Source organism: Hibiscus syriacus, unplaced genomic scaffold (genome assembly GCF_006381635.1).
Source record: "Hibiscus syriacus cultivar Baekdansim isolate YM2019G1 unplaced genomic scaffold, ASM638163v2 tig00111238_pilon, whole genome shotgun sequence".
NCBI lineage: Eukaryota > Viridiplantae > Streptophyta > Magnoliopsida > Malvales > Malvaceae > Hibiscus > Hibiscus syriacus.
In genome coordinates, this window is record NW_024063030.1 from 116,248 (window position 1) to 169,224 (window position 52,977).

Here is a 52,977-nt window from a genome sequence, read left to right on the forward strand (position 1 = left end):
TAACTTCACAGGGTTAAAGACTAAACAGTTTAGCAGTATTGACAGCAATCGAATGAATTTAATAAGCAATCTAAGTGAAATGATTAATCTTTTATTGAAATTACCAGTAAACTTATCATCAATTTCAATATGAAAAACTTAATAATAATGAAAAAATTTCAAAATAAAAATAATTAAAAAAAACTAACCCTCGGTGGTTGATTTGGTTGATTTTCCATTTCTGACCGTGAATGATTGTGAGGGTAGCTCTGAAAGATGGAGATAGACGGATTCGCCGGAGATGGGGACGGATGTCGCCGTAGAGAGTGAGAGATGGAGATGAGACTTAGTTGTGATTTAGGGTTTTAGGTTATGAGTTGCGATTACGGAATATATTAATATTCGTGTTTGGAATTTGAAAATAAAATACGCGTTGCGATACTAATGGCGCTTTGAAAATCGCATTGCGATTTTGTATTATCGCGGTGCGATAGTCAGAATTGCGTTGCGAATCTGGAAACTGATTTGCAATACTGGAGATTGCGTTGCGATTTAGAGATCGCATTGCGATTTTGTTAGTCATTTTGACAAATCAAAAAAAAATTAGTCAAAATCGTATATTATAAATCATTTTCGGTCACTGAGATTATTTTCTCTTTAAGGAAAATGATCAAAGTCAAAGGGACAAGAGGTCCTAAATAGATAATTGGGTCTGGAGCCCATAAATCAAGGGCATTTGGGTCATTTAGTTTCTCATAACAAAAGCGCGGGAAAACGCTTTATTCCTCCCTCCTTCCCCCTTTTAGCATTCACCGCCTGAGATTTTGTTGGTAAAATACTTTTCTTATTCTTTTTGAAGGAAGGTAGAAGACTTCTCTTGAAATAATTAAAAGTAGTACTAGGTTGCTAGAGCAACCGAAAACGCCACCGCGCAAAATGAATGGCGGAGATAAACGACGGCTGGACCGGCTAGACCTTCGGAGATCGAAGAAGCAGAAGAATCTAATCCGTAGCGCAGAAGAGGAACTCGAGTCCAAGCTTGGATTTGATCTCTTCTCTGAAGGAGAAAAACGTCTCGGATGGTTACTTACTTTCGCTTCGGTAATACAACATCTTCTCCGTATCCAATATTCAAATAAAACGAGATTAAATTTCATAAATGTAGGATGGTTCTTGTTTTAAGTCAAAGTTCAAATCCCGACCTTACTTTTACGCTGCTGCAAAGGTACATTATATATATTTCTCATTGTAGTGTTTTCCCCTATGAACTAATCAGTAGTTGTTTAATTCTTTGATGATCATGTTGAGTGATTGTGTTCTGACAGAACAAAGCAGAAATGGATGTGGAAGCCTATTTGAGACGACGTTATGAAAGTCAAATTGCAGAGATTGAAATTGTGGAGAAGGAAGATCTTGATCTTGTGAGCAATTTTATCACCTGTACCTTTGAATTTGGCTTCATAAATAAAACTAGTCCTTAATAGATAAATATAATTATGTCTGAGCAGTAGGTTTGACAAAGAGAGAATTTGGTCATGTTTTGATTTGATTTCTTTGTTGCTTAGTCTGATTTGGTTTTCTCATTTTTGGTCTAGTTGCGGTCAGAGTTTAATAAAGGAAGCATTACATGCCCTGCCCTTTTCGATTACTCTTCTCAGTTTTTCATCTTTTCGAATTATGTTGTATTGTTGTGATTTGTAGCTTTTATTTGGTGCAGGCATATTGCTATTATTGTTAAATACTTTCCCATAATTCAAATTCATTTATTTATATAATTGACATATTCCTACCTCCATATACCTTTACAAGCGGGTTATTTTGTTGTATCATCATGCTTATTTGAATCACAAATTATTTTATGAATCATTATGTTTTTTCATGCTTGATTCAGATAGCTTTCATTTCATTTGTATTTCTTCAAACAAATGGGTTCTGATTGCTTCACTTGCTTATGGACAGAAAAACCATTTGTCTGGTCTACACAAACGTTATCTAAAAATATCTTTTGATACTGTTCAACAATTGATGGATGTGAAGAGAGATCTAGTGCATGTTGTTGAAAGAAACCGGACAAAATTTGATGCTGCTGAAGCATATGAGTCGTTATTAATGGGCAACAGGTAAGGCTTATGGTCCTTTGGCAAGTTCCTCTTTGCTTTTTGTGTAGGTCTGTTAATAGAACAATACCCATCTCTCTTTCAGCACCTCATAGTTTTTGCATTCCATTCACCATGTACTTATGGGAATTCCATGTGTGTTTTGATAGCAAAGTTTTGCTTTCCTTGCAGAGAACACAGACCGCTAGATCTTTTGGATCTTGTGGTTGATCTCCGTGAATATGATGTCCCCTACCATGTTCGTTTTGCCATTGACAATGGTAATTTCTTTCTTTATTCTTTAGTTCTTTTAACTTATTCCTGCTAGTTTAAATTATTTTCATAGTTAGATTGCACCTATGCCCTTTCTAATTCAGAGGATTTTATGGAACACAGATGTGAGATGTGGGCAGTGGTATGATGTCAGTGTATTTAGTACTGGAGTCATGCTGGAGAAGAGGACTGATCTTCTGCAACGTGCTGAAGTACGTGTCTGTGCATTCGATATTGAGACGACAAAGCTTCCTTTGAAATTTCCAGATGCTGAGTATGATTCAATAATGATGATATCATACATGGTTGACGGACAAGGATATCTGATTATTAACAGAGAGGTACATCTGAGGCCTTTTTATTACATTAGTCATTTGTTCAAAGATCATCATTCAATTTTATCTGTTTTTGGTCCCAAATGTTTCCCAACTCATGTTTGTAATATATACTGCTTAGTTGTTTGTATTCATCAATGATTAATGGTTAGTTTTATGTGTTTCTGTTAGTCATCTATTGCTTTCTATTTATTTTTGCACTTTCGAGTTTGTTATCTATTTTCCCTCTATTTGTTACCACATTAAATGTGTTTCAGAAATAGTATTCTATTTTCCTTCCAACTTAGTACCTGATTTTTCACTTGTCCGCAGTGTGTAGGGCAAGACATAGAGGACTTAGAGTATACTCCTAAACCAGAATTTCAAGGATTTTTCAGTGTCAAAAATGTGAAAAATGAGGTAGCAGAAGTTTCACACATCCTTCTGATGGGGGCTTGCAATACCTACTTTCCTTAACTATTTATTTTGATGTTTCTTGCAGGTAGAACTTCTACGGCTGTGGTTTACCCACATGCAAGAGGTCAAGCCTGGTATTTTTGTTACATATAATGGTGATTATTTTGATTGGCCATTCATAGAAAGAAGAGCTGAATATCATGGAATTAAAATGAGTGGTGTATGTATTCTCAACATCAGTTCATTTACTCATTTTTTTAAATGCCCTCTATTTGTTACTCCTTTTTTGGGTGATTTTTGCAGGAGCTAGGGTTTCAATGTGACAAGAATCAGGGGGAATGCCGAGCCAAGTTTGCCTGTCATTTGGACTGTTTTGCTTGGGTCAAACGTGACAGTTATCTTCCTCAGGGGAGCCATGGTCTCAAGGTGCAGATATGTAATTTGAGTTATTTTGTTTCTTATATGTAGTTTGTATCTTTTTAGCAATTTTTTTGTTGAATTGAAGGTATGTATCTCTATGTCTTATATCTTCACAAGTTTTTCCATGGAATAAAATGGCTAATATATAAACATCAAAGGGTAATCTTAAGTTTCATATTACAGGCTACCTCATACTGATATCATTATTGTTAGGTGATATATACATTATTTATTAAACCGATAATTTTTTTTGATAAGAATTACATGCCTCATTAAAAACCCCCTTCTTGACTAAAGGAACTTTTGAGAAAGTTCCTTAATCAGTGAAGGGAGGAAAAGAGTGCCTTAAGATTTTATTTCTCAAGAGAACATAGTACATAAGAAACACCCCACAGACTGACTAAACACCATAAAAAATACAGACCAATTATCACAACCAGTCCGCCCCTATACAATAGCGAAACTACCACATCCCCTACAACCACAATAACCCAAAACCCCACTGAATGAGCTCTAAAACTATGATGTGTGATCAGCCAATCCCCTGTTTCGCTAAGATATCAGCCTCACAATTACAATTCCTCGGAATATGTCTAATAATGATCGCCCTCTCCGAGATTAAGGACGCAATTTTTAGAACCAGTAACCTAAGGAAAGGAGGAGAAGAAATCGGTTGTAAGATCCAATCCACCACTGTCTTACAATCACTCTCAATAATTAACCTTCCTTGAGTCGCCCATTCCGACGATAGAAAAAATTCAATGCCTTTCTCTATTGCTTTCATCTCAGCAAGTGGAGGAGGACATGGACCAACAGCAAGTGAGAAAGACCCAAGGATTTTGCTTTCCGAGTCCCTTAAAATACCCCCCATTCCCCCCAACAGGCCATCCCCACTGACCGCCCCATCAACATTAACCTTAAAAAAATGTAGTGGAGGAGGAAGCCATTCCTGAACCTTCACCCTTTTATGGTGCCTTGTCTGGTGCTTGTCTGCAAGCGACGGGTCTCTAACAAGAGAATCAACCTGAATGAAATCATTTGGGTATTTAGCAAGGAACCACTTAACCAACCTAAATCTGCAAATGAAGAAAAGATTAGGTTTGTCCAGTTTCCCATCATCAAAAACCACCGAATTTCTAGCCTTCCATAATGACCAAAGAACTACCCCCGGTATAAAGGCCCATATTAATGACTTTGGCCTTAAATCCGACCAGGAACACAACAAAGAGGCTGGATCATTAGGTAAAACTGTCGAAACTCCCCATAACCTCCAGAAACTGCTCCATAAATCCCATGCAACCTGACATGAGATAAACAAATGCTGAACTGTTTCCTCTTGCTTAGCACATAACGGGCAAGACACCTCCTCCAACGTAACACCCCTTTTTATCAGCTCCGATCTGACTGCCAGTCTTCGATGGGAAACCTGCCATAAGAAAGTTTCGACTCTCGGTGGGGCCAAACCTGACCAAACGAATTTCTTCCAAGGGAGACTGCCCCCTGAGTTAGAAGAAAGTGTCAACCTGCAGGCTTTAGCCGTAAACAATCCATGACCCTTTCCCGACCACGCCAAAAAATCATCCACCGATTCCGATAGCCCCACATTCTCCAATAGTGTCATCAGTCGAATCCAGTGCTCCATCTCCCAGTCACAGATATTTCTTCTCGTTTGAATGTTCCAAATCCACTTATTGCCTATTGTACTTCCAAACTCTGAAACTTTTCCCCACCTATTGTTGGATAGAGCATATATTCTCGGAAATTGACTTTTTAAGGATTCCTCATTTAGCCACACATCATGCCAAAATACAATCGACTTTCCATTACCTGCTTGTATCTTCGAGTGAGATCTTAAACCATTTCCAATTGCGTCCTCTGCCAAGTAATTTCTTGTAATCCCCTTCCATATCCAAGAATCCGAAAGAGAGATTACCTTGTTAAGGTCTAAAGACATAGTACTCGCATTGTGTATACTGCAAATCATGTTCTTCCATAGTGAGTCTTTTTCATTAGCGAATTTCCATACCCATTTGCCTAGTAGTACTCTGTTAGCAAAATTCAAATCCAAGACTCCCAGCCCACCCTCCTCTACGGAAAGACAAACCCTTTTCCAGTTCACCCAGTGAATTCTGCTTTTTGAAGAACCCTCCCCCCACAGAAAGTTTGCCATAATAGAATTTAGTTTCCTATAGACCTTACTCGGAATTCTGAAAATAGAGAGGAAAAAAATTGGCAGGGAGGATAAAACTGATTTGATCAACACTAATCTCCCCGCCATAGAAAGTGAGGAAGCTTTCCATCCGGCTAGTTTTTTGTTGAAACTGTGTATGACTGGCTCCCAAAGAGCCTCTGAGTTCCTTTTTGCACCTACTGGTAACCCTAGATACACTACTGGAAAAACCCCAACATCACAACCAATCTCCTTAGCCCATTCATTTAATACCTCGCCCTCCACATTGATTCCATACAGACTACTCTTCGACATATTCAAATGGAGGCCAGTCATTATGCTAAAAGTTCTCAGGACTCTTTTAATATTGAGGATGTAGGAAGTTGAGTCTCGGCAAAAACATCAGTCATCCGCAAACTGTAGGTGAGTTAGACTGAGGGCACCCGACCTTCCAAAAGTAAAACCCTGAAAAAATCCCACATCCGCCGCTTTCATCAACATACGATTTAACAGTTCCCCCACTAAGTTAAACAATAGAGGAGACAAACTACATCCTTGTCTCAATCCTTTGGCCATCGAGAACTTCTCTGTAGGTGAACCGTTCACTAATACCGATATCGACGCCGTAGAGAGGCAACATTCTATCCAGGAAACCCATCTCTCCCCGAAACCCGTGACTCTCAGTAATCTAAAAATAATTGGCCATTCAACCGTGTCATAAGCCCTCTGAAAATCAGCTTGAAAACCACCCTTTCAGCCCTCGCTTCCGCCAACTATCTATACTTTCATTTGCAAAAAGCACAATCTTGTAATTGTCTCCCCGGAATGAATGCAAACTGTGAAGGGCTCACAATATCTTGGATCACCGAAACTAATCTCCTTGCTAAAACCTTGGAGACGATTTTATAGAGACTGCCGACTAGACTTATAGGTCTGTAATCTTCAATACATTCCGGATTGCCTTTCTTTGGAATCAGAGAAATGAACGCATGATTGACTCCATGATCCCATTTTCTTCCATAGTAAAAATCCTCCATAAACTTCATAAGATTCCCCTTTATAATTGGCCAAACTTTCTTATAAAACCCCATTGTAAAACCATCAGGGCCTGGGGCTTTAGAGCTGTCCGAAGAAAAAATGGCCTCCTTTACTTCCTCTTCTGAAAAAATAACCTCGAGGCCATTCCTTTGCTCTTCTCTCAATATGTCAAAAATCAGGTTCAAGTTGTCTACCTCTAGAAAATCTCTGGAATTATATGCTTTCTTGAAGAACTGAGAGACAACAACTTTTATTGCCTCTGGGTCTGTCAACACCTCCCCATCCACTTTCAATTCCGAAATAGAGTTGAATCTGTTTCTGTTAACAGCACATAGGTGGAAGAACCTAGTGTTTCTGTCTCCGTCTTTAATCCATTTCTGTCTCGACAATTGGAACCAAATACTTTCCTCGATTCTGTACAATTTCCATAGCTCATTTCTGGAAGATAGAAGCTGTTCCCAGTCCGAAGAAGATAGTCCACTGCTTTGTGCCTTAATTTCCAGATCATAAATTTTACTCTCTAACCCAGTAATAGCCTCCGATATCCCCTGTTTACTTCTGATTGGCCATTCCTTGATACGTTTTTTGGTTCCTTTTAATAAATTGAACATTCTGCTTCCCCCTCTATCGTTGGCCTGATCTGACACTACATTTTGAACCATATCTACAAAGCCATCCTCCTCCATCAAATAGTTGAAAAACCGAAATGGTTTCGGTCCCCAATTCTTCCCATCTTCCGCCAATAGAATCGGGTTGTGATCAGAAAGAGATCTAGGGAGAAGTTTCTAAACCACCTTGGGGAAGCAACTTAAGAAGCTGCTGCTCAACAAGAAACGATCCAACCTAACCCATGTGGTAACCTCTCTATTACTACCCCATGTGAAGGTGCCACCTACCAAAGGGAGGTCAATTAGATTTGAATTTTGTAGGAAATTCCTAAGCAGGCCCATTGAATGCCAGTTTTGAGAGGCACCAATCTTCTCCTCTATTTCGAGATAAGCATTGAAATCTCCCCCAATGCAGAGAGGCAGATCAACCGAATGCGCAAAACTCAACAGCTGACTAAAAAACTCCTCCTTTTCTTCCTCAACCGATGGGCCATATACATTGATAAAAACACACTCCGTTTTAGACACCTTGAACCTTCCTTTTAACATCTGGAATCTACTATGGTTGGCCACCTCATTTACCTAAAAAACATCATCATTCCACAAACACATCAGTCCACCAGCGGACCCATCCGCTGGCTGAATACTTGCTCCCTTTAATAGCTTTCCTCCTAACTTCTTCTTCAATCCCTTCTGACTTTTATTTAGTTTAGTCTCCTGTAAAAACAATATAACCGGTTTAATCTTATTAACAAGTCTCGACACCCCTCTAATTTTTTCCTTCCTACCTAATCCCCTAACATTCCACGAAATAAGATTGCACTCCATCATATGCACTTCCTACCGAAACCTGCAGGACACAGAAACTGGCTCACTGACCTGCTTCATTAACCACCCCTGCTCCTTCCTCCATCATTCTAATTTTATCCATGAAAGCCTCCCTCCCTTCCTTAAAAGAAATGCCTAAACTCTGACAAACTTCCCAAATAGACAATGCTTCCTCCAAAACTTTAGAGAAGGACCGAGAATAGACTGTAGACACTTCTGCACTTGCCAAAGCATCTGCAATTAAGCCTCTTCTCTTCTTTCTGTACAATCTTCGACTCTTTGAAATAATAGACGGGTCTGCCCCCCCTGGTTGGAGAAGAACTGCTCTTCATATGCCCCGTAGAAGTATTCTGAATTTGCCCAGAACCTGTTAACTCCTTGACTTGGCCGCTATCCTTTGAAACTGAATAAAATTGCTTAAAATTATGAAGAACCAGCCTGTTTTGACTGTGCTTATGGCTATTTTCTGAACATAGCCATACTCTTCTTGTTTTCGACCTTCTGTACACCCTATCAATACGTCCACAACCCCTCACACCTTCAGAATTATTACTAATTGACAATCCTTTCGAAACCTGATATCCCACTCTCCATCTCTTACACCTCTCCCCCATTGGATTGCTAACAGCCTTTTTAGATTTACGTTCTTTACCACCCTTAGCCCACTCTTCCAATTCCTTGTTGTTTTCCTTCACCTCCTCCCCCATGAAACTATTATTTTCCACATATGTTTGGAAAAGAGTTTGGTCCTGGAAAATATTTTCATTATCCACAGGACAACCTTGGGCTGAAGAAATATACCCACTCTGCTCAGGCCCAATCTCCACATATCTGCCCGTTTTGGGGTTAATCCCCCAGTCTTTAACACCTTTATCTTGCCCCGAGGATCCACCTCCCAAACTACACAACCTTTTTCTCTCAGCAGAAAGGGTTTCTGACACGTTCTTCATACTTTTAACCTCACCTAGTACTGTCTCCTGCTCAGTCTGGACAGTCCCTATAATATCATTGACTTCCACTTTTAAATTCAAATTGCCATCAAACAGCGTGTCAACCCCATGAAAGGCACCTGACATCGACTGAAAATTCAACTGTCCTTGCAACTCTTCTCTATCATCTCCTATGTTCCCTTCCGAATGAGTTTCTTCCCCCGGGCCGACTCGTCCTTCCACAGAACCGGCTTCCTCCACTCCATCATCCAGCTCCGGAAAAAACTCATCGCATCCTTCCACTTTGATTTTAATAATAAATGATCTGCCATATGTATTAATGACTACCTGGGACGGAATATCAAATGGACTTTCCACTCTTATCAGCAATTGAGCCACCCTGCAATCCATTCTTTGAGCAGTTTGATCCTGAATCTTTACTAACTTGCCCCATCTCTCTGCCAAGCTAGAAAAAAAGGAAACTGACCAAAGTTCAGAGGGACACCATCAATGAAACTGCACAGAAAGTAAAGGAACACCCTTCTCCTCCATAACAGGTCGAGCCTTTCGAACCAAAAAGACAGTGCCTCCCATTTATCCTTCACCGCTGCGGTTTCTCTTCCACCGACTGAAAGACAATCAGACAGGCATTTTTCGCAAAACCCACCTTACCACCTTGACATTGAAGCCCTCAGTCCTTAAACTTCTTTGCACAAGCTCCACCTCGAAAATATGCTTACATACCAGTTAGAGATGATCTTAACCAAGTTCTTTCTTCCAATGGAATATGCACATCCAAAGTCTTCTTACCCCCCTTCACATCGCAACCACTATTCCTCTGCTGGTTCTCCATAATATCCCTTCCCACTACCGCCTCCTTGTAAGATCTTCCATCATGAAATTTACTAAGCAACTCCCTCTTCCTAGTCTCAACAAGGCTTATTGATCTCTTCTTCCCACTCGACTCCTTTTCTCTTTCCACTCCTGACCCCACTCCAGGAACTTGCTCACGGCCTCTCTGAACGCCTCTCTTCTGATATTTTGCAATCGACACCGATATTCTCCTACCGTCTACCACAGCGTTATTCATCCTATCCTTTGCATTGAACAGATCCTCCTCACTTGCAAAATGCACAAAGGCGAATGTGTAGTCCTTGTACTTTGGCCTTCTATTAACAAACGGAATGAATACTTTAATCACCTTGCCGAAATAACTAAAACGCTCCCATAAAACACTTCTATGAACTCTCCTGCTAAGATTATCAATGAAAGCTACCCATACTCCTTCGCCAGGCAGTGCTCCGCCTCTGTCTGAAGAACCAATACCATGCGCCACGCTCACTCTCTCACTAACTTTCTCACTCATGTTTTTACTTTCTTCAGATCCAATTTTATTATTGTGAAGTAATTTTATTAAACCGATAATTATAATCTCTTTAACTTATGGTACTTATTTTCCATGCCTTACTGAGAGACAACAGGTAATGCTGTGATGTTACAACAGCATAACCCAGGTTTTGGCCACATTATTTCCTAAATAAATTGAATTTAATGTTTGCATAACTGTTAGTACACTTACACATGATACATCCAGTCCTTAAATTAATGTTTTGGGCAATTAATTTGCAGGATAAAATTAAGATTTCTCAGTCATGTGAAGAAATACAATGATTTTCTGGAAAAGGAAAAAATGCATTATGTTTAATTTTGTTGGGTAGAAGTCATGCGACTAAATTTCCTTGTTCTAAAGAACTCCTAAGGCATTAAATTTCTGGATCTTTTGTTCTTTGAGCAATGGACTATAAATTTATTAGTTACATTAAAGTTTATTATAGGTATAATGATTTCAGGTCCGCAATTAAACTTAGTCTTATATGTTTCATAAAACTTATGATGGCTACCTTTCTTGTGATAATATGTTAGGCTGTTACAAAGGCAAAGCTGGGTTATGATCCACTCGAGGTGAATCCAGAGGATATGGTTCGATTTGCAATGGAAAAGCCCCAGGTATAAATGGCTAAAATATATATCTTCCATTTTCTTTCTTGTTTTGGATTTTATAAATGAAGATGGTTACAAATGATGTGGGAATTGTTGAAGGATAGAATAGGAGAACTTTACAGAAATGAGTGTTTGCTTGCTACTTTAGGATGACCGAATTTATGGGCGTGATTAGTTATTGTCAAACTGCTATGATGTGGATGTAGTACTATATGATATTGATGTTAATGAAATATTCTGTCACTCATTAAGTTTCTGGCAAACATCTTTAAGGCACAGAGTTTTGCATATTCTGCATGTCTTTTTCTAGAATTCTTCTCACTCAATTTCTGTTTGATTGCTGGCAATATTATGACAGATGATGGCATCCTATTCTGTTTCTGATGCTGTTGCAACTTATTATTTGTACATGACCTATGTTCATCCCTTTATTTTCTCTCTGGCTACTATTATTCCCATGTCACCTGATGAGGTTCTGCGCAAAGGAAGTGGGACACTTTGTGAAATGCTTCTGATGGTTCAGGTAGTTTTAGTGAATATTTGTACTAAACTTTGTTTCCTCTTCATTGAACAAATGTGTTTCTATTTTTCAGCATTTTAATAAGATATTGCATTTTCACAGGCGTACAAGGCAAATGTAGTCTGCCCTAACAAACACCAATCAGAGACTGAAAAGTTCTATAAGAATCACCTTCTTGAGAGTGAGACCTATATAGGTGGCCATGTGGAATGCCTTGAAAGTGGTGTTTTCAGATCTGATATTCCAACTAGCTTTAAGCTTGATCCATCTGGCTATGAGGTATGTTGTTTTCAAGGGTCTTGTATTTTTCTATTGTTGACCATAGTACCTTTTAGTTAGTTGTATATAATGTAGGAGAAGGCTTGATATAAGAGTTTTCTGGTTCTCTAGGACAATGGCTTGCCAGAAGTCATCTCGATATATGCAGCAGATTACCTTTATAAACCATTAAGTGGCTAAATACACACACATATGTTTCTGGACGGAGTTACCATGTATATTGAACTCTTACTATTTAAGTCTATTTAGACTAAGGTTATGCAATTATATTTTACTTAATTCCTGTAAAATAATTATGGAATCTCAGAGACTTGAAATTGTTGGAAGTCGTAAGAACATTGAAAAATGCATTTCTTTTAATGTTTCTAATCAATTTCTCATGTTGTTGATGTCATAGAAATTTGTAGAAAATAATGTTGACATATCATGGATTTTTTAGAAGAATTATTGGTTCACCGTCCTCTAAATATGTATTCTCAATCCTGAGTTGTAAACTTTATGAATCTTATTTGCTAACATTTGTGTACTTTGTATCCAGCAACTGATCAGTAATCTTGACCGGGATCTACAATATGCTATTATTGTTGAGGGGAAGATGGACTTGGAATCTGTCTTGAACTATGATGAAGTAAAGAATGAGATAATAGAAAAGGTGATGATTTTATTTTGGTTGAGCCTGATGTCCATGTTTCTGGTTGCTGCCTTTGTAGTCATGCTGCAACTTCCAAGTTATATTTTGCTTCCTTACAGTTTCTTCAAAGTTAACTTTTACATATTAGTATTTTCAAGGTCTCTCTTTGATTTATAATCATGTATGCAGTCAATTTTGTAAACTGATTAATTTGTATTCTTTATTATATCCAAACCTTCACTATTCTCATTATATATACATTGGTTTCTTTTCAGATTTTTTTCTGAAGATTTTAAATGCTTACAGTTTATACTTATCATATCATTAGGCTACGATAATTTTATTTGTGTATTATTTCTTTTTATGCAGCTTGTGAAGTTACGAGATGAACCTATCCGTGATGAATGCCCTCTCATTTATCATTTGGATGTTGCTGCAATGTACCCAAATATTATTTTGACAAATCGGCTTCAGGTTTGCTACCAATAAATAGATTTTGCTGCATCTTGATGATACTGTTTTTTTCATTAATTTTGGGTTTTACTGAGCTTTTCCAATTTTGGTAGCATGGAAAGAATTGATTTGTGCATGCATATGAGCTATTTAGTGACATGACATAATAGCATGGACATGCTGACCTACAGTGTTAAATGTTTGAACTAAATACTGTGTGCTTACACAAGTTCATTTCTTTTTAATACTGTGCTTCTGATGAGAGGTATTGTTTTCATTTCATTTAAAAAGGATTCCTTTAGAAGTTTCTTATTAGCTAACATGTAATGAGGTGTTTCTTGTTGAATTCCAGCCACCATCAATAGTTACAGATGAGGTCTGTACTGCATGTGATTTCAATCGTCCGGACAAGTCTTGCCTCCGGAAACTTGAATGGGTTTGGCGTGGAGAGACATTCATGGCAAAGAAAAGGTTTGCTTCTCTTACTTAGTAGCTTTCTGCTTGTAGAATTTGTAAAATTTAACTGACACCTGTACATGAACATGATTTTCAACGTTTTCAGTGATTATTACCACTTGAAGAAGCAAATTGAGTCTGAATTTTTTGATGGCACTGATAGTCAGCTGTCAAAATCTTTTCTTGATCTGCCTAAACTAGAGCAGCAGTCCAGGCTGAAAGACCGTTTGAAGAAATATTGTCAGAAGGTAAGTTAGTGTTGTTTCTATGAGCATGTTTGCTTGAGTAATAGTTCACATACTGGGTTTGGTGTCTTCTCTAGGTATATAGACGGGTATTGGACAAGCCAGTCACCGAACTTCGAGAAGCAGGGATTTGTATGCGTGAAAACCCTTTTTACGTTGACACAGTTCGCAGGTAAGCTATTATATTTTCCTGTCATACATTTGATATGCTAAATTTGACCACAACATAATCATTTCTATTTTGTTTCTCGTACAAGCTATGTTGATATCTAGTGCTTTTTCCTTGTTCTTTCCGGGTGATACATATTTAGTTCTTCTCATCTTGGATTGATTATGATTACTGTAAACGTCATCTGTAATTGTTATTCAGTTCTTCTAATTGCAAGAAGTTGACTTAAAAGCGACCTTGAATAAATTGGTTTCTTATTAAATCATATTTCCTTTAACCATGTTCAAGCTTTCGAGATAGAAGGTATGAATACAAAGGACTTAATAAGGTCTGGAAAGGGAAGCTGTCTGAAGCTAAGGCTGGTGGAAACTCTATAAAGATTCAAGAAGCACAAGTATGCTAAATGTTCTTCAATTTGTCTCCCATTATAGTCAATTTGTTATAATCAAATCAACTTCTTATGGTTTTTCTGTTTCTTCTGAATAACTTTCAGGACATGGTAGTGCTTTATGATTCCTTACAACTTGCCCATAAGTGTATACTGAACTCATTCTATGGATATGTCATGCGCAAGTAAGTTGTAACTCTTCTTTCTTTTTCCCTTTGTGTGGGATGAGATGTGGGTAAGTTGTAACTCTTCTTTCTTTTTCCTTTTGGGTGGGATGTGGATTTGGACTTGGTTGACTACTTGTTTTGAATATAGTATTTAGAAAAAAGAACATACCTATCATGCTTAGAGTAATGTTCTAAATGTGTCTGCTGCAGAGGTGCGAGATGGTACTCTATGGAAATGGCCGGTGTAGTTACGTACACTGGTGCTAAAATCATTCAGAATGCTCGCTTACTTGTTGAAAAAATTGGGAAGCCACTTGAATTAGACACAGATGGTATCTGGTGTGCGCTTCCTGGGTCTTTTCCAGAAAACTTTACTTTTAAAACTAAGTGAGCTGTACTCCAGAATTTTCAGTTTAATTAATTATGAAATGAAATATGAATCTAGATTTCATTTGGAGAGCATATGTTGTTTCTTTTACATGATTTATTAAAGATTCTGATCATCATCTGCACAATCTGTTTGTTAGAGACTTGAAGAAGAAGCTGACTATCTCTTATCCGTGTGTTATGCTTAATGTTGATGTGGCAAGAAATAATACAAATGATCAATACCAGGTTTCCATGGAGCTTTGTTCTATATCTATGTTTAAACTATTTTCTTTCAAATGCATTTTGGCAGTTTTGGTATTTTGAAGTAATTTTATTTTTTGTTCAACATCTAAGTAATGTTCTTTGACAGAAACTTGTGGATCCTGTCAATAAAACATATGCGACTCATAGTGAATGCTCAATTGAATTTGAAGTAGATGGTCCATACAAGGTACTACTGAAAACCAAGTTCTAGTTCAATGTTAAATTTTGCTTTATTTTTCTGAGGGCTCAAATTGGTTATGTGATTTAGGCAATGATTATACCTGCCTCTAAGGAAGAGGGAATATTAATTAAGAAACGATATGCTGTTTTTAATGATGATGGAACCCTTGCGGAACTTAAAGGTTTTGAGATTAAGCGTAGAGGTGAGCTGAAACTCATCAAAGTTTTCCAGGTACCCACTCTCTTCAATATGCCCAGTTTACTGTATGCAGCTTGAGATGGTTTTTGCTGATATAACAAAAACTAATGCTTCAACCATTGGGACTATGATTTTTAGGAATTAAGTTCTTGCACTTCATCATATTATGTTTATTTGTTGGTGCAGCACGTGGCATATATGTTTGTGTGCATAATGTCAAAGATAACTCTATATAACTTATGTAATAAGCTCAAGATAAAATAGAATTTTCAATTCTTTGTATTTGAATGCTTTGGGTCTTAGAAAACTCGACAGATGTTTTCAATTTTTTGTTCAGCTTAGATACATGCCAGCAATGAATGAGTACATATATTTTACTTGTCTATTCTCTTATTTAAATTTTGATTTTTTGTTTTTGTTTTTAACTGTTTGTATTATGTTAATTATTGTATATATTGTCATTTTTATATTCTCAGAGTTAAGACTTCTCTCTTCCAAATTGGCATTTTCTGGATGTGAATTACTTCCTCTTTTGCAGGCAGAGCTTTTTGATAAGTTCCTTAATGGATCCACCTTAGAGGAATGTTACTCAGCTGTCGCTGTTGTTGCAAATCGCTGGCTTGATCTTCTCGACGTATGAAAACTTTTATTGAACAGTTTAAGCTAAAATTTGGTCTTCCATCATCATTTTTACCATTTTACTGGTGTATTTTTTTATTTATAAATTTAATATGGGCCAAGCAACTTGTTTTATATAAAATATTATTTACATTCCTATTATCTCACAGAGTCAAGGAAAGGATATTGCGGATAGTGAGTTGTTGGATTACATATCGGAATCTAGTACAATGAGCAAGTCTTTAGCAGATTATGGTGAACAAAAGTCATGTGCAGTGACCACAGCAAAGCGTCTTGCTGATTTTCTCGGTGATGCTATGGTTAAAGATAAAGGACTGCACTGCCAGTATATAGTGGCATGTGAACCAAGAGTAAGTTCTATTATTTTGTGTATGATAATATGATGAATATTTTCGTTTAGTGCATTGAATTTCATATAATTCTGTAAATGTACCAATGTCAAAACTTCAAGTATAAGATCATACTTAATTTGTACATGGAGAAACAATCAGAGTTAGTTTACAATGTTGAAAGAAACATAGGAATATAGTCAACAACCACATTTGGTTGTCAGCTCCTAGAAGAGAGCCATTATTAGGATACCTTTCTATTTCTTGATGCTGCCCTATCAAGATAATTCTTTTGCTTACCATCCAAGGTTTCAAACTTTCATGCTAACTAAACAGGCAAAGACAGGGTATTTGAAAGTCCTTTTAGTAGCCGATTTTCCATGAAAAAGCAACCATAAACCTAGCGTTAAAGCAAAATTGTTAAGACTCTCCATTTCTTCCTATTCTGGAAAGCTTGCAGCAATAATTTCTGAAGCCATATTGATCAAAATACTCGACTAATTCAGTTCTGACTTTCATTAAAGAATTTGTGTACATGCAAATAGTTTATTTATGATGTAGGGGGTCTGGCAGTTTATTCTTACGTTCTTACTTCTAGATCTTTAACTATATTGTATATAGTCAAAACCATGAACTTGATTGTTTTTTTTTAAATTTTATTCCTGGAATGTTTTGTTTTGAAGAATTCTTAATTGTGATGTGAGCAGGGTACACCCGTCAGTGAACGTGCTATTCCTGTTGCTATATTTGAAACTGATACTGGTTAGTACTGTTATTTGTAACCTCAGTTCCCTTTATAGTATACTAAATGAAATAACTAACAGCTTCTAATTTACAGAAATAATGAAGTTCTATCTGCGCAAGTGGTGCAAAACTTCTTCAGATGTTGGCATACGTTCTATTGTTGATTGGTCATACTACAAGCAACGGCTTAGCTCGGCGATTCAGAAAATTATAACTATACCTGCCGCAATGCAAAAGGTTTCTTTATTCTTTTAGTATCACTTACCAGAATAATCTCACCATTTGTGGCTACTAAAATTAGTTGGATTTTTTAGGTTACAAATCCTGTCCCTAGGGTAGCTCATCCTGATTGGCTGCATAAAAGGGTCCGTGAGAAGGAGGATAAATTCCGTCAAAGGAAGTTGGTTGATATCTTTGGCTCATCAGTCAGGGATGATAAAATGAAAAAGACAAGTGGTGATGTTCTCACCACTGTCGTGGTTGGAGATCTGGAAGACTTCCAAAACAAAAGAGCAAATTCTGGGAAAGGACCTATACCAATTGTTCGTTGTTATGAAGTCCATAAGGATCAAGGTCCAATCAAGGCAGCTGTCCAAGCCAATACAAAACAACATCAGACTAATCATAGAGGAAGTGAGCAACATTTGTCATCAACATTGCAGCCAGTTGTTCAATCCACTGAAAATATTGACAGAAATGTCGACTATCAAGGATGGCTTGAACTGAAGAAGAGGAAGTGGAAAGATAATCTGGAAAAGAGGAAGAGACAAAGGTAGTTATTTTGTTGCTTCTGGATATAGACTACTTTATTAAATGCATTGAGCTCCTGTGTACGACCAATAATTTTTTTGGAGGAAATAGATCACAGATACAATGTCTATCACATGTCGCATCTTTTCTCATTACTTGATTCCATTAAAAGAGAATGGATACTAACTAGAACTTTTCTAATGCAAAGTTGGTGCGAGAGAGATGCATGCTTTTTGCTTCTTCTATCTATATGGGTTGAATTCTATGGTTTAACCAAAACTTCCATTTAGTAACACTTATTCCTCTGATTATATGTATATCGAAATGTATATAATTGTATTTGACATGTTTATTTTAAGCAAATTCATAATTCTACTCATTGGTTGGATGTTGCACTTCAAACTCATTGAATGCAATCTTGTTGAATAACTTTCAAGCATGCATTCTAGTTTTTGTTGTCTTTGTCTAGGATTGTGGTTATTGTAGTGTATGTATAAAAAAGTTCTTAATGTTGTAATATATTTTAAAAAAGTGTCGTTTTCTTTGGCAGGTTGAGTAATCTACGAACATCACATCATGCCAGTCACACTTCTGAGATGCCATGTGCTGTGGAAAACCATAAAGATGCCTCCGGAAGAACTGGTGTTGGTTCATATTTTAGAAGACATGAAGTGTCACTAACTAATTCCTATTGGCAGGTAGTTTAGTTTTCTTCATGGAGAAAATGCAGCTGGAATGCACTTGATCACTTTATCTTCTTTTATGTTTCAGATTATACAGCTAACTCCAGGTTCACAGAATGGCCAATTTTTTGCTTGGGTTGTTGTTGAAGGAATTATGCTTAAGGTTCCTATTACTGTTCCGAGAGTGTTTTATTTGAACTCTAAAGCAACTATATCAGAAAATTTTCCTGGAAGACGTGTAAACAAAACTCTGCCTCATGGAAGGCAGAGCAATAACCTATTTGAGGTAAGTATTTTGATGTTTCGTTATTCAATGGTATATTGTCCCTCCCTTTATTTATTTCACATCTATATGACTTTTGAGATTTTAATAGGTTATAATTGATGAAGATCAATTTAAGAGGGAGAGCAAGAAGCTTGCTGCTCTTCTTGCTGATCCAGAAATTGAGGTGCGCAAGTTATGTCCATATGTCCATGTATACCAATAATTTTGAGGCACAATGCAGACATATATATATGCTTTGTCTTCTTTTTGATGTTATGTTGTTTATATGTTGGTTGTTTTCATTGTGGCAGCGAACTTTGAATTCATGCTGTGCTTCAACTTTTTTATTTAGTGATTAAGACCCATTTTTCATTTTGTGTTATCTCAGTTTGTTTACTTTTAACCAATCAATGACTTGCTAAAATGTATATTCTATTTTGTGTATAATTTTCATGTTCTTGCTTATCAAAGGTAGCTTATGGTGTCTGTTGTCTTGGGTCTGCATCACTATTCTTAAACCACCTTCCAAGAAAATAGACAATTTATTCCATGGGCCGAAGACTTCTAATGTATTTTGCATTTCTTATCGGTCATAACAATGTTCCTTTGATAATATTGCTCATTCCCTTGTTAATACCTTGTTGGTTATCAGACACTATATGTTTATATGTTCAACTAGGCTATGGTAAACTTAAAGAGTAATTTGCATTGATGAGTATGTTACTATAAAGAATCTAGTTAGCAATGAACTGCAATACAATAGATTAAAGAATTTTATCTACCAACGTCTAGCACTGTGATTTTGACAGAAGGCCCATTAAGGTATGTCAGCAATTTCCTGTCTAATCAAATAATTACAAATGGAACTTTTTGTTAGGCAAAGAGATTCTTAGAACACTTTGATAGCTCCCTTTTGTTTCTTTTCTGATACATAATGAGCGAAGTTGTTTCTCAATTAATTTCCAAGTCTTGATGGAAAAGTGCCGTAGGTTATGACTTTGTTTATCAGTTGTCTGAGTTGCATAGAACCAATAAATGACATGCACAACGAGCTTTCTACTTTGAAACTTCATCTGAGAGAAGGATTGAATGCAAATAATAATACTTTTGCATATTGTGGTTTTGTACTTTTACCCTTGAAACGTCATAAAACTGAACCAACAATGAGCTAGTTGTTGCTTGAATTTTGTATGTACTCTTATAATGTCTTGTACGTTTGTCGGATCCCTAGTTAAATGGCTTTACTATCTTTATTTCTAGTTGATTAGAATTCATTTCTTTGATCAGGGGATTTATGAAAGGAAGATTCCACTGGAGTTTAATGCTATTCTTCAGCTTGGCTGTGTTTGCAAAGTAGATAAAGCCACCAAGAAACGAAATGCCCAGGATGGCTGGAGTCTGAGTGAATTGCATATGAAGACTACAACAGAATGTGCTTATCTGGAGCAGGCAATCTCTTTCTTTTACCTGTATCATAGGTAATTACAGTTTGTTTTTTCTTAAAATGAGGCTTTATTATAATAAGAGGAAATGTTGATTTAGTAGTTTGACGTTGACCGCAACATGCGTAGTTAATTTTACTTAATTCAGAAAGCATGAAATTCACTGCTATTTTGAAATTTAAATTTTTTAGATGTTCTACCATCTAGAGGTACATTAATAATGTATGAGCTAAAGCAGTAGAAATTATAGATTTTATACATTATGTTATCAAGTCTTGGTGCCAAACAATTTCTTGTCAGACCACATATATCCCTATTGTTGTGATCTGCACAACATATTTATTCCTTGTAGTAAAGTACCTATTTTTTCAAATAGAGAAAATTTGCAATAATGAATATACCTGCACCTTTGTGTATGCACTTATGTTTTGGATATGCAGACTCTTACCAACTTTTCAATTCTATATTTCTTTATTCTATGATTTTGGATAGACTATAGCTGAACCTTTTAATTAAGAAAATTCAATACCAAAACTTCTAGAGCTTCTTTTTCATTCTGCTTGTTGTCTTACATTGTTGATTTTGCTTCTTCAGTATTTGTGAAGGCCGTGCCATATATGCTGCCTATTTTTCTTCATCAGGAGCAGTGTATGTGGTAGTAGTTAATCCTCACCATGAAAATGAAAGTCTATCTCCACATATCCTCGAGAAATATTTTCGTGAAGCTTGCCAGGCTTTGTCTATTGAACCACCAGTTCGTAATGGTATTTCTTTAAAGGCAAGTTTGTATTTTCTTACCGTAGCTTTTATTTCCTGGTTATTTTGTCTCTTATATTTATGTTATTCTTGTATTTACTTATCTCAGGTGAACTATGTTGAACATGTCAAGGAAGCTGAAAAAAATTTACAGAGAGCTATAAGTGAACACAGGTATTGCTTCAAACTAATTATATTTTATCTATGATTTTTCACAATTATTACAATTTGATTTTTAATTATTTTCTCCTGGAGGCTTGTTCTGATGTATGTATGTATATATATATATAACTGTCTTTACTATAGTAGCTACATCTGAAATTTTCCAGGGATAGCAGGAATTGGAAGTCGATATAAACTCTAACTTTCTTTTGTAACATCAAGCTATTAAAGGATATTTTAGAATTTGACCATTTATTATGGAATCTGGTGGAATTGAGATTTTGTTAGGGAATCTAGCATCTCTTTTGTTCAAACACAAAGCTGAAAGTTAAAAAACAATGCAACTACAAAGCTAATTCATCTTTATGATCCTATAAGTCTTCTCTATACTTTTTACCTTCCTAACTTTTAGGTGGCGTTTGGTTGGATGGAATCCCTTGGAATTGGGGGTAATTGGAATCCAATTCCACCACTTTCCCATGTTTAGTTCAAGTTTTCCAAGGGAATTGGAATCTCTCATGGCTTCAACTTTCCGCAAATGAGGGAAAGTTGGATGGACTTCAATTCCCTTGTTGGAGGGAATTAAAATTTGACCATACTACCCTCATCAATCTTTTGGTAACTTGTTCATATATTGAATAAAAATATTTTTTTATTATTTCGGGTCGGGTTTCTAATTCATATATTCGGGTCTGGTCGGGTGAAACTTTATTTTGGTCAGGTCAGGTCGGTTTTTTTAAGTGTGATATTCGGGTCGGGTCGAGTTCGGGTTTAGGGTGAAAAATACCCGACCCGAAAATATATATAATTTTATCTTGTATATTTAGGAATAATTACAATAATACCCCTTTTTATATATATATATATTTTCAATTAAGTTACTGTTTTTATTGAATAAAAATATTTTTTATTATTTTGGGTTGGGTCGGGTCGGATTTCTAATTCATATATTCGGGTCGGGTCGAGTCGAGTTTTTTTAAGTGTGATATTCGGGTCTGGTTAGGGTTTAGGGTGAAAAAAACCGGACCGACCCGAAAAAATATATAATTTTACCTTATATATTTAGGAATAATTACAATAATACCCCTCTATATATAATTTTTTTCAATTAAGTCAATGTTTTTATTGAATAAAAATATTTTTTTTATTATTTTGTGTCGTGTCGGGTCAGTTTTCTAATTCATATATTGAATAAAAATAGTTTTTGGTATATGTTTTGGTAACTAATTAACATACTCCGATTGGAATGTATCGAAATATTACTATATCTTTTGGTAACTTATTAACATATTTTGATTGCGATGATTTTAACTTATGATGTTTATAAGCATGATTTTTATAATTTATTTTATAATTTATTGAAATGAATAATCAATCAATAAAATGAAAATTTAATATTTTTTATAATATATTACTACATGTAAGTTGTAAAACAAACTAAAATAAAGCAAAAAAACAAGAAAGGCAATTTTGTCATTTTATATTACTGAAATCAAATTCATCCGACATGTCTGCGAATCAAACAGAATATGAAATTGGATTCCAATTCCTGACAGATTCCAATTCCTTCACAGATTCCAATTCCCTCATAAATATTCCAGCTAACCAAACGCCACCTTAGGACATTGGTTAAAAAGGGAAAAAAGATTGTGACAAGTAATTTGAGCATTTTCCATGACTAACCGCTTGTCTAGCTAAGAGGTTATTGTCTTGTGTACAATCATTTTCTGGTTTTCATTATTTCTTTGTTTAAACGAGCCTGCATCAATGAACTACTATGTTTCATGATAGGCATGAACATCAAGGTCCTATTCTTGCGGTCATTGAATGCCCAAATACTCAAATCATGAAGTCAGGTGTACGAGCTTTAGAAGATTTCCCTTGTGTGAGCATACCTTCAAATGCTCGTGATAATGATTATCAGGTAGCTGAGCTGTGGTTGAATATCTATTTGATTTGCTTATTTTTCTTTGCTTTTACTAATGCAGTGTGACATTGTCAATGTCTAAACACATTTTTTGCTGAATTTTTGTGATCAAGCTTCTTGTATGGCAACAAACTGCTGCAAAAATTGCAATGCAGCGGTGTTCTGCATCATCTCAGTGGTTAAGTGAGAGGATCTCTCTCTCAAGATATGCGCATGTAATACTTTTACCTCCATGTCTACCTTACCTATTTTTAAATATTCCTGCTTGTTAACCTGGGCACTAATGTTTTAAATATAATTGGACAGGTACCCTTGGGCAATTTTGAACCTGATTGGCTATTATATACAGCAGATGTTTTCTATTCTAGGGCTTTGCGTGATCAGCAACAGGTTTTTCTATGGGTGCTCTTGATAGTTTAAATGTTAATATCACGGAATTTTGTTTCTACTGAATTTTGATAAGATTACTGGTTAATGTCTTAGGCAAACCAAAGCCTTTTCCATTTTTTAATCGTGTCTTTTTGTAATTTGCATGTTTCATTATAGTTCTCTCATCGAAACAAAATCAAATATTTATTTCTTAGGTACTTTGGATTTCTGATGATGGTGTTCCTGACCTAGGAGGCATCGGTGAAGAAGATACATGCTTTGCTGATGAGGTTAGTTTGACTCATGTTTAGACGTGTAGCAGGGTCATAATCTTTGCCTTATATTAATTAATTAATTATTTTTTTTGTGGGGGGTAGTGGTTGGACTGCCGATTTTATACAGTAAACTTACTTTTTGGCTACTTTCAAATAGGTCTGTCAACCTGTTATCACATACCCTGGAGCGTATCGAAAAGTTTCTGTGGAGCTAAAGGTCCATAATATCTGTACTGTTTGCTTCTTTTCTTTTTCATATATGTTGCACCTTGTTAGTAGGGTGGTCTAGTTGTTAATCAAGGTGATTGTAAATAAGCAAGTTTATTGTCTGTGTTCAGATTCATAACCTGGCTGTAGATGCTCTTCTTAAAAGCAACCAAGTGAATGAAATGGAAGGAGGAGCTTTATTAGGATTTGACCAAGATATGCATTCTGGAAATGATCAGTGTGGTTTTGATGAGGCTACCGCATCTGCAGCTGCATTTCGAGTCATGAAACAACTTATACAAAGGTGCCTTGCCGATGCAGTTTCCTCGGGAAATGTGTTTGCTGATGCAATACTGCAACATCTATATCGGTGGCTTTGCAGGTAGTTTCTTATCCCCACCCCCTTCATTTTTCTTTCACCAGCGTTTCAGATGACAATATATTTTTCATTCCATACAGCCCTCAGTCAAAGCTTCATGATCCAGCTCTTCACCGCATACTACACAAGGTATGTACCATTTGGATACTGAGAAATCTGTGTTCATCGGTAAAATATTTACTTGTGGGAAAATTGGACTAAAATGTCACTCTCGCCTGATAATCTTGGTTTCTGTGTGCTTGATCAAGTGCTTTGTAAATTTTCTTACAAAAGTAATATTAATTTGAAGCGATTTTTTATGAATAAGCTCCTTATTCCCCCCCCCCCAGTTAGGCCTTAAGCAGCGATGAGTTTGTTACAATTAAAATCTACTTTATTTATCACCTATTCATAACTGCTTTGTGATAGTTATTCTTGGGAAAACGTGGTAATTCTTTTGGTTTGTGATTCTGCTCTTCATAACTGCTTTGTGATTGTTATTCTTGGAAACATGTGGTAATTCTTCTAGTTTGTGATTTTGTTCTTCATAAATGTCTGCTTTGTTTCTAACACGTGCAGGTCATGCAAAAGGTGTTTGCTTTGCTGTTGTCTGAATTCCGCAAATTGGGTGCGACAATCATATTTGCAGACTTCTCAAAGGTTATCATTGACACAGGAAAATATGATATGACAGCAGCTAAAGCTTATTGTGATAGCTTGCTTAAAGCTCTGCAGAATAGGTTGGTGTTTGACTAGAAACTTCCGACTAGACTTCAATTTTTAAATTTTTTTGGTACGTGTATTTATATATTTAATTTTTTCTGTGGATTGGTAGAGAGTTATTTGAATGGATTGAGCTTGAGCCGATTCACTTCTGGCATTCCTTGCTATTTATGGATCAGGTATTATTTCTTCTAATGGTTCAGTAATTTGTTACAGCATACATGATCGCTGTATGCTGTAATAATGTACGATTAGAACTACTCTTTTAGAAATTATATCTTGAGAATATAGCCTTGATAAAATTTCAATGTCTTGATAGTCTCTGAACCTGATTAGTGTGAATTCTCCACTAGATTTTATTTGTTGTACCTGTATTTTCTACTTTTTGGAAATTACCAATCTGATCTCAAAGTAATAGGCTATTGGATGATGTATGTACGATTAGAACTACTCTTTTAGAAATTATATCTTGAGAATATAGCTTGATAAAATTTCAATGTCTTGATAGTCTCTGAACCTGATTAGTGTGAATTCTCCACTAGATTTTATTTGTTGTACCTGTATTTTCTACTTTTTGGAAATTACCAATCTGATCTCAAAGTAATAGGCTATTGGATGATGTAGTTGTCTTATAACTTGCATTGCTCATCATTTGCTGTAATTACCAATCTTGATAGTCTCTGAACCTGATTAGTGTGAATTCTCCACTAGCATTGCTCATCATTTGCTGTATTTCTGATGCCTTCAGTTGTATTGCTTTACTTTCCCAACGTGATCCCAAGTTCTGGAATTGAAAAACTGACTAATGAAATGGTTCAAGTGCTTTTGAATCATATTTGCATAAATAGTCTAGAACTGGAGATATTTTATGTTTTTCTGTCTACTCATTCATGTAAATTTATGACGATGTTGCTTTGCCTTTGATAGTATAACCATGGAGGAATCTTGGCTGGATCTCATGAAAATTCAGAAGAAAATTCAGAAGTGGATATTGTTTCAAACTGGAATATTGCTCGGTATTTACCTGAGAAGATTCAGGTATGCTAGATTCTGTACCCCTTTCCCCTCCATCTTATTATATCGAGTATAGGAATATCAAAATTATAATACAATTGAGTTCACTTTCTCCGTGTCAACAATGCCATACAAACCTCTGTTGCATTTTGTACTTCACTTGATTATCATGTGGACTTTTGGCAGGACCATTTTGTTTTAATTGCGTCCGAGTTTTTGCATACTCCCTGGAAATATGCACAGGAGCAAGCTGCAAACAGAACATCTTCACTGGATGGCAGCTTATGTACTCCATCAATCACTATTACAGCTGCCGAGAGTTTTGAAGCCCATATTGTAAAATATCTCAAAGATCAGGTTTGAGTTGGGAATATAGTGGTCAAACGTTGTTTAATGCCTTGACTTGTTTCTTGTAGTTTCTCAATTAGATTAATTTGTGTGCATGCTCTACAGATTAGCTCCTACTTCACAGAAAAACTTCTAGGAATTGTTCGTGATATTATGCTTAATATGAAAGGGTTGAGTGGAACTGGAAAAGTGGATCAACAAACTGCGCATAAGGTTCCTCATAAAGGAGATGCTGCACTAGAGTTTATTAAGCATGTCTGTGCCGTTCTGGCCCTTGACCACAGTGTTCAGCATGATGTTCTGGTAGCAGCCCTTGCTAATTCGCTTGCTTCTACAGTTTTTAATCGTGTGAATTAACTCAATTAATACTGTCATACAATAAGTAATAGCTTTGTTCATGTGTCCTTTATACAGGTATTAAGAAAGAATCTACTGAAATATGCACACGTCAAGGAGTTTGCTCCAGAATCTGAGTTTCATGATCCATGTCCTTCTTTCATCTTACCCAATGTGATTTGCAGGTATACAAATTGACGCTTGATATCTTTATATTTGTTCCACTCATCTAGATAAGGCTTTTAGCGGTTAATGTTGATGGGTGGTTGCTTGAGTTTTTCATGTTTTGGATGGAAAGCTGTTAATTTTGTAGTTTCTTAGATAGACGGTTCATCCTATCTTCTTAACGAGAATTTGCACTCGCCCTTTACCATGAAATCTTATCAAGGGTACATGTTGAACACGCTTAAGAACATTGTTGATATCGACTTGGTTATCCGACATCTTATGAATAAGCAAAAAGTTACCGTCTTTGAAACTTGTTGCTGATTTTGCATAATCTTGTGGCAGCTATTGCAACGATTGTAGAGACCTAGATTTATGCCGGGACTCGGCTTTACTGGCTGATGAATGGTGCTGCGCTGTACCCCAGTGTGGGCAGCCGTACGACCTGGAGGTGATGGAGAATGCACTCCTGCAAATCGTACGACAAAGAGAAAAACTGTATCATCTGCAGGATCTAGTGTGCTGTAGGTGCAGACAGGTGAAAGCGGCACATTTAGCGGAACAATGTGGGTGTGCAGGCTCATATAAATGCAAAGAAGACGCAACTGAGTTCCGCAGCAAAATGCAGATATTCTTGAACATAGCCATTCGTAAAAAGTTTCAGCTTCTCCAGGAGTGTACCTCATGGATCTTACAAGTCAACTAACAGTCATCCTCGAGTTTTTAATATAAATCTTTGAAAAATTACATGTATTATTATTAGATCTGTTTACTAAAAATGTATGTATATGAAATGTATCACGCATGTAGACCTAAAACTCAATTATTTGAATACTGGAACATTCTTTTATAAGAAAGGTGGATAACGGCATCAATATATTTTGAGAACAAGTGGCAACTTAACCGAAGCCCCATGCATTGATAGCAAATTAAAGCCATTTCTGATACTGATGAATACTTTAGAAAGAACACAATTGAGATGGAAGTAATTTATTAATTTAAAGCCATTTCAGCCGTAAGTGAAGTCAAATTAACTACAACTAAATAATTGAACACCGCTTATGTATTTTATTAATTTAAAGTTGCATTATTTGGGGATTCTTATGCATGCACTAATTAATAGAATAAAAACACAATTCATTAATGTTTTATCATAAAATAAAGTAATTAAAAACAACTTAAGTACTTGTCTACCTCCTATTTTTTTTTCATTTTCTGATAATTAAATGTATAAGATATTATTTTGTTCTTGCTGTGTATGATATTCCAAAGCGTGTGCTTTGTTATTCTTCTTTGTTGATTCCCCGTTCTATCAAAGCCTTGCAAGAGTATTTTTAAAATTTTAACACTAAATAATATTTTTAACAACACAATGTATCCTATTAATTAATATCAACCTACATATCTCATGAAATATTATCACTCAAATATTTCAAAAAATATGAAATATAATTTAATATTTAAATTATAAATATAAATACACATATACAATTTTAAAAAATCGATATATAGATAATATAAAATTTAGATTTCATTAACATATATATTTAAATATAATCTGACATATTTAGATAATCTTAAATATAAACTTTAAATCCTTAATTTAAATTCTAAAATATATAATATTAAACTCCAAATCTTAAATAAAATAAATATAATTCGTTTATAAAATTTTTTTCTACTATCAATACATGAAATAATAATCCTATAAATTTACATAATATATATAATATTTTAAAAGCAAATGAGAGCTAACATGAGTCCTAAATGAGAGGTTGAAAGCTTGGAAAATGAAAAGGGTCGTTTTTCGCACGTAAACGGACCCATTGTTCATTATTCGCACGCGTAATTCATGCAACAATCAAACATTTTCTCGCCTGTCGAACGGCTAGACAATACAATTTGGTAAAATCTATAGCAATTAAAATAAAACCAAAACGTTGATTTGTTTTCGTTTTTAGTCCCTCAATTTCATTTATTTTATAAAATAAACATAGACCCACCCAGTAGTATATGTAAAAGCCATTCTCTCTTCATTCCATTCATTATCTCATTTACTATTATTACCTTTGTTAAGCTTTCTTTATTTCGATTTCTTCAATGGTTTCAGGGCTTGAATCGTGGTCTTCCTCCATGTGCACTGCTTTCTGCATCATGTTCTCTTTAACCCTCTTCTTTTCGATGCTGCGTTTTGAGGTTGAAGGTCGGGTGTAATTGTGAAATCTACCGGGCTTATCTCACTTCAAGTTGGACCAAAGAATTCGACAATCTTTGTAATTGGTTCACTCACCTCCTTGAAAAATCTGCAAACGGAACGATCCACATCCATGTTCTCGGCAATACCATCACTGCAAACCCCGAAAATGTGGAACACATTCTCAAAACCAGATTTGAAAACTACCCGAAAGGGAAACCTTTCGCTTCTATCCTCGGGATGTTCTTGGTAAAGGTATTTTCAGCGTCGATGGTGATTCATGGAAGTTTCAAAGGAAAATGGCTAGCCTTGTGCTTGGTACTTGGTAGCATTTCCGTAAGAAGGCACGCGTTTGATATCGTCAACTCAGAGATTCAATCCAGGTTTCTCCCTCTTTTGTCATCGATTTCTGGTGAACAACGAGTTTTAGATTTACAAGACGTGTATCGAAGGTTTTCATTCGATAATATCTGCAAATTCTCCTTCGGATTAGACCCTGGTTATCTCGAGTTATCGTTGCCGGTTTCGGAATTCGCCGAAGCATTTGATTTAGCATCTAAATTATCGGTTTAAAGAGCGCTTGCATCCTCACCTTTGATATGTAAAACCAAAAGGGCATTGAATTTAGGCACGGATGAACAGCTTAAACAAGCCATTAAAATGGTGGATGCTTTAGCTCAAGAGATGATCAATCAAAGGAAGGAAAAGGGCTTTTCAGACAGCAATGATCTTTTGTCAAGATTCATGGGAACAAGAAGCAATGACGACAAGTATCTCAGAGACATTGTCGTGAATTTCCTCTTGACTGGTCGGGACACAGTGGCCTCAGGTTTAACGAGCTTCTTCTGGTTGTTATCTAAACATCCGGAAGTTGAGTCGACCATTCGAGACGAGCTCGAAAGGGTAATAGGATCGAGTGATGGTCACCAACAACAATTTGCAACTTTCGATCAACTGCGAAACATGCATTATTTACACGCGGCGTTGCATGAAAGCTTGAGATTGTTCCCACCGATCCAATTTGACTCAAAGTTTGCTCTTGAAGATGACATTTTGCCTGACTTTACCTATGTGAGGAAAGGGACAAGGGTGATCTACCATCCATATGCAATGGGTCGGATGGAACGGGTTTGGGGCCCGGATTGTCTCGAATACAACCTGGATAGATGGTTGGAAAATGGCAGATATGTCCCTCAAAACCTGTTCAAGTACCCGGTTTTCCAAGCTGGGAAAAGGGTTTGTTTAGGGAAGGAAATGAATGTGTGATTCTTTCCATAATCAGCCGGTTCAATATCCGGGTTCTCAATCCAAATCAAGCACCGAGGTTCGCTCCTGGTCTAACCGCCAATGTCAGAGGTGGCTTACCGGTAATAGTCTTAGAAAAGGGAAAGATTCATGCTTATCGAATATATTTTCCATTGCATGGTCTTTGTTGTAGTTACATTAGTATTTATACTATTAGTGTAAATATTATTGTTTTCACCTATAGAAAGGAGAACAAAAATCATAAAATATTTGGGATTTTAGTACGATTTGTGCGTGTGTATATATATATATATATATATGGACATACGTAATATTTTATGTTAGGAGGTAAATTTATAATATTTTTAAGATAAAATAAATTTATAAAATTTTAGGGTACATAAATAGATTATAAATAAAAAATATAAAAGAAATTTAAAATATAAAAGAAAATTAAATTATATAAAATAGTGCTATTCTAGGTCATTTATACTTTTGAAATTAAGATTTTCCCAGAATTTTAAAATTTAATTACTTTTACTTTTAAAATTAGAAAAATCGAATTTTGACTCGCATTATTCATTTATACCCTAACTAAAGCCTATTTTGTTTTGTTGTAGTAAGATTCTGCCAATAATAAGGTTCAATTAATTGTTACAAGAGAATAATTCCAATCAATGGTGAGAGACATAATTTACTTTCAACCAAGTGAGATTCTAAAGTTACATGCACCCAAAAAGAAATAAGAACCAAAGATACATTATAGCAGGCTGCCCCATAGGCTGAATATACCAAAAATTAACTGTGCAACCATAGGCTGAATATACCAAAAATTAACTGTGCAACCCCCCCAATCTATGTTGAACACCAATAGCTAGTATGCTATGCATAATTGAAGATTTTCACCATTTACTCACCGGCATCCTTGGAGTTTCATTTCATTTGAATCAGTTGATAGGGTGCCCAAGTTTACCTGATCTGCTATTGAAGGCGCAGAACCCGTTGGATCTTTCGCAGGTTGAGATGTAGTCCACGGAGATGGTGTTTTTTGGTCTTGATTGTTTCCGACACTTTCGTATTCTGAGAAGAGATCCATGAACTCATTAAGTAAACGCTGAACTTTTCTATTGCATGCCATTGCAGGAAGAATGTCCTCTCTTAAAAGTTTGTGCTTTCTCATTCCCTGCAAATATCCAACTAGGTTAAGAGAAAGGAACGTTCAGAATATTCAAAGCCCTAGCTAAACAAGCATCCAACTATACTGTCAGAGGAGTTCCTGGGGCAAAAAGAGGATTGGACCTAACACCTTTCAACAGAAAATAGTTACACGACACTTGGAAATATATGATTATGACATGAGCAAACCGATTGGCAGGTCTAGAAATGATTTGCGGTTCAATAAAATTGTCAAAACAATTCCTTAAAAACTATATCATTTATATTTGAGGACATCAACCCTCTACAAGACTTTTAAACTAATCTAACAACAAGAAAAGAACGGCTCAGGTAATGTATTTTCAGAGAAGTGATTCTCTAGAGATATTTTAGAATATGATGAAAAAAGATGCAGTAAAATGAATGGAGACAGTATGCAAATGTTGGGATGAAAGACTCACAAGCACATAAGGATCCCAAGCAGGATTCTTGGAATCTGATCCCATCCCAGTTGGTGGTCCGAGAAAACTTTCACAGACTTCTCGCAAACGAGACTCATCTGCTTCTCTGCAAACACGAGCATGTATTACAATTGGTTGGGGAGAGAAAAACCCGATGGAGAACATTATTCAGCAGAATTACATAGATGCCAATTTTATTACAATGACCCTCATACATATTTTTCTGCTATTATCACTCATAAATGCAATTGGTTGGGGGAGAGAAAAACCTTGCTAGGAAGCGTATGTAAGAAAGAAGGCCTTGGCGATACTCATTAGGGGATTCCAAAGCCAAAGATGATGCTAACTGAGCCTCTAAATGAGCACGTGTCTGCACTCCATCATCAGTTACCCTATTGCAAAACATGATTACTAGTGAAACTATAGGACCAACACAGCTAACTCGTTGAAGGAACTTTAGCGAAATAAGTATAATTGAAATTCATGTCATCAACTTACATAAAATGGCAAACAAATACTATGTATCAAATCTTATATGGCTTCATGATTTTAGGGCAAAATATTAATAGGGACAAACCTGCTCCATCCAGGCTTTCGAGCCAAATATTTTCGTACATCCACCTGCAGAGCAGCCAGCTCACCAGTCTGAATTGAACCCAAACTCCAAGAACTAGCAAAATTTGATGCAGGGAAGCAGTCATCTGCAACCCTCAGCCAACACATGAGACTCATGTCGAAGAGAAACGCATGCCGAGTAGCCAAAACAATAAGAGGATAACCCGATTTTGATAACTTTGCAGATATAACTTTGATTGTGCCTGAAAGAGACATAAAAGTCTCAGGAAATATGTCTAACATCCCACATGAAAAGGAAATTATAAGCCATAAACTTACTACTACAAAATATTAAGTCTTCCAACTTCCAAGATCATACAAAGACAAGTATATCAAGTACATGAACCTTTTGGAGATGAGCTGGAGTCCAAACTGATTAGAGATGCCAAAGAATCATGAAGGAGACAGTTCCTATTGAAGAGATCCCATAAATACAAAGATCCTTTCCTTGTGATCAATAACAATTTCCAGCTCTCGTCACAATCTATAAAGGTTGCTGCAGATCCCATCATCATGGTAGGTAATGCACGTCTTCCACGTTTTGTATAAACCTTCAAAAACATGAGCAAAAAAAGACTAGGCTATATTTACTAAACAATTTATGAAATCTCACAAAAGATTTTCCAGGTATATGCACATGCAAGGCCCAAGTCAAAAGCCCACCCTTGTAATTAGTATGGTTTAATGCCTACAGAAAACCTTATAACAACTCAACCCCCAGCAAAACGAAAGGAAAAAAAACGTGGGAAAACCATAACCCTACAAAAGAGAGTATGATACCGCACAAGATGAAAAATAATCCATCACCTTGACACAGAAAAGAGAGGAAAATACAAATCTTGCCTAGCTAGGATGTAGTTGTTACTTGCTTACCTGAAGGCACCCATCTTCACATCCCACAACCCAGAAGTTCGCATTTCCAGCTAAAACAGAAACTTTTCCAGAGATACGATCAGACCAAAGAGTTTGAGACCCTTTGGTGCAAACAATTTCTGTTTCTTTCATCATACATGCATGTCCTACACCAGCAACATCATTCACAGCATGTTCCCTAAGACATGCTTCCAAGCAAACTGGAGTCATATCCTTGCCTTCTTTCTTGTCAAAAACCTTAATTGAAAGAGATGTGATAGAGGAAACAGTGGAAACTGAAGGCTTCATGCTCCCAGACTTCTCCACATCGATGCTATGATCTTGACCAGCAGAGACTGGACCTTTCTCAATAACCAGGCTGTCAGTAACAGTGGCCCTGGCAGTGATCCCAGACCGCTCCTTTAAGTCCAAGCTTCTACCAATGGTTCCCCAGACAGAAGCTTCTCTCAAACTACCATCAGCTGGAACTGCACTTTTTTCATTTTTTCTATTATAGGAAGATGCAATGGGGAAGTCTAGTGCAGCAGATTGAGCATTGTCACAAATATTTTCCTGCTGAATAGGCACACCGACTACTTCAGGAATGATCTTTTTCTTACCATCAGCGCGTCTGTATTCTCTTTGTTTCACAGGACTCATTGCTTTATTTAATCCATCACTAGCAGCAAGCCCGCTCTTCTTCCCATCGTAATTCTGAGGCTCAATAATTTTGTTCGTGACCCCCAACTCAACAGAATTCTGCCGAACACCTGAGACTACTTTTTTGCTAGTACTTTGCTTGGCTGAAGCAGCTTCAAGTAATAACTGTGCTGGGCTCTCCGCCAAATTAGCCTGTCGACCTCTAACGTCACCATAGCGACTTCTCTTTAACTCATCAAGTTCAGCATCACTTAGCCTGTGGCCAAGTTCTTTTGCTTCAAAATGGAAAGTAGCCACTGTCCCGTCCAATGAACAAGCAAAGAGAGAATAGCCATCAGAGCTCCTGTATATGAATAAGAGGTTACTATTAAGATGTAAAAATGACATAAAAGAATAGCAAACAAATGTGCAAATAAATAACAAACAATATACCATTCACTAAAGTGAAAACTTACCAGGATAAATCTACAACACTTTGGCCAAAGAAATGTTTAGCTACAAAGAGAGGTCGAGGACTTGCAGTTGTCCACACAGTTAAAGTGCGGTCCTGGCTTCCAATAGCAATAACATTATATGGCTGTGATTCTTTACCACCGATCTTAGCAGCTCCATTTGCCCAGACGACAGGTGCAGCTTTCACTTCCTGTGAATTGGCAAAATTCCTCCTGAACATGGAGTGATTAAATTTCACTACAATAATTGGAGCATTGTGACCTAAGAAGTCAAACGTGGCAGCCCATTCCCCTCTCTCTAGAACAGGTGCAGAATGCCTTGGCTTTTGGTAACCATGGGTGGTAGTTATGAAATGACCACAAGGTGACCATCCAAGCCGCCTGAAAAATGTTGATCCCAGCTGAAAAGAACATATTTCCATCAGAGAATGAAACAGAGTTCAAGAAAAAAGAAAAGTTCCACCATCACAAATTGACATACAGATTTTGCCCAATGGCCCTCTGTTCTATGAGCAAGGCTCCAATCATTTGTTCGCCATATTATGACTGTCTTGTCATCAGACTGACTTGCTATGAACGACCCAATGGGATCCCAGGCAACTCCTTTAACGAGACTAGAATGACCCCTGAGCACCACTGTGCAGATGCCATTGCTCATTTTCCATATATGGATGGTGTTGTCCAAACTCCCACTAGCCAGCATTGAGTCATCAGGAGACCAATTAAGATCCACCTACTTCAAGCGAGAATAAATGGAACTTTCAAGTTAGAAGATAGCCAGTGCTTATAAGAAATAACTATAATAAATTAAGGGGGCTGCATACGACATTACAGCAGGGAATTTCAACCACCTATTCTTTCTCCTTTACTTCCCCCCCCCAATACAAACCCCTCACTTTTCACCAAAACAAAATAAACAGAAACTCGTAAGTGAAGCATTGCAATTTGTATAGTGACAAAAAAGATATTGTGAAAACTGAATTTTTAAGTTAAATATGATGCTTTTTCCAAAGAAAAGTTATTCAATATGCAGCAGAACAAAAGTAACTACAAGATAGACAGTTGAGTTCTTATCAGTGGTAAAATGCCCTAACATGAAGAACAATATGATTACCACATCTGCAGTATGTCCCCTCAGTGTCATCGCAACTTTCCAATTTTCAACATCAGGGGGCTCCCCAGTGCCGAACTCAGTGGTTCCAGAACCAGGCTTTCTCTCATGAATTAGAATTACTTGATCATCAGACCCGGAGGCAACGAAACGTCCATGCTTAGCCCACCTAACACAGTTGACAGACCCAAAGTGATCACGCAAGGTTGCAAGAACCCTCTGTGTAGATTCATAGTTTTCCAAATCCCTGCCAACAGATTTCAGGTTCCAAATCCGGACCTGCATTTTTCAGACGAAACAAAAACAGTCAAATTTGAAGAACAAAAAAGTAACAAACAATCTAACACGCCAACGGAAGATTCTATTTGTCAGCATATTTAGGTAACCTCTGCTCATATCATTGTAGTATATAAATGCCAACTCTGCAACAATGATCACTTCCAACGGTAGAAAACCAAAGCCAAAGGGAAGTATAACGTGCTAAGAAGGAAATTTTACCTTGTGGTCACCTCCACCAGTGGCAAACCTAAGACCACCAGGCTGAACATCGATGGAGAATATCTGCATTCCCTCATGACTAACCCAACTTGGTTTTTCAGCAATCATCTTTTCTCTCCTTTGGGTACTTCACGTAATACTATGAATTTCTGCTTCTGGTTTCATCATGTTTGGTTAATACTCAGGCAAAGACTAGTAAAGTTCATAGCGTTTCAACGAGGGAAAAGAACCAACCCACAGCTAAGAATGAAAATTAAATATAAAGGCTCTTGCCCCACAAAACCCAGAAAAATGTGAGGAAAAAAAATAGCGGAAAATGACTAAACCCCATAAAAGGGGAACCTCTACCTTGTTTTTCTGGAAATCCCAGAAAGGAAAATATGAAAATATAGGGTTTTGGAGTACTTTAGAAGCGAAGAAGAAGCAAGGTCGAGGTATGGCTAATGGCACTAGAAAGCAGAGATGCTTTTAAAAAATTATTTTTAAACCGAATCTAATTCTAAAACTTCACTAAAAAATGCTAATAAAAAGGTTTATTGTATATTTTGCAAAGAAGGAAAGCCCTAGTTTCGATTAGAAAGAAGGTGAAAGAGACCAAACGATCAAGATAACAGGATTTACAAGTAAAAGGATAAAACCTGGTCCTTTTTAACGGTCAAAAAGCTCTTTTCTTTATAAGCTTGTGTGAGAAGATGCGAAAGACTGCAAACCAACGGAGACTTGAATGGTTTGTTCATTAAATTTTCAAAGGTAAATGAACTAGGGTTTATAATTTATAAACCAGATCTAATTTAATATATAATTGGTTCAGGCTATTCTTTTAAAAATGTTTTAAGAATATTTGAATTTTTATTATTAAATAATTTAAAATATTTATAATATATATTATCTTGTAATCACAACTAATAAAAAAATATAATATAAACTTAACTTTAAATCCCAACAATTATATATTTTTTAAACTACACTCTATTTTATATAGAAATATAAGATTGATAAAATTGGTAAATTGAACGGATAATAACAATTAGAAGATTTTTTTTTTACAAAACAAGTTCAATCATCATGAAAATATAGGTTAATTTCTTTATCACGTGTGCTACCAAGAAAAGGTAAACACTAAACACCACACCTCATTGTTAATTAGATTGTTTATTTTGTTAACCGAAAGATAAGTAACAATTAAGTAGTGCACACAAGGTAAACGCTCAAGTAAATTAAATTAGCAAAGACAAAACTGAATAGTTAAACCCAAACTAAAAAGTATTTAAATGTGATATCCAATGATAATTTTACACACAGAAATATATTTGTGATAAATTGAACCAATGGGCAATGTATTAGGTAATGGAACCTTCAATTCAAATACACGAAGCAAGCTCGAGACTACTTAGTTCTCACGCATACGGTTTTGAAGGGTTTTTCTCTATTGAGAATTTAGTTATATAATAAGACATTTCATATACATTTCGTGACCAAAGACCAAATCCCATTGGCGTTGGGCAGTACCATGAGACCATATATTAGAATGCTAAAATATATTAAATTTACCCAAAGCCATTATCCCCCCCCCCCCACACACACACAGAGACACAACAACCAACAAAATGAAATAACTAGTTTCCTTTCCCTCCAAACCACACATACACCTAACCGGTAGGCAGCAATAGCCAATGCTCCAAACGATACCTGAAAGTTCAAAATCATTTAAAAAACACATGCCATCAAGTTTAGATGAAAAGGGGCACAAGTTATATTCAAGTATTTAAAGCCAAATGTTCTTTGTAAAGTAAAAAAGACAAGCAATGAACGTGTCGAACGAAACGTCCTTTGCATCTGAATACAGGAAAGGGGAAGTTGAGTCACCTTCCCCGACGATTCCTTGGATGATCAAGCGGTTATTAATAAAATACAAATTACAGTGATTGCATACACAACTGGAGAGTAGATCAATGTTATGATTTCATCAAAGCCATCAACCCTCTTCTCCAAACTCATTTGTGAATCTTTCATGGACCTCAAGATCAGCTTTGCTCACCGTTGGCTTCTGTCTTGCAAGCACCTTTTCAAAATCTGACCTTGAAATAGGAGGCGGAAGGATCTACACAATTATTAATCAATGAAAACAATTTTAATTACTTCAATCATCATTAAATGATAGATTTATTGCATGAAAGAATAATAATTACTAATTTACTATTTCAGTGATGTTCTTTGAATACCCTATGGAAATTGTTTCTTTATTTTGATTTTCTTTTCCATGTTAAGTAAATCAAAAAATTGATGAATCCCAAAAGTATATAGGAAACAAAGAGACCCAGATGTAAGAATAACTCATAAATAGTTTCTCAAGCAACTCCATACCTGTGCTGCAAGTCCTTTGGTTGCCAATTCCTGTATGGTAATTTGGACAGCACCCGGTTGCTTTGGTCCACATGGCATCCACATATCATTAGGCGTCTTGTAGAAAAACATTGCATGATCTTGGGTTTTACGAACAGGTTCAAAAAGAACATCATTAACCTGTCAAGACATAAAGCACAAGTGAGCTAATATTGGCCCTTCATATTAAGATTCACTTCTAAGAGAGAATTTGGAGAAAGGAGAATAAGAGAGAATGATTAAGCATCTGGCAGATTTTGCACTTACACAAACAGATATATCTGACCCTGAAAACCCCTATGTTCGCCGAGCTAAGCTTTCAAAATCACTTTCAGCCAAGTTGCGAGGAGTATCACCTAAATGCACCTGTTGCAGTTTATTGTACCAAAACAAGGAAACCATGTCAAAGAAACAAAAGTAATTGAATGATTTTATAGTGACAAAGACAAAACAAGAAAACAACCGAGCCTTCAAATCAGTGATAAGGTCTAGTACCTTGAACATATGTTGCCGAGCCTTCAAATCAGGGAGAGGAATGTAAATACGCTTATCGAAACGGTGGCGGATTCAAGATGAATATATGCTGATATTATCCTTCACCTGATCAAGTGCATAGGGAGTATTTGTTGCTGCAAGCACTAGGACTTTCTTATCATTATTTCCGATACCCTAAAACATGAAAATAAACGGCATTCAATTAGCTTGAAAACTTGGATGGAAACAAACATCTACTTGTCGAAATATAGAGCAGGCATAAATTAAATATGTGCACTGTGTAATAAAAATTAAAGACCGAAGAATTTACACCAAGTCCTGAAGATTTTTGAAAATCGTTCAGAGATTGTAAGAAAATAATTCATGTGAAAACAATATCTTGAAAATCCTTGGACAAAGCAATCTTAAAATATTCTTAGCACATTCACCCACTGACAAATACCTGCATCTGTACAAGAAATTCAGTTTTGATACGTCTTGATGCTTCACTCTCATTTCCCTCACCTCGTTGACCACACAAGGAATCTATTTCATCAATGAATATAATGGAAGGGGCACTATCAAGTATCACGAGCCATCTGAAAAAGGTTTGAAACCAGCTTTTCACTTTCTCCCATCCACTTCGAGACAAGGTCTGATGAGGAAACACTAGCAGAAATAGAAGGGGGAAAGGGTTAAGTTTTAAAAGAGAATCAAGCAGAAAGTAGCAACATGCACATAAACAGAACAAATGAATATAGAAAATTAACTACCACAAAAAACATTTGAAAAGAAAATCAAATGCGATTAAAAAAAGGTAACGTTATTTCAATATATGAATGGATTCTGCTAATGAGTACCCTTAGGGAACTCCTTAAAATTAGTTAATATTCTATATATAGTGAGAGTGCTTCAGTAAACGTGGTAGTTGACAGTTAACATGTTTCTCTATGCATCAAAATAAAATACTGCTTAATACGGTAACCTTAAACAGTAATGATTGGTCTTAAATTTCATTCTTGTCTACATTAGCAGCTAGAAAGGCATGCTGATCGTGTTATCTTCCCGTGTTTGGTTTTGATATTGTAAACCTAGGCTTTCATTTGTTAATATTGTTGATTCCATGGATGAGTTTTATGCTGTTTGCTTGGCGTCGGGGAAAGAAAAAGTGAACACGAAAAGAGTGGGAAAGAGTGACGAGACAAAGGCATCAACAAAGAACAAGTCGTAGAACAAGATGATGACTATGAAGATGAAAGCTTCAGTTTTCAACATCCTTCTCAAGATTCTGAAGAACATCAAGAAGAGGAAGAAGAAATGACCCAAACCCATGCATGGAAATGCCATCAAACTTCCTTATTTACCAACAATCCGTACAGGTTATAATCCCCCCCAAAGTTTTATTTTTTTCCTTTTATATTATTGCCGAGAGAACTTTAAGAAGTAGGTAATACAGCAGGAAGAGTTTAGACTTTTGAGTTGCCAGTTTAGTTTATAAAGGCATTTTTTTTTCTTGCTTTAGGTGGGTAAAATTCAATACAGCGTAGCTGATTAATTTGTTAGGTAATGTGAAGATTGGTTCTTTCGAATTAGTTGATGTTTCTTACTAATTGCATTTTTTATTAATGCAATTGTTTGTTGAATGCAGTCACCAAAAGGAGATATAAGCTATTTGCAGAAGTTCTTTTTGATGTATGTGGGCTGAAGATTGCCTTTGCATCTTCAAGAAGATTTATGTGGCAATGCATGTAACACCTCCAATCCGTATCCGACCCGAATACGAATTCGAGACGTCACATTGACTTTTCAAAACCGGTACTTATACAAATTAGTGAATAATTTTAATTTTTTTTTAAAAATAACTGACTAAATTACATAAAAGATATTCATATAATTTTAGAAAGACTAATTAGAGCATATCAAATTCAAATCTTTATTTACATGCCAACTACCATCCATATTATAAAATACTTATTATACAATACTTTTCTGATATGATCTTTGGAAAGGAGGAACTGATCTTTCTTGCTTAACTTTTATCATTCTTCATCTTCTTGGTACCTACGTGTGAAACAATCACACACTAAGTCGTTGACTTAGTGAGGCATATAAAATATATAATAGAAATCATAGTACATTTTATATATCAAAATACATACATGTACATATACCATCATTATCGAAAACTCTATTTATCATATGATATTGTATTTATCATTTCTGTATATCATATAACACATTTATCATTTCACAACTAAAAATATATAATATCATATAATTCATGGAACATATTCCATATCACCAAAAGCATATGCATCATATGTATTAAATTTATTATTATCTTTTTATTAGCCCATATACACCTGTGAGAACTTAAGGTATGTGAGTACTACATTGAGGTTGTGCACTAATGCTGTCACCACAGCTTGTATAAATTCCCTCATGGGGCACCGAACATTTGTTCAGTATTCGTCCCGAATGACCACTATGTCCTGAAGGACCACTAGATACGTCCTGAAGGACCATTGGATACGTCCCGAAGGACCACTGGATACGTCCCGAATGACTAATATACCCTCGACTCTTGGCATGCCAACTATACCCCTAACTCTCATATCATATAACATGGGCATTATCATGTATACTTTTCATATCACTTGTTCTTTCTCTTCTGTCACATACCATGTGTATGTGTAACCATATATTTCATATCATATCACATGTATCACAAGTGCATATTATAACACCCCAACCCGTATCCGACCCGGATACAAATCTGAGGTGTCATATTGACCTTTTAAAACATGTACTTGTATAAAATAGTGAGTAATTTAAAACTTTTATAACATATAAATGACTAATTTACATAAAAGACATTTTCATTATTACAAAACCAATCAGAGCGTGTATATTTCACTTATTTTTACATATAACTATTCGAAACATTTATAAAACTGTTCATAGCTTAAACAATATATTCTTTTGAAAACATGCCAACTAGAACTTTATATACTAAAATACATATTATTCACCTCTTTTTTGATATGATCTTTAGTAAGGAGAACTGACCTGTCTTGCTCCACATTGCTATTTACTCTTCTCGAAACCTACGTGTAAATCACTTACACGCTAAGTCAAAGACTTAGTGAGGCATATAAACATATAAGGTAAACGGTAACTAATAATCATACCTAAACAATTACTACTATCATTTCATACCACTCATACTTTTACATGTAACGAATATGCATACATACATGTCATTATCATTCATATCTCTTATCTCATGTTCCTATGATCTCTTATGTCCATATCATATAACATATACCATAACCAATTGCACATATACATATCATGTCATGTAAACCATATATATATATACTATCATAAAACACGTACACCCAAACAACTATATTATCATTTTCATTTCTTTCTTATTTTATCACTATCAATAACACATATACTCATGCACACATATAAATCATAACCAATACATACTTCTATGAATTCATGTTTTTCACTATTGGAAATAGACTTATCGCAAGTCTTATTTTCCATTGAACCTCATATATTAAATAATGTGCACTCACCTGAGCCTTGTTTGCTTTGAATCAATCTTAATCCTTAGATTGTTCCGGAACAAGCTTTATTCTATATCTACATCATAATAATACATTGATACATATCAGTATACTAATTGATATCTTCTAAATTGTCACTTCTTAGGCTAAAAGAAAAGCCCATTTCATCTTTTAATGAAGGTATGCATCGATGCACTGCACAGTGTATCGATGCATTCCCTATCGGTGCATCAATGCACTACATGTGTATCGGTGCATAAAATACATTCAATGTTTGTTTATTACTGGGATGCATCGATGCATGCCTTATGCATCGATGCACCAATTGCATTCGATGTTTTTATATTAAAAGAGTGCATCGATGCACTACTTGTACATCGATACACCTTCAAACAATTTCTGGGTTTTAACCTTGATGCATCGGTGCACTATGAATATGCATCGATGCACTCTGCCCAGAATCCTCTTTTTGAACCCAAAAATTCATTCTTTTTTTGATTAAATCCTTCATATTTCAACCCCTTTCATATTCCTAACTTACATATACATACTTAAACTCATTAATATTCATTTATCTCATCTTTAACCTCTAAATTCCATCTTTCATATGGAAATCAATAATCATACCCAATTTTCCATGTTATCCAAACTTAATTCTAACACTTCTAACTTCTTATTCTTATAGATGACAAGTCAAATTCATCCTCCAAATTCATTTAAACCTTCTTATTCAAAATTTCACTTAAAAACCCATTTTCTTTAATCTCTTCTAACCTCTTCATCTTAGAGTTTCACTTATCTTTTGACTTCTTTAAGCTTTCTTACTTTCCAAAGAATCAAAACCAACTTAGAATTCAAATAATAATCAACTAATAAAAATTCTCACCTTTGCTCTTGGCTTCCACGCGTGAAGAAGAAAGGAGAAGAAGAAAACTCTAGAAACTCATTTCCCTCATTTCCCACGTTTTTATATCCCCTAAAAGAGAAATAAAATCTTCTCTTAGAAAAGACCATAATACCCTTATTACTTTCAAACTTTACTATTAAAATCCAACCTCAAAATTCTCCAATTAAAATTCTAAACTTTTAACTTATTTCGAAATTGAACACAATGCTTTCAAAATTCACCTTTAGGTCACTAGCCTGATATTGAGGATGTTACACATATATTCACATAGATCATTTCATATGACTTATATCATTCCTCATTTGTTCATGAAAACTCGCAAGTCATATCTTGTTCACATATGTTCATATATACATCACATAGCACATAGTATAATATATAAACTTATACAAGTATCCATATACATACTTTCATTTACTTCGAATAACAATGCCCTATAACTTCTCACGGTTTTATCTAATCACTTATTTCACATTAATTATATTCTAGTTTTATATATTACTTAATTCAATTTCACGTAGCTTGTTACCTATATAAATATTTTCTCATAACTTATCATCACATAGTTCCCATAACATTTTCCTATAGCTTCATAAATCTCTTTACCATATGACTCATATATTATATGTTTATTTCAACTCATAAATCCTCTCCGTATAACTTATTTTACATGTTCATATAATCACTTCTATCAATGTCTCCTCATTTATATATTATTCTTATATTGTCCTATAAATCAATGTTATTTAACTTATCTCACTTTTCATCTAATCTCATAAATTGGTTATACAAATTCCTATATATATATCTAACTCATGTAATTTATATCATTCCTCTTGTTATCATATAAATAATTGTTATTTTACATATTTCGTGATCATATAGTTACTTATAATAGCATGTGTCTATCTTATCTGATATCATATAGTTCTTTAACTTATGTCTTAAATCACATATTTATTTTACATAACGTATATAAATTACATCCACTACTTAAACCAGTTCACATAACTCATCACACTAACATTTATTCACTCAATTCATGTAACAGATGCAATACATATAACATATGTACCCATTTTCATGTACTCATGCAAACATAAGAATCACAATTCAAATAACATTTTAGAAGTCCCTTCTTACTATAGTAACTCCATCACTGGCTCATCGCAAGCCAATGTTTATTTGATAGATAAGTACAATTTAAATTGCACTCACCTTAGCCTTGCGTTAATTCGATTATAATCCTTCGATTGTTCTGGAATGAGATTACGCTCTAAATCTACATAGTAATACATTGATACTTATCAGCATACGAATTGATATATTTCAAACTATAAATCCTTAGGCTAAAAGAAAGCTATTTCCATCTCTTATTGAAGGTATGCATCGATGCACTACACCATGTATCGATGCATCCCTTGACGGGTGAATCGATGCACTACCCATACATCGGTGCATAAATCATATTCGATGTTTATATTTTAAGCAGGTGCATCGATGCACTCCTTATGCATCGATGCATAACTGGCATTAGATGTTCAATTAATTTAAATGAGTGCATCGATGCACTCCTTATGCATCGATGCACCTTCAACAAATTCTGGGATTTAACCTTGATGCGTCGATACACATTGAATGTGCACCGATGCACTTTGCCCATAAATCTCTTTTTAAACCCGAAAATCATCAATTCTTCTATTTTAAGCCCCTATTATGTCATTAAATTCAACTACCATTACTTAAACCAACTTATATCCATGTAAACCATCTTTATCTTCCATATCTCACCATTATTCTTAAGATTTAAGAATCTTACTTAACTTTCAACTTTGTTATTAATCATTTCTAACTTCATATATCTCTTATTCTTAGTGATGACAAGTCAAATTCCTTCTCAAATTTCACTTATCAACTCTTTTCCAGAAATTCATCTAAAAGCTCATTTTCTTTAATCTCTTCTATATCTTTCATCTTGTTATTTTAGAACAAATTAAGCTTTCCTTAAGCTTAATTATCATCTAATGATCATAACCCAACCTTAAAATCAATAATTAATCAACAAACAAAGAAACTCACCTTTGAGTCAAGCTTTCACGTATGAAGAAGGAAGAAGAGAAGAGAACTCTGGAACCTTTTCTCTCTTCCCACGATTTCCCTATCTTATAAGGAAAATAAAAATCTTCCTTGTCAAATGACCCTTTTTGCCCTTCAATTCATCTTATAATTACTAACAACTCTTATGATTTATTTCCAAATAAATCATTGAACTAATCCATGGTTCTACTCTAGTCACCAAATTCTGAAACTTTACAATTTGATCACTAATCCGGTATTGAGGATGTTACAATTTCCCATCCTTATAAGAAAATTCGTCCTCGAATTTTCATTGCACATCTTGATAAGAACATATCTTCTCATGTTCTCCTGATGCTTCCCTTACTTAATACTTCATCCTTTCATTTCTTTATCCTTTTATATTCAAGATTTTCTTATATACAAATCATATCTTTATCACCTCTTCATAACATTAATAATCAACTTCACTTATACAGAACCTCATAGTTTACCATCTCTTGCACTTTTATTTTCTTCCTCAAAACTCCTTTTAAAACTTGTAAATACTCTTCTCTTTGTCTTTATCATATCTATATAATCCAAATACACAACCAAATTCAAATTCATCATACTTGATGAACTTAACCGTATACCATTTCCAAATCTTACAACTCTATCACCTTTACTATTACAGTTAATAAACATCAACTGTTCAATATAGGGCACAAGCCCTAATAATCCAATCATATATCTTCCGACCTTTCATCAAACTATCCATATATGTATTCTTTCCAGTCCAAATAATTCATTCGTTATTTCCTTCACTTATCAAACCTTTATTCTCACTCTTCCATAATACAATTCTTTTGGTTCGAATTCAACCGTTCCATTTACCTTTGTCTTATAACCGATCACTGGTATACATATTCTTAAACCATTCCTTGGTCTTTTAATATTCTCCAATTAACATCAATCTCTTCCACTTTATCTTACCCATACTGTTAAGAAACTATTCTATTTCAGAATAATAAAGTTTCTTTAATACTACAATTTCCCATCCGTCTGAACTAATTGACTTTATTCTCTAACGGAGAATACAACTAATTCATATCTGGTTTAAAGCTAAAAATCATAATCTTCATCTTTCTTTTTATGGTGTTTAACTTTATGAAACACTAATTCTCTTAATCATCTGAGATTTTTATTCTTCAATCCTTTTATTTCGAGCTCACTAAAAAACTTTAACGCAATTAACCATTTCTTAAAATGAGAACAAATTCAAAATCAGTAACACTATTTTAATTTAAGGCGCAAGCCTTAAACAACCAATCATATGTATCCTTCTTAATCAAAATCAACTCAACAATACATCTTCTTAACTTATTAAACTTATGCTCATACACAAGCATGTGTAATTCCCTTCTTCCTATTTGTATATTCTAGCTTCATTTATCTTATGAACAAGTCATCCATGTACTTATTCTTGAATTCTTCTACAAATAATACCCACATCATTGAGTCTTTCAACATTCTCTTGGTTAAATTTTTTTCACCATACTCTAGCTTGCCCACGTAGTAACGAAACTACTCAATTTAACTTGTCCAATTTGGAGAAATAGAAACCTTCTAACATTATCTTTCTATTATTAATCAAATGTCTATAACAATAGAACATTGCTCAAATTCACCTTTGAACTCGGGTGCTCATAACTCTTTCAACTAATTTGATACATTCATTTTATGAGTTAAAGAAGTATAAATGGAAAACACATCAGAACATTCTTCAACATGATGAATACATTTCCAAATTTTATACAGGCACTTCCTGAGGTGTTCGCTCTTCTCCCTGCCTGGCCAGGGCAGGTGAATGCTATTACCTTCAGTCTATTGCCTTGTATTTCACTTTGGAAGCTATCATAATCATACATCTAATATAACATAACAATTTAACTCTATTAACAAGACAATATACTCCTTACACTATCAGATTAGAAAAATTTTCACTTTGTGTTGGCATGTATACTTTTTAAAACACTTTTGACTTCGTTTTTAGCCTAGAATCGGCTAAACCTTGGCTCTGATACCATTAAATGTAACACTCCCAACCTGTATCCTACCCAGATACGAATCCGAGGTATCACATTGACTTTTCAAAACCGGTACTTGTACAAATTAGTGAATAATTTTAAAACTTTTTTTAAAACAACTGACTAAATTACATAAAAGATATTCATATGATTTTAGAAAGACTAATTAGAGCATATCAAATTCAAATCTTTATTTACATGCCAACTACCATCCATATTATAAAATACATATTATACAATGCTTTTCTGATCTGATCTTTGGAAAGGAGTAACTGACCTGTCTTGCTTAACTTTTATCATTCTTCCTCTTCTTGGTACCTACGTGTGAAACAATCACATGCTAAGTTGTTGACTTAGTGAGGCATATAAAACATATAATAGAAATCATAATACATTTCATATATCAATAACATACATACATGTACATATACCATCATTATCGAAATCTCTATTTATCATATGATCTTGTATTTATCATTTATGTATATCATATAACACATTTATCATTTCACAACTAAACATATATATAATATCATATAATTCATGGAACATATTCCATATCACCAAAAACATAGCATCATATGTATTAAATTTGTTATTGTCTTTTTATTAGCCCATATTCACCTGTAAGAACTTAAGGTATGTGAGTACATTGAGGTTGTGCACTAATGTTGTCACCACAGCTCGTATAAATTCCCTCATGGGGCACCGAACATTTGTTCAGTATTTGTCCCGAATGACCACTATGTCCCGAAGGACCACTGGATACATCCCGAATGACCACTGGATATGTCCCGAATGACTAATATACCCTTGGCATGCCAACTATACCCTTAGCTCTCATATCATATAACATGGGCATTATCATTTATACTTTTCATATCACTTGTTCTTTCTCTTCTGTCACATACCATATGTATGTGTAACCATATATTTCATATCATATCACATGTATCACAAGTGCATATATTCACGTAGATCATTTCGTATGACTTATATCATTCCTCATTTGTTCATGTAAACTCGCAAGTCATATCTTGTTCACATATGTTCATATATACATCACATAGCACATAGTATAACATATAAACTTATACATGTATCCATATACATACTTTCATTTACTTCGAATAACAATACCCTATAACTTCTCACAGTTTTATCTAATCACTTATTTCACATTAATTATATTCTAGTTTCATATATTACTTAATTCAATTTCACGTAGTTTGTTACCTATATAAATATTTTCTCATAACTTATCATCACATAGTTCCCATAACATTTTCCTATAACTTCATAAATCTCTTTACCATATGACTCATATATTATATGTTTATTTCAGCTCATAAATCCTCTCCGTATAACTTATTTTACATGTTCATATAATCACTTCTATCAATGTCTCCTCATTTATATATTATTCTTATATTGTCCTATAAATCAATGTTATTTAACTTATCTCACTTTTCATCTAATCTCATAAGTTGGTTATACAAATTCCTATATATATATATATATATATATATATATATATATATATATATATATATATATATATCTAACTCATGTAATTTATATCATTCCTCTTGTTATCATATAAATCATTGCTATTTTACATAGTTCGTGATCCTATAGTTACTTATAATAGCATGTGTCTATCTTATCTCATATCATATAGTTCTTTAACTTATGTCTTAAATCACATATTTATTTTACATAACGTATATAATTACATCCACTACTTAAACCAGTTCACATAACTCATCACACTAACATTTATTCACTCAATTCATGTAACAGATGCAATACATATAACATATGTACCCATTTTCATGTACTCATTCAAACATAAGAATCACAATTCAAATAACATTTTAGAAGTCCCTTCTTACTATAGTAACTCCATCACTGGCTCATCGCAAGCCAATGTTTATTTGATACATAAGTACAATTTAAATTGCACTCACCTTAACTTTGTGTTGATTCGATTCTAATCCTTCGACTGTTCTGGAATGAGATTACGCTCTAAATCTACATAGTAATACATTGATACTTATCAGCATACGAATTGATATATTTCAAACTATAAATCCTTAGGCTAAAAGAAAGTTATTTCCATATCTTATTGAAGGTATGCATCGATGCAATACACCATGTATCGATGCATCCCTTGACGGGTGCATCGATGCATTACCCATGCATCGGTGCATAAATCATATTCGATGTTTGTATTTTAAGCAGGTGCATCGATGCACTCCTTATGCATCGATGCATAACTGGCATTCGATGTTCAATTAATTTAAATGAGTGCATCGATGCACTCCTTATGCATCGATGCACCTTCAACAAATTTCGGGATTTAACCTTAATGCATCGATACACATTGAATGTGCACCGATGCACTCTGCCCAGAAATCTCTTTTTAAACCCGAAAATCATTAATTCTTCATTCAATTCTTATATTTTAAGCCCCTATTATGTCATTAAATTCAACTACCATTACTTAAACCAACTTATATCCATGTAAACCATCTTTATCTTCCATATCTCATCATGATTCTTAAGATTTAAGAATCTTACTTAACTTTCAACTTTATTATTAATCCTTTCTAACTTCATATATCTCTTATTCTTAGTGATGACAAGTCAAATTCGTTCTCAAATTTCACTTATTAACTATTTTCCAGAAATTCATCTAAAACTCATTTTCTTTAATCTCTTCTATGTCTTTCATCTTGTTATTTTAGAACAAATTAAGCTTTCCTTAAGCTTAATTATCATCTAATGATCATAACCCAACCTTAAAATCAATAATTAATCAACAAACAAAGAAACTCACATTTGAGTCAAGCTTTCACGTATGAAGAAGGAAGAAGAGAAGAGAAGAGAACTCTGGAACCTTTTCTCTCTTCCCACGATTTCCTTATCTTATAAGGAAAATAAAAATCTTCCTTGTCAAATGACCCTTTTTGCCCTTCAATTCATCTTATAATTACTAACAACTTTTATGATTTATTTCCAAATAAATCATTGAACTAATCCATGGTTCTACTCTAGTCACCAAATTCTGAAACTTTACAATTTGATCACTAACCCGGTATTGAGGATGTTACAATGCACTTCTCAGGTATGTTTCCCACTTGTTAGCACCATATTTTTTTTATAGTTAATGCTACAAATTAACCAAATTAATTAAGATATGTGTGAATAAGTTAAGGCGGACTTTGAATGTTTCGTGCATGTCGCCCCTAGTTTTGTAGTTGGAATTTTGGTTTTCATTTTGTAAATCTTGCTTGCTTCATGACTTTTGAATCTAAACTTATGCTGCTGGAATGTCATCGAAACATGTATGTTGGTAAATACGATAGTAAAACAGGTCACTGCCTATATGGTTTATGTTTGGACATAAGACAAAGGCAAGATTGACTCAATCTTTACTTCAGATAGTTGTCAGTAAATACAATCACGCTCTACTTTAGTCTGTCTAATAAGTAGCGATATACAGATGATGTAGTTTGGTTAATGGATGAAACGTAACTTTAATTGCCGATATATTGGATAATCTGCAGGGTCATTTGTGGCCAGTACAAACTGGTATCATCCACTCTCTTAAATCTCTAATATAGTTAGCAATTCATATTGAAAAGTGAAAACTAGTAAGTAATGAGAATTTACTTTGGTTGATAAGTACTGGTAATTTACTCTGGTTGACAGTACCGAGTGGCTTCGAAGTTATCCTATGCGGACAGCTCTAGGATTGGATCTCGACCTTGAGGCATTGCAGCTGTGTCTGGAGAATAACATCAACAAAGTTGGGGCTGACGAGTATTCCAGAATATCCCTCTTTCATGGGAATGTGTTGAATCCTTGTGAGGCAATATTAGTCGGCTTCAAGCCACAAGAGCTAAGAAGGAACATTCAGTTGGAGGAAAGTGATTATAATTCCAAGATTGCTGCAACAGAACCTAACATGCTTGAGGGCTCTACTGCTTCAAAAAATGAAGAGTCCATTAAGGCAGATGCTAAAATACCTGCAAGAGACATTATATGCGCTTTTGATTACAGTTGTTGTTGTCTCCATAAACGTGCGGAACTTGTTTTGTGTTTCAAGCATGTTCTTGAAGCCTTGTCTAAAAAGGGTGGTATATTTTTTATGGATATATACGGTGGCACATCGTTCGAGCAGTCCTTGAGACTTCAAAGGGGATTTCCCAGTTATATGGTATAACCTTTCTTCCCATACAAACATGCTAATACAAAGTACTGTTTAATGATTTCATAACAATAGTATTCATTTGTTCCACCTTTCCGTGTTATATTCAGGTATATAGTATTTAGCTTCCCTCGTATGTAAGAAAAGTTTCGTTTTACTTCAAATTCTGGTTTATTTTCATTTTTGCATAAGGGTAGGCCATTGGTACGGATACCTCAAGTTATGATATACATACTGTAACATTTAAATTAATACGTGCAGTATATTTGGGAGCAAGCTGAATTTGGCATCATCGGACGCCAAACAAGGACTGGTCTCCACTTTCATCTTGCAAAGCAGCAGAAGAAACTTCGGCATGCATTTTCATACAGTTGGAGGCCATAAGTTCTGTTGAATTCCTGTTCCATTTTCTTGTTTATGATGGCACTGGCAGGTTTGTCCTTTCAGTTCAATAACTTGCCCTCGAATTCGATTACATGGCAGCTTAAATGTCCAGGTGGTCGTTGCCAGCGATTAGAGACTGGATTTCAGTCTGTCCAGTTCTGGCTTCGAGAGATGCCGGACATGAAAGAAAACAGAAGCACAGAGGGATTTAGAATCGGGTGAGGTTTGAAGTATGAAGAGGTAAAAGCATTCCAACAAGAAGATGCTTGGAATGCATATATTGTCGCTGTAACAAAATAGGCCCTTGAATCTTTTTTTTTTCCAACGGATCAATCATTGATATGCTTCTTGCTAGTTAAGATTTAGATTTTAGACGGTCCGGATATTTCTTGCTAGTTAAGATTTAGACGGTCCGAATATTTCGTGCTAATCAAGTCATTAGGAAACAGTAATCTGTTGAGGAGGTTTGGGCTGAGTGGATTTTACGGCGTTGGACACGGCTAATCCAAACACGTGTCTGGATGAGAAATGATAAAAAAGATTTCTGATATTTTCTTTTTGGTTGAAAATTACACGTGTTCTTTTACCTCCTTCATTGCTGGTTTGTCTATTTAACAATATCACGATTTATAATATTAAAATAATACAAAAGTATAGTAATATTAACATAGATACAAACATACCATACCATGCCCATTAAAAGGACAACGATTTAAGATTTCTTAATTGTCATATTTTATTTAATATTATAAAAAATGGG

General features: G+C 35.2%; 3 protein-coding genes and 2 pseudogenes across 3 annotated transcripts; 3 read left to right on the plus strand and 2 right to left on the minus strand.

The window, feature by feature from the left end:
• The first annotated feature begins 813 nt into the window (after positions 1-813).
• LOC120156933 (DNA polymerase epsilon catalytic subunit A-like) lies at positions 814-27,686 on the plus strand. The gene is given in 49 exon segments (XM_039168200.1): positions 814-842; positions 890-1,143; positions 1,145-1,204; positions 1,305-1,400; positions 1,939-2,099; positions 2,268-2,356; positions 2,472-2,689; positions 2,996-3,082; positions 3,165-3,299; positions 3,383-3,505; positions 10,996-11,079; positions 11,432-11,596; positions 11,696-11,872; positions 12,411-12,524; positions 12,873-12,977; positions 13,309-13,427; positions 13,519-13,660; positions 13,735-13,829; positions 14,115-14,220; positions 14,320-14,399; positions 14,592-14,768; positions 14,909-14,996; positions 15,121-15,201; positions 15,283-15,426; positions 15,932-16,027; positions 16,182-16,382; positions 17,069-17,123; positions 17,200-17,342; positions 17,420-17,877; positions 18,406-18,553; positions 18,627-18,824; positions 18,913-18,987; positions 20,091-20,281; positions 20,840-21,023; positions 21,111-21,175; positions 22,955-23,087; positions 23,204-23,305; positions 23,397-23,480; positions 23,675-23,749; positions 23,892-23,951; positions 24,073-24,323; positions 24,401-24,449; positions 24,879-25,039; positions 25,135-25,201; positions 25,950-26,060; positions 26,223-26,393; positions 26,490-26,687; positions 26,799-26,905; positions 27,231-27,686. Coding segments are annotated over 48 exon segments (6,618 nt in total). The 5' UTR covers positions 814-842; positions 890-915; the 3' UTR covers positions 27,592-27,686.
• A 1,299-nt stretch (positions 27,687-28,985) lies between these two features.
• Positions 28,986-30,961, plus strand: LOC120157169 (annotated as a pseudogene).
• A 146-nt stretch (positions 30,962-31,107) lies between these two features.
• On the minus strand, positions 31,108-36,735 carry LOC120156932 (protein HIRA-like). The gene is made up of 10 exons (XM_039168199.1): positions 36,129-36,735; positions 35,634-35,909; positions 35,001-35,252; positions 34,523-34,920; positions 33,429-34,410; positions 32,902-33,106; positions 32,518-32,758; positions 32,210-32,332; positions 31,941-32,046; positions 31,108-31,507 (listed from the first exon to the last, which is right to left on the minus strand). Exons 1-10 carry the CDS (start codon positions 36,234-36,236, stop codon positions 31,238-31,240), a joined length of 2,961 nt encoding a protein of 986 aa, XP_039024130.1. The 5' UTR covers positions 36,237-36,735; the 3' UTR covers positions 31,108-31,237.
• A 1,273-nt stretch (positions 36,736-38,008) lies between these two features.
• LOC120157170 lies at positions 38,009-40,001 on the minus strand (annotated as a pseudogene).
• Positions 40,002-50,734: 10,733 nt separating this feature from the next.
• Positions 50,735-52,439, plus strand: LOC120157171. Its single transcript, XM_039168406.1, has 5 exons — positions 50,735-50,747; positions 51,190-51,214; positions 51,335-51,842; positions 52,095-52,146; positions 52,267-52,439. Exons 1-5 carry the CDS (start codon positions 50,735-50,737, stop codon positions 52,437-52,439), a joined length of 771 nt encoding a protein of 256 aa, XP_039024337.1.
• The last annotated feature ends 538 nt before the right edge of the window (positions 52,440-52,977 follow it).

Bases quoted from the DNA above. Each gene is read 5' to 3' on its own strand.
- LOC120156932 (XM_039168199.1), bottom strand. From the start codon at position 36,236: ATGATTGCTGAAAAACCAAGTTGGGTTAGTCATGAGGGAATGCAGATA. The intron at 34,411-34,522 runs GTAAGTTTTCAC...ATTCATATACAG, and splicing joins AGTGTTGTAGATTTATCCTG to GAGCTCTGATGGCTATTCTC. The intron at 33,107-33,428 runs GTAAGCAAGTAA...ATGTTTTTGAAG, and splicing joins GTGAAGATGGGTGCCTTCAG to GTTTATACAAAACGTGGAAG.
- LOC120157171 (XM_039168406.1), top strand. The intron at 51,215-51,334 runs GTATCATCCACT...TCTGGTTGACAG, and splicing joins TTTGTGGCCAGTACAAACTG to TACCGAGTGGCTTCGAAGTT. The intron at 51,843-52,094 runs GTATAACCTTTC...TAATACGTGCAG, and splicing joins GGGGATTTCCCAGTTATATG to TATATTTGGGAGCAAGCTGA.